The following is a 72,089-nucleotide window of genomic DNA, read 5'->3' as shown; positions in this document are numbered from 1 at the left end:
AAAAAATAATTGAAACTTGTTTTTTTTTGTGTTCGAAAATACAGTAATTAGCCAAATTACAGTAATGAGCACATCGGGGGGATGGTATATATATATTAGGGTGGTCCTTATTTAGGCTATGTTCAAAATTTTTTTCGGGATAGTCCTGAATAGGTTCCAAATATATCAAAAAAAATTTGTGCCAAATTGCAGCTGTTAATTTTAAAATTAACCCGGCCCCAAGACAGCCAAAGTTTTAAATGGAAATAACATGGGAAAATTTCTGTTATTACTTTGGAATTTTTCAAGTCATGAACTAATAAACGAATTATATCGAGACATGAATATTCTTGTAGGATATTTAACGCTTTACAAGACAGGTATCTTCTGTTTTTTCTTTAACTTTACTGGTTCAAGTTATTTGAGGTCAAAATCGAAGTTCTAGTCAATTTCATGGTTTTTCCATTTTTATCGTGGTTTAATGATTCAAAAATGTAAAAAGTGTTATAAATTAAATTCTAGATGAGTTTTCTTACCTCAAGGTTTGCTCTAATAGAAAAATATTAATTGATTAAATATTATTAAAATTTCAATGGAAAATAAAAAATACCAACACTATTATATTTTTTTTTTTTCATCGCAGAGATTTTCATGAAGTTGTTACATTAGTTTTTTTAGTGCATCAGGAAACATTTATGGATGATCTTTAACCAATTGTAAAACATACTGCACTTGTTTTTCATTCTTAGTATAATGTTTACAAAACTCTTGCACTAGTTCAACTCCTCTCTCAGCACAGTCATTCACAACCGATAGTTTTTTGACGAACCCTAATGCAGTCCTATAGCTTTCATTTGCAGCCCATTCAGAAGGATCAATTTCTAAAAATTCTGTTTGTAACTCAAATCGTTCAAAAAATTTAATTGATTCAGCGGTTACAAAAATCGATATCGTTATACAATAAATCATTTATACGCTTGCATCGAAAGCGTTTTACGCTACATTTTTCACTTGTATGATGCAGGTCTTCTTCTTCCGGAATAGCATCGATTGTAATCTTTTCTTTTTCCGTATGCAGCTTACTCACAATTTTTAATTTTGATTCTAATGAAACATATTCATCAAACATTGCCATGATCGATAACTCTGGCGATAAGTACCATAGATGCTTCATGAATTTAGTTCAAATTTAAAACTAGAGTTTATCAAAATTTTTACCAATGAATATCAAAATCTTTCAACAATATGACCAAAATATCTTGCGTATCCCGAAATTTAAAAAATACTTGAAACTTACAATTCAAGAATAACAAAGAACTTGGTATAACTAACTTTTTAGGGTCACGGTTACCTTGGAATTTTTCTAAAAAATAGAGCCATCTAGAACATAAATTATAACACCTTTTACATTTTTGAATCATTAAACTAATATAAAAATGGAAAAACCATGAAAATGACTAGAACTTCGATTTTGACCTCGAATAACTTTTGAACCAATAAAGTTAGCAAAAATCACCAGATACCTTTTTTGTAGAGCCTTAAATTTTCTACAAGAAGATTCATGTCTCGACATAATCCGTTAGTTAGTTCATGACTTAAAAAATTTAAAAGTAATAACAGAAATTTTCCCATGTTATTTCCATTTAAAACTTTGGCTGTCGTGGGGGCCGGGTTAATTTTTAAATTAAGAGCTGCAATTAGGCAAAAATTTTTTTTGATATATTTGGAACCTATTCAGGACTATCCCGAAAAAAAATTTAAACATAGCCTAAATAAGGACCACCCTAATATATATATATACCATCCCCCCGATGCGCTCATTACTGTAATTTGGCTTGAATAATTAGGGTGCGACTAGCTCGGGGATAGTAGAAAATCTAGAAGAGGACGAACAAGCGGATAATTGCTTGTTGGGAACCCGAAGATAACAGTGGAGGAAGCCCTGTACATAGGGTATGGGAAGAACTTGCGTCCCACCACTAATCTGACGCAAGCAGTTGACTAGAGCTGGAAGTCTGGTACCATGGGGGATCCATTCCAAGCCCCACTTCGACCAGAGTCTCTCTATTTCCTGAGACTGGAGGAGTGTTTGGGTCCAAATGAGGTCAGACTCGTGGTGGCTGTTGGTGAGGCACCCACATGCGGTGCATGCCTAAAGGGTAAGCTAATGTGAGCTTATGTTCATATTTCGCTTTTATAATGTAAGGTGGAGTTGATTATACAAAAAGGGAACACGCAGCGCGAGTATGCCTAAAAGGGCGAGGTATCGGCCTCCTGTCAAACGGAGGTGGGCCTAACAGCCCCGTTACATTAATTAATTGTATATTGTGACGTTACATTGCCGAGGGGATGGAGTTTAAGGTTGAGTAAGTGTAAGTCGGTGTGATAGCGAGAGAAAAAGTGAGTAAGTGTGTCGAGTTGAGTTTAGTGTATAATGAATAGAGAGTATATGGAGTATAAATGTGTATGGTAAGATAAATGTGTGATAGAGTACGTGTACGGTATGGGGTATGTTTTTGGAGTGTCTGTGTGATGGAGCGTGGATTTAACGGGGGATGTCTAGCTGTGTCGTGGATAGCGGCCAAGATAACGTGCCTCCCGACCAGTGATGACGACTAGGCCCAGGCTTAGCCCTCGGGGTTGACGTAGTTATCGCGGAGGTGCGACTGAGATGTCGCCGCCCCTTCGTGGTGGTACCCAGAGTTAGCTGGGGTACGTGTACGGTTATTGGGGGGATGGCAGGCCTCGTTTGCGATGCTCGAGGAAGCCAACAATTCGCTAACTTCGGATATCACGGGGAGTGACATTACGGGAAGGCCCGTGAGTCCACGGCTTGTATGTTTGTGAAGGTAAGAATAGATGGAGAAGCGATAATGTGGGATTGAAAGAGATGGAGTGGAGTAAGTGAGTTAGAGTGGGAGATTATCGTGTAACAGTTGTGTGACTATCGTTGAGGAGGAAAGTTGAGACCTGGCGTCGCTCGTGAACGAGTCGACCCAGTAGTCGATTTGGAGTTTTAGAGTAAGCGGTGGTGAGTCGGAGAGTCGCCATGGTGGACCTCGACCGCAACCGCGGACTGCTGTCGTTTTGGAGCTTGTGGCTCTGTGTATGGTGCTCTTGGAGCCGTTTGTCGTGATAGTTGTCGCAAATTACCGCATTATTTACTTATATTTTATTTTAGTTTATCTTTTTTTTTGTAGTGCATTAAGTTTGTGATTCGTCGTCGTCGAGAGGTTCCCGATGTCTTGCCCAGGTATTTATTTGCGTGATGGACCGAGAGTATTGAACCGCGGGTCTTTTGGGCCCTCCGCGTCACTCTCGCGTCATCTTTATGGTAATTTTATGTAGTTTTGTTTTGTTATTTTATGACTTTTCTATTATGTAAATAATCGGCTTCTTTCGCATTGAAAGAACCGCGACCCTCTCTCCACAACCTAGCATACTAAGCGCACCAGGACATGCCGCTACCACCGGTCATGTCTCTCATCTCTAAAGGGTATAGTTTTTAGGTTTTAATTTACGCGTACGTTTAGACCGGTTGCCGATACCGGGGAAATAAAAGTCGGCTGGCGCCCGACAGGATCTGGAGGAGATGAGAGGGGTGATTGGTGGGCGAAGTGTAACGTAACCCGATTTTGAGTAATTTGAGTTTTGAGTTTTGGAGTAAATTTGTTGAGTAAAAAGTTTTGAGTAATTATTGGGTTTAATTGAGTTTTAAGAAATATTACGTTACAATATATATATTATACAGAATGTATTTTTTAATCAATAGGCACTGATAAAAAGATTGAAGAAACTTGGACTTCTACGTTTAGTAAGCACTTGGAAATATGGCCAGATTATTATTAGGAAATTAATGGCACTAGCTTTGTTGCCTCCACACGACGCCCTACAAGCATACAACTGGATAGTAACAAATATTTCTGACGATATTTATATTTTATTGCACGAATTTATTTTGTATTTTTACTATCAATGGATTGTTAAGACTCCACCAACATTATGAAGTGTCCACGACCATGAACAAAGTACGAATAATTTTTCAGACAGTTACCATAAAAAAGCGAATTTTCGTTCACCTGATTATATGGGACTTTACCGGTAAGAATAATCAATTAACTTATTACAGTCATGGAAGTCATACATATAATTTTAGTTTACTTAAAAAATTCTGAGAACAAAAAATCTATTTTGCTTTTATGTTTAATTAACTGTTTAAAGTATTACTTTAAATGAGTAGTCCGTAAAAACTTCTCTTAATAGTCTATAAAGTTCAGAAACATGGAGAATGAATATTTTCATATATCTCTACCACTATTCAAACGGATCATTTATATTGCACAGCTAAAAAATTTGACGCCCTTCGATTTAAAAAATATTGTTAAATATTGCTTTTAAACTTGATAGACACCAGTTATAAACTTGGTATAAATTGTATTATCACAATGAAACGGTTAACTGTTTTAAAATATTATTTATGTATTCATTTATTTTTTTTTAACATCAGCTGTACACGTGAATATTATATTTGTTTAGTTATCCTTCCGTCACACGCGCTAAAGTTCCTGACGTCGTTTCACGCGTCGCGGGGAATCGCCGCAATGCTTTTTAGCTTGACAGTGTTGCCAGATCCATTCTAAGCGCTTAAAATAGTATCTTCTAGTCAAATTCAAATTAGCGATGTACTGAACATGTTTTTTTCTTTTTTTTTTGTAAGTTAAATTCAATTAATAAAAAATTTTTTTATTTGCATCATCATTATTTTTATTATCAAAATACAAAAATCCTTAAATTTTTAAAGCCAATTAAAATTATTTAAATGTGATGTTAAGTGCTATTCGTTGTTATATTATTATCCGCGGTTTTATAAAAACTATAGTTATTTTACCACTTTTTAATTTTAGTTAACAGCCATTTGACAATCACAAACGTACATTATTTTATATTGTATATTGTTATAGCCCTTTCTAGAGTAACTATTATATTAATTAATATTATTTATACATTTTTCAATGCAATAGTAATTGTCGTTGTAATACTAATGGACTAGTACTAAATATTTATCTATTTATCAGTCACAGATAATTATTTGCAAAAAACTCTATTTAATTTAAATTTGTTTTAAGTATCAAAGTTATATTGCACTTACAAATAATAAATTAAAAATTATAACATGAACTTTTTTTTTTAACACAAATATAGAATCTCATAAATTAAAATTGAGATTTAACAACAGATATTATTGTTAAATACTTAGTGAATTTTTAAATTCAGAAACTTCTGAAAAATCACGCGATATCGAAAATTAAATCATATTTAATTCGAGAAAAATATAATATCCAAAAACATAATATTAAATTTGAAAACTAATGCTCCAAATGATTCACTACTCCTCGGAGGTGTGCAGTCACCTGATCCCAGTAATTTGATACAACGACAAGTGATCCCTACAAATTGATCCCACCGACAACTGATCCCAATGACAACTGATCCCACTGACAACTGGTCCAACTGACAATAGATCCCACCGATCGCATGTAAAATGTATTCACATATATTTATAGATCGTATACTACGAATAATAAAAGTTGTTACCAATATAAATGCAGTGAAATTAGTGTAATCTAAAATTATCGATTGTAATATATATTTATTAACGAATATGTATGAGTCATGACATAGTTATTTTAAATATATTTTAATGAATATAGTAGGATTATTGTATGAGTCATCATGTACCGCTGATTTCACGTCAAGAATGTGTCTTAGTTTATATTATAAATTGGATATATCATTCCATTTCGTTAGTTTATCGTGCCGGTCATATTGTCACCAATTATCAAATATGCCTCTAAAGTTCATTAAGAGCCAGCGTAATAAAGTATTGCTTATACACCACGGTTGTATTTTCTCAATCCATCGTGAGTATAACGATTATGTATATTGGCGTTGCATAAAATATAAAAATTCATGCAGTGCCCGTTGTAAAACAGATTCTCAGAATAAAAATGGTATAGTGCATTCATTATTAGCTACAAATCTAATATGTTATGTGTGCTTATAAGTTTTTTCTATATTTGTACAGGTAATATTATAAGTAAAAGTGGTGAACATAATCATTTACCGGATCGTGCTCATATTGATAGCAGAATAGTTATTCATAAAATGAAGAAAAAAGCACAAAAATCAAAGGAGCCAACAGGTGTTGTGATAGCATCGGAATTAAAGAATGTTTCAAAAGTAGTTGCTGCTGAACTTCCTAATCGGTCTGCAATGGCACGAATGTTACAACGTCAACATAAGCTTCATGATAATTTCCTAGAAAATCCATCATCGTTTGACGATATTAAAATTTCAGCTGAATATCAACAAACATATGCTGGAAACCAATTTTTATACGAATCTGAAGCTACAAAAAATAATCATTTTTTTATGTTTACAACAGCAGCTAATTTAAGTGCTCTTGCTCGGTCAGATGTATGGTTTGCTGATGGTACTTTTTATACTGTACCATCAATATTCTATCAGATTTATACAATCCATGGGCTTATTAATGGTGATGTTGTACCGTTAGTGTACGTGCTTACTACTAAAAAAACGACGAAAACTTACGTTGCAATATTCGAGGAATTAAAACGTTTACGCCCTGATATAAAGCCAATAATTATTAATGCTGATTTCGAAATGGCTTTTCATAAAGCTGTTAAAGGTGTTTATCCTGATGCTATTGTGAAGGGTTGCCTTTTCCATTTTTGTAATGCAGTATGGAAAAAAATACAATCATTAGGGTTGCAATCTAAATATTCTGATGATTCTAAATATGCCCCTGAATTAAAAAAATTAATGGCGTTGGCCTTTGTGCCTGAAGAAGACGTTGTGAAGGCATATGAAAAATTAATAGCCAGTAAATTTTTCGTTGAACATACGGATGAGCTTGAATCGTTATTGAACTATTTCGAAAAAACGTGGGTTGGTGAATTAAATCGACGTGGTGAAAGACGATCAGGAAGGTATAATGTTAAGATCTGGAATCATTATTTATCTGTAAAAATGAGCTTACCACGAACAAACAATAGTGTTGAAGGTTGGCATAATGGATTTAATAAGCGTGCGCAGGCTTCACATCTTATATTTTGGCGTTTTATTGAATTATTTCGGTCCGAGCAAGCAATAACAGATATCAAATTGGAGCAATTTGTTGCGGGTGGAGGTGGTCAAAATCCAACAAGAAAAAAATATCCCGATAAAAATGAACGAATTTTAAAAGTTATTAATGAATATTCCAATCGTCATTTATTAACGTATTTACGTGGTATTGCATACAATGTGATTAATTAAATATTAAGATGCAGCGATATTCGAATATAAAATATATTATGTCCTTTTAATTAGAAAATATTGAATATATCACATTAACTTTAGATTTTAAAATAAATTACAATATATTTATATATAATATTATAATTATATATAATATTTATTACTTTAAAAAGAATTAATATTTAATATTATTGTAAAACTAATTATTGATTTTCAAATAAAATTTTATTCATTATTAATGTAAGATATAAAAATATGTGTAACATCATATTATATGAGATTGGTGGGATCAGTTGTCAGTTGTAATAGTTGTCAGTTGTAATAGTTGTCAGTTGTAATAGTTGTTTGTGCGATCAGTTGTCTGGGATCAGTTGTCATGGAACCCTCCTTGGAGTATCCATTATCATTATCATAATCATGACATTTGATACAACTTGCTTTTGTGTGTTCTCTGCAAATTGTTTTAAAACAACAACACTGAGTTTTAGATTTTCTGTTTTTACGCCGAGGACACATATAACAAATACCAGCTACTTCGTGACTACTATCATCTTTTGATAGCTTGTCGGAATAAGTTTTGATACGTAAACGAAGATCTACTGGTAACATTGACATATTGGCTCGTTGTTTTAACAAAGGTGCAGTTAACTCTCGGGCTATAATCTTAAAAAATGCAGATCTTTTCAGATTATGCTTAGTATTGTTATTATAAATAATTTGACTGTTAATCGTAGCAATATTCATCAACGTAAAAAGGTCGTCAAAGACCATCGATTACTATTTCTTGATACACTGTACGCTGATTTCAGCTTATCAACAGTGTCAACACCACCTTTATGTTTGTTGTAATACGTAATGATTTGAGGTTTTTTTCTATCACCGGTATCAGGATCTATAATTCCTGAAGAATGCAACGATGAAGTCAACAAAACATTTTTATTTTTCCTGGGTACATAGGACACAAGCATAACATCTTTTTGAAATCCAAATAAACTACTGTAAATGGCTCTTTTTTTAGTAACTACAAAATCTGGTGGTAGTTCTGTTTTATTTTTTCGAATAATACCCACGATAGTTGTATTATAATGATTCTTTAGTTCTTGAATAAGAGGTACTGAAATAAACCAATTGTCCATTACTAAAATTCGACCAGTGTTTAATACAGAGTCAGCAATACGTTTAACGACGTTGGCCGGTTTATTATCTGTTTTATTTTTCTGTTTTCCAAGACACATCTCCATTTTAGTCACGTAAAAACTTTGCGAGTCAACAAGAGCCCATGTTTTTAATCCATATTTATCAGGTTTTTTAGGCATGTACTGTTTGAAGCTACATCGACCGCGAAACGCTGACATCATTTCGTCAACAGTTAACACCTGACCTGGAGTATAATTATCTTGACATGATGTGTTAAATTTTTCCCAAACTTCCCGAATGGGTGCAAATTTATCAAGTGATGCTCGTTGTTTTCGAGTATGTATATCGTCAAAGCGTAATGCTCGGAGTAATAAATTAAAGCGATTAAAACTCATCACGCAGCGAAAATAATCAGGAGATGTACCGTCTGTAGCCCAAATATCTCTAAGATTCACTCGGGACATTTTAAGTGCTCCAGCGAGATATAACAACCCAAATAACGCTTATTATTTCAGTAACATCAGTCGTAGCACAGTCTCTAGCTCGATCAAATTTGGGTTGCTGACTTAATAATTTTATGTTAGTAAAATTGACTATGTCTTCAATCATTTGTTTATCAAAAAAGAGTTCCCAGCATTTGATTGGTGAATTACATTTTTCAGCTGGTTTTTTAACTCTGGAAATATGATTGGGATTTGTTGCCTCCAATTTTGAAAAAAGGTTTTTTCATCCATCTTGTAGTTTTATTTTTTCCTACATAATAACTTTTACAGTTTGCTTTATTCAAGCTAGTCCCATCATCTGAATCACCAGATTCTTCAGTATCACTAGCATGATCTGAAATTTCATATTCAGCATCTGAAACATCACTATCAGAAAAAATAGCTGAGGGATCACCCATGATTTCATCATTTTCGATTTCTGGCTGAAACCAATTACTTGTTGTTGATGTTCTAGTTGATGACATAATAAGATTTAGCTGAAAAAATTTATATTTTAATTAATTTATTTATGTGGATTATTGATTAATCAAATGCCAATTCAGATCATTAATTTATTTAATTAATTATATTTAATTTCATGATTAAACGAAAAATAATTTATTGACACGTACCTGTACATAACCTATTTGTTCTCAATATTTCTAGTGAAACACCTTACATGATAAATATTTAATACTTGGAATAAATTTATATTTGATTTGTAATATTTTATGTAATTTTATTGACTTCAATTATTGCAATCAATTAATATAATTAATAATCTATAAATAAACAACTAGACGATATATAGATGTATTTGTGTGTTATTTACCCATAGGTTTTGTACACGGAGTTACTGCGCAAGGTCTGTAGACAGTATCGAACAATCTGGCAACATCGCAAGTAAAATTTTTATATCAAGAGTACACGCGTTCGCGGGGAAAAGCCGCAATTTCAAGGGGCAACGTTAATTTAAATTAATAAATAAAACTTTTAAGCAAAATAAATTAAAAATTCAGGGCTGGGAGCATTTTTAGATTAATAATTAACAAATTCTGAAAAATTCGTAACAATATTTCTTATCGTTTTTGTATTATTTAAAATAAAAGTCACTATGCGGCGATCCCCTCAATGGCGCGAGTAACCGAAGGTTATTGAATGATTTATTTTATTCTAGAAAATCTAACTCGTTTGCAAGCTATTACTCGAATAGAGTATGAATCGTTGCAAAATGGCGAAGATATAACAAGGTCAACTCGATCAGAGGATTTAGATATAAATATGAAACTTAAACAAGCTTGGCATTTGTACAACAACAATATACTGGATATACCCAATTTTTTGGCCCAGGACATGTCATTGATAACGAATTCCATCAGAACAATGCAGCAGGTATTTACAAAAATAATCTGATGTTAAAGATGTCTAATAGCACGTTACTAATTTCGAAGGACTTATATTTATACGCTCTTTTTGTTTCAAGAAATTCTCTACAGTGAAAAGGGCGTATAATTGATTTTCGTTGACAATCATTTTGTAGACTTATTTCATTACAGCTAAAAATTGAAAACAAATATTTTTGAAAGACAAAAAGGCGTATGATTATAACTACATGCCCTTTTGGGTTTCAAAAATTTTGATGTTTAATTTTTTTGTTTAAGGAGAAGTCTACAATACGATTATCAATTAAAAGGAAAGTTATACGGCCTTTTGGTATTAAACTGAGTGACTAAAACCAAAAGGGCAAATAAAAATATAAGTTCTTTTGGAATAAGTGATGCGATATACATTAAAACAGTATAATGATTGAAAATTATATCAATTCATTACATCTATTCTTCATTGCAGAAATTGGCGCTAACAACATTGAAAATAATCACGATGATAATTTAACATTTCTAGAGTTAAATATAATGGAAATTCAATAACAATAAATTTGATGTAATTGTTAATTAATTGACCATGAAAAATCTTTTCCTTTAATTATTCGTTCTGTTAAAACAATTTATTGTTTACTGTTTAATTTATTTAGTGGCTTATATATAACAGGGCTATTGCTGTTACTCCGGTCGTCCTTACAAAGGGCGCCACTGGAAGTGATAACGGCCTCCTAGAGCCGGATCTTAGATTGTCAGGGTCAGTGTAATTTTTGTTTAATTGTAAGAGAAGGATGAGGAAGGATAATTTATAAATAAATTATTATAATTTTAATTTTACACTTTTAAACCTTTCATTTGTTTTAACCTTTTCTTCTAAACTTTATAATCTTATAAACCTTATAAACCTTTTTCTACTTATAACCCTCATAAACCTCCCTCGCAGATTTGAATCACGGTGGAAATACGGTGGGTTTGTTCCATTTTACCACTGTGATTACGCAGTGTATCCACCGTGATTCCACGGTGACTTTACCACCGTACATACACGGTGTTTCCACTGTGATTACGCGGTGGATACACCGTGGAACCACGGTGGTGAAATAGTACAAAGCCACCGTGGAATCACGGTGGATACACCGCGTAATCACAGTGAAAACTCCGTATATACACAGTGGTCAAGCTACCGTGGAATCACGGTGGATACACCGCGTAATCACAGTGGATACACTGTGTATAGCCGGTGGTGAAATGGAACAAACCCACCGTGTAACCACGGTGGATCCACGGTGTTTACACTTCCACGGTGTTTCTACCGTGATTCAAATTTGCGAGGGCTTTTATAACCCTTTTCACATATAACCTCTATAAACCTTTTATAAACCTTATAACTTTTTACTTATAAACCTTATAACCTTATATTTATTTATACACCTTAATTTTATTTTATAACCCGCAATAATTCACTTAATACTAATTTATTTATTAACCCACGATATTTTATTTAAAACAGACCAACTACCTTTGGCATTACTTTTAATTTAAAACTAAATTTTTAAATAATAGTTTTTCCCGCAAATGATAACACACACACATTTATTCTGAGTCTCTTGGACTATCACACACTCACACTGATTTTAAAATGTAATGGCGTCGTACCACGACGAATTTTCCCGCCACAAATTTTTATTAAATAAATTAATTAGTTAAAATTTTAATTAAAAGAGATTATTTCAATTAGTTAAATTACACTGATCAACAAAAAAACTTTTTTTTTGTGTAACTAGGAAAATTTTGGTTGATTCTCTTAGGAATCAGGTCAAGTAGAGTAGAATTAGTAGTCTAAAATTTTAGATACGAATAGTTCTATTGTAATATGATTTTTTTTACTTTTCTTAAATTACAAATTATTTGAACTTAAATTAAATTATCATCAATGTTATAATATTAATACAGTCAAAACCGCTTATAACGACTTTGAAGGGACTGATGAATTATGGTCGTTATAACCGGTAGTCGTTATAACCAACATCAATCATTAAAAATATAAAATGCTTTAATCAAATTTATAAATAGTTTACAACTGTTTATTAAAATAACAATACATCATATTATTAAATCTTTTATTTTTAGATTAAATTACTTTAAGAAATTAGTAATTTTTGTTTGTTTAGTACAGTGAAACTGTGCGTAGTACTGCTGAATTTGCTGAGACATTTTATTCAACAATTCATTATTATTGCTTAAACAATATTCCTCTTTTCCAAGCACAAATTTTTGTAAGACTGTAATAGCAAATAGTGCTCCACTGATTGTCGGTATTACAAAGTTTTCTTCTTCATTTTCTAGTTCGTCGTGGTCCTCGATCACCGTGTCCTAGTTTTTAATCTCTTCTAAAATTTCCTGATCACTTAGTGATGAACAGACTGCTATGTTGTTGTCTACCTGGAGGAATTCTTCAACATCCAAAGCTGTCAGAGGTGGCGTAAGTGCTTGTCCTAACTGCAGTAGAGACATGTTATCTTTTTCATTTGCTGGTGAAATTTCATCTTTATCAATAAGAGTACATACAGAAGGATCTATAAATCCAGCGTGCTTAAAACAGTTGGCGATGGTCCGTTGAGTAACATTTTGCCACGCTTGTTAGATCATTAAAATCGCGTCTAGAATTGTAAACTTTTCTTCTTCCTTTTTTTCAATACGCTGTAGTAAGTTTATTACTAGCAGTTTTCTATAGTGCATTTTCAGAGATTTTATCACTCCTTGGTCCAAAGGTTGCAAAACAGACGTTACGTTAGGCGGTAAAAATACGACCTTGATATATTCTAAATTTTCAACTAAGCAATGTGCAGGACAATTATCTACCACAAGAAGAATTTTTCTCTTTTGCAATTGTAATTGAGAATCCCAATTCCGGAGCCATTTTTCGAAAATTTTTGATGTCATCCACGATTTATTATTGTTTTCATAATCTACAGGAAGTGAGTTTGTATTTTTATTTTTAAAACAACGTGGTTTTTTCGATTTTCCGATCACTAAAAGTTTTTTTTTACATGATCCTGTCATATTTGCAGCAGCCATAACAGTAATTTTCGTTTTAGATAGTTTTCCACCTGTACACTTATCACCTTTAAACTTGAGCGTTTTATCAGGAGTCATATTATAAAATAAGCCCAATTCATCTGCGTTGAAAATGTCTTCTGGTTTATAACCTTGACACAAAATAGGCCACTTTTGTGACAACCACTCTTCTTTGGTTCCAATAGGCACATCAGCCGCTTCACCACTGATTTTTCCACTAACTATGCTGTGTCGAAGACGAAAACGTTGCACCCACGAAGAACTACACTTGAAATTCTCTTTACCTAATTGACGGGCAAAATCGTTTGCCTTCTTTTGTAAAATAGGTCCACTGATAGGTATATTATTAGACCTTTGATGTTTAAACCATTTTAGCAATGCTTGATCAATATCGTTGTGTTCAGTTGTTCTGGCTCGTTTAATCTTCAAGTTGTTTTCTTCAAACGTCTTTTTTATCCGCTCCTTATCCTTCCAAGTCGTGGAAATTGTCGAATGTGATACAGCATATTCTTTAGCAATACCGTTATTAGTTTCTCCACTTTCTAAACGCCAAATTATATGAGCCTTTTCTTCTATATCAAATACTTTTCTCTTTCTTTTCGACATTTTGACAACGATGTTTTATTTGTCTTGTCAAACGATAAACTGATTTGAAATTCTCAGTGTGACTAATCTTAAGCTGCAGAAATATGTGAAACGTCATAAGTACTATTACTGAAAAACAAATACGGAAATACAAATAAGTGTACAAATATAAATACAAGTGTAAAAGCGTGTCTTAGACGTTATAACCGATGCCGTTCTCCAAAAACGTAAGTCAATTACGGTCGTTATAAGCGATTTGTCGTTATAGGCGATGTCGTTATAAACGGTTCTTAGCGCGTAGGTTTTATATTGTATCAAGACGGGACCTTGAAAATTTGTCGTTATAATCGGTTCGTCGTTATAAGCGATGTTGTTATAAACGGTTTTGACTGTATAAGTCATTTTTTATGATTTTCTCCTGTATTTTGCGTCAGGAACGTCCCTCTGTAATCCTCAGCAATAATCTGCCAGCACAGTTGAACTCCATTTTCCCTGGTATCGTTTTTCTATGGTAAAAATATCTTGGTGGAATCGTTCCCCGTGTTCATCACTAACGGCACCCAAGTTTGGGGGAAAAAAGTCTAAATGCGAATGTAATAAATGTATTTTTAAGCACATATTGCAGCCTAATGCTTTATAATTCTCTAAAAGTTCCTCGACAATAGTTTTATACTCATTTGATCGGTGATTTCCAAGAAAATTTTCAGTGATTTTTATATATGATTCCCAAGCTGGTTTTTTCCAGATCATCGAGTTGTTCTTTAAATATATCATCTTTTATCACTTGCCGAATTTGAGGACCTACAAACACACCCTCTTTAATCTTGGCTTCACTGATTTTAGGAAATTTTTCTTTTAGGTATTGAAATCCAGTGCCATTTTTATTCATTGCTTTCACAAAGTTTTTCATCAGGCCAAGTTTTATATGGAGAGGTGGTAAAAATATATCTTTGGGTTGTACCAATGGAGCATGTTTTACATTTTTTATTCCTGGAGTAAGAGATCGTCTTTTGCGCCAATTTTTCTTAACGTAATGGTTTTTCCTATCCCTACTGTCCATTCACAAAGAGAACAACAAAATTTTGTATACCCAAGTTGCAATCCTAATAAAAGAGCAACAACTTTTAAGTCTCCGCAAATTTTCCATCTATGTTCGTTATATTGAATCTTTTCTAAAAGAAATTTCATTGTTTCATAGGATTCTTTCATGTTTGCACCATAACCTACCGGTACGGAGGGAAGATTATTTCCATTGTGTAACAAAACTGCCTTCAAGCTTGTTTTTGGAGCATCAATAAATAAACGCCACTCTTCAATTTTGTACTGTATTCCCAAAATATTCATAACACCACAGACATTGTTATAAAATATCAAATCATTATCTTATAACGTTCTCTACTATTTTCCACAAGCCAGGCGGAGTGTGGTATGTGCAAAATAGCCGTTATGGCCCACCGATGGTAAAACTGAAAATAATAATAATAAACAAAACAAAATGTCCTTTGGAGATGCCCACAATCCCAACTGGACACACAGCTCTTCTCAGGCTGGGTTAGAAACCGAATTGGGCGCCAGTTCGTGTACCTTCACGAACAAAATTTACTCAATAATAAAATAAAGAAATGAAAATGAAAAATGAAATGATAAAATCAGAGAGCAGTTTCAGATCAAGGAAAAGGATAGCAAGAAAGAGATAGCATGCAGTAAATAAACAATATAAATTAAATAAATCCCGGGTTGGTAGCCATTTATTAACCCAATATATTTAAATTATAGCATCAGTCCCATCGGGTATTAACAAAAAAATAATGCAAATAATAATCATTTACTTCACAATAAATTCTTATCCAATGGTCAAATAACGCACGATAATAATTCTAAAAATTTTACAACTTGTTATCGCTCGCACGTAATAGCAAATAGATATAAATAATTATAAATAATAATGTTGCGCACGCTAAATATAATTTAACCACAATTTATAATTAGATGATATGCATAAATACTTTAATACTTTAAACAATTGTAACTATTTACCGCAAATAATAAATGATCGCTGACCATAATAATAAATAGCTACAGCAAAAACAATGAATTATCACCAATAGTATTTTTGCAATAAATCACCAGGGATTACAAATAATAATTAAATAATTGCAAATAATCGACGAAAAAAAATAAGAAATGATCACAAATAATAATTACACCAATGTAACTATTTACCGCAAATAATAATTGATCACTGGTAATAATATTAACTATTAAACATAAAATAATAACTGGTCAATGAGAATATGTAAATACGTGTAAAATATTCAACGTAAAATAATAAGTGATCACTGAGAAGATTGTATATAATTGTAAAATATTCAACACAAATAATAATTACATAAATGTAGATATTTACCGCAAGTAATAACTAAACACAAACAATATTACCGCATTAAATCATAAATGTTCACAGATAACAGTTAAATGATTCGTAAATATCTACCGCAAATAAAATAAACATTCCTAATAATATTCAAAATGATGGTGAATAATAACTGTAAATATTTTTAGATATTTACTACTAAACCCATATGAACTGTCACCATATAATTATTCAATAATAAAAATCATAATTATTAGTTCTCAAGTTTTGGAAAAAATATTTACCACTGGGACAAACAAGTACGCAAGTATATATGTATGTTGGACTTTACTAGTAAGTATTGCGCTCTCTCTCACTCACACTCGTGAGATATACAAATAGCCACCAACGCGGGAAACAAATTACACGCCAATGTATAAAGCACAAAGGTACTTACAGTCATCATTGTAATAAAGAACGCGTACAGGGTCCATTGGTCTCAATTATTACTCTGGCAATAATTATTGCAACAACTCAAATCAATATTAATTACCAAATGGCCAATACACTTTATAATTTTCAATTATTTCCAAATGGCGTCTCAGTAAAAGTATTTTACAGCAACAGGCACACACCCTGCTCGTACAAAAGATTATCCACGTCTGACCACGGCAGCACGTGTTTTTTACGCCGGCACTTCGGCCGACGCCATTTTATGATCTGTCTCACTCTGACCAATGAAGAAATATACCTGTCGCATGCTAATTTTTTACAACACACCAACATAATGCATGACTTGTTTTCGTGTAATTTGGCTCATTCCCGACATTAAATGACCACCCGCACATTTCAAAGTCAATTATTAACATGATTTGCAGATAAATCCCGCATTGATTTATTTATAAAACCATTAAATTTATTTATAATAAATAAATTTACTGATGCCAACTGTTGCGTTGACGCGCATGCGTCGAGCATCCAGAATAATCATAAGTATATAAATAAAATGCGCAATTATTCATCCCAGCGTCTATAAAATCCATTTACATGTTTAAATAATTTAGTAAATTTTTCTGAATCTGACGCAATTTACACCTAAAGAATCAAGTAAATAATAAAGATACAGTAATTAAAATAAAATAATACATAAAATAATAATAATAATATTTGAGACGTGAGAGCAGCGTGTGCTGCCATCTGTTGCCCCCTCCCGACCTAATGCGAAGATGCCGCGATATTTAAATATCGTGACAATCTTGTGAAAAAAAGCTTTTTAACTCTTCATCTCGATGCCGAAAAAAAGTTATTTTTGTGTTTGGTTGCAATAAATTCCATCCTTTTAATCGAGATCCTAAAAGTTCTCCTTGTTGTTTAGACAAGTGTAAATCACGAACTAAGTCATTAAGATCTCCTTGAGATAATAGGTGTGGCGTTTCTTCCTTGAGACAGATAGATGACGAAGCAATTTGAAAATCAGGATCAGTACTTTTATTATCTGTTTCTTCTGATTCAGTTGAAGATCAGAGCGCTGAGGTGGTTCTGGTATAGGTAGTTCTTCACTGTGAGAAATCAGTTTATTAGCAGATGGCACATCAGGATACTTAACTTGGTTTTTAGTTTTAATTGTAATGCCTTTTGTATTAGTCAGACAAAAATAACAATTAGTTGAATGGTATGTCGGTCCCATCCAAATCATCGGAATTCCGAAAGGCATAGATCGAGATCTTTTTTCCCATCCTGTAAGAAGTCCTACACATGTAACACAACAGATGTGAGGAATCCACACTTTATCTTGCTGTCCAATAGGAAAACTGAAATAACTTTCTGTTGCGTAAATTTCAAATGTTCGCGCCAGAACATTTGATAACTCGACGCTCTACTATACCAGAGGTGCTGCTATCGACGCGCCCTCTGATACTCGGAATTTCAACTCGATAGCCAGCTACGCGGCAACTGGCATTACTCTACAACACTTGTGATAGAACACCACGTGCTACCAGTTTTATTGTAATTCAATTACATCGTGTTCATTACTCTACATTATCAAGTACATCATTCTAAGTGCAACTCGCTGATTCACCATGTATTTGTTATCATCTATATTCTTCAATTATATCCGGTTTTTCATATATAAACTCTGTGCTCATTGCTGTGGTGACCGCGTGTTAAACTAACGTGCGGGCTATACTCATTCACATACTCGCCATCACGTGACTTTGCAGCCACAAATAATTATTGCAATTTACAATTTACTTTATTACTCATTGCTCAATTATTTACTCGTACTCGATGTCAACTGGTATGACTGACGTCATCATTCAGTCATCCAGTCATACTTAATCTCAAAATCAACATCAAATTTTATCTGTGACTGCAAAGTAATTATTATACGTTCAGACTCGGCTCGCTAAGCATCTATTAAGTTCATACTCGGCTCTTACTCGTTCTCAATGTCGCGTATCAAAATTAATTGTGACAAAATGTATACTCGAACTATTGATGATATTTGTAAATCATTAATTGTTAATAATTTACTCTTTATTGCGCTCTTTTTGTATAAATTAATTCACGTGTATGGTGCCGTGTAAATTATAGAAAACTCATAATCTATTAAACTCAAAAACTCAATCTTTAATTAAACTGCGCTCTATATATAATGTATATAATATTCATGTGTACGGTGCCATGCAATTTATATTAATTCAATTAACTCAAATGCAATCGAATAATATTCAATAAGTGCTCTAACAAAATTCGTGATCGACTCTTGTACTCTATGCTATTATCTGTGATTTATTTTTATTAAATATGGACAATACACCAAATAAGTGAATTTTTATTTCTTTCACCATCCCGATCCAGCAAACTAAATATTTAATGTAGTTTTTAAGTTAATATTTTACATTATGGTCCTTCGAGCCGGATCGGATGGTGGAAACCGCGTAAAGGTGATCACAGACTAAACTCGTGCTCCCATATTCTATAAACTCTAATCTTATAATCAATTCACCATATTCTCCAATTATGATGGAAAGAAATCGACAGGGGAGGGAGTTTCTAAGACGGACGCTCCAACTCCCACTCACTCCAAGCATCGTCGTCCATGAGACAAAGTGCTCCTGCTCAAACTCAATAAGACTTTGCGCTTCCGCACGACACTCAAGCACTCGATACTCACTTGCACTCGCCTACTACAAGCTCACCGCACTCAAACAACACTCTTGCCCACACTCAAGCTCAAAATACTCATGATCGCAGCACTCGTACTCATCACTCGCCCACTCAGAACTCAACAACTGGTTGTACTCAAACTCATCATTACGCTACGTTACTAGCAACTTGTCAAGTCTACGTAGTGACCAAGTTAAGTACTCACCCCATACGCATTCTCTTAGATACCGGTTCTGAGACATCCTTTGTTTCAGATTCATTGATAAGAATGCTCAATATTGCTCGTGCTCGATCACACCTTACTATCCTAGGGATCGGTGCAGCCAAGGCTGGCCATACCAGAGGGTGTGCAACTCTCACTCTGCGTTCATACCACTCGGATCAATCACTCACGATAAAGGCTCACATCCTCAGTGGTTTAACTGCTCAATTACCATCTGACCAAGTCCAAAACACCGACTTGGCACAGTACTCGCATCTCACGCTCGCAGATCCAGAGTTTGGAACCCCAGGTCCAACGGATGTCATCCTTGGAGCTGATTACTACGGCCAGGTCATCACTGGCGAGATCATCAAGTGCAATTCTCCTGGATTACTCGCTCAAAACACCATCTTTGGCTGGATTATCATTGGTCCAGTCCAAGCTCGGCTCAACAAACCACTAAGAATTCATCATGCTGTCTCCAATCATCATGATCAAGATCTTCAAGACTTATTAACTCGGTTCTGGCTCCAAGAAGAGGTCAGTTCAACTCAACTACGCTCATTAACTCCCGAAGAAGAGGCTTGTGAAGCTCACTTCCGGGACACTCACACTCGAGACAGTTCTGGCAGATACATCGTCAGACTGCCATTGATATCAGACCCGCAACAACTGGGGAACTCATACACAGCAGCTCGTCGCTGCTTACAACATCTCATGCGACGGCTTGATCATGATGCTCGGCTCAAAACACTCTACATGAACTTCATGGCAGAGTATCTCGAACTCAAGCACATGGTGCCTGCGGCATCATCTACAACATCAGTTCAATACTTCCTACCCCACCATGGGGTACTGAAGGAGGACAACAACAACTTCAAGATCCGTGTGGTCTTCAACGGCTCAAAACCAACCAATTCAGGACTCTCACTCAACGACATCATGCATACCGGGCCAAAATTACTCGTTAACATCTTCGACGTACTCATCAGCTCGCGACAACACCGGTTCATCTTCATCACAGATGTTACCAAAATGTATCGACAGATTTTGGTTCACGAAAAGGACCAAGGCCTGCAACAAATACTCTGGTTTGATAAGGAAGGAAACATCATCCCCTTCAAACTCACCACAGTTACTTATGGGACGAAATCAGCTCCATTTCTTGCTGTTCGAGCCCTGCTCCAATTGGTCGAAGATGAAGGACATAGATTCCCACTCGCAATCGATCCACTCACTAAAGGTCGGTATGTCGACGACATTTCTGGAGGCGCAGATGATCTCGAGTCACTGCAAGCAGTTGCAGATGATATCGAGGGTCTGTGCAAGGCGGGCGGATTCCCACTCGCCAAATGGGCAAGCAATCATCGCAAACTACTTCAGCTCAATCGTGCGGAAGCGATTACACAATATAAAATTGAGGATCCAGAAGTCAGCACCAAAATTCTTGGGATGTACTGGTCTTCAAACAAGGATCAATTCTCTTTCAAACACTCGCCACCATGCTCAACTCAACCATGCACAAAGCGTGCAATTCTATCAGAGATTGCTCAGATCTTTGATCCACTGGGATTCCTATCACCACTCATAATTCAAGCCAAAATGTTCATGCAGGAACTTTGGCTTGTAAAACTCGGCTGGGACACTCCATTGTCTGCAGAATTAAGACAGAAATGGACTTCATTCAAAACTCAACTCGATATGATTCATATCATCAAGATTCCCAGATGGATCCACTCGTCCACGAACTCGGCTCTAGAAATCCATGGATTCTCCGATGCCTCGCAATTGGCGATGGCTGCGGCAGTATTTATCAAGGTCCTACCGACAACTCGAACTCAGAGGGCAAAGGTTACGCTGCTTTGCTCTAAAACCAAGGTGGCACCGTTGAAACCCCTAACGATTCCACGCTTGGAACTCACTGCGGCTCACATGTTGGCAAAACTCGTCAAACACTGCCAGACTACTCTCAACTACTCGCATGTGCCAACATATCTTTGGACCGATTCATCAATCACGCTCACGTGGATACACTCGCACCCGTCTCGCTGGAAAGACTTTGTCAGGAATAGGGTGTCATTTATTCAAGAACTCATTCCAGATGGCCACTGGAAGTTTGTCCCTGGCACTGACAATCCAGCAGATTGTGCAACTCGAGGCTTGACAACCAGTCAGCTTAAAACTCATCAACTATGGTGGTCTGGCCCATCATGGTTGCTCGAAGACTCGCCGTCCTGGCCAACCAGTCCTATTCATAAAGATGCAGATACTCACCTGGAAGAACGTCCAGTCAAATCACTCTATGTTTCGGCTCAACCACTCAACTCGTCTTGGACGCTAATGGAACGTCCAATCCCCCTATTGCGTATGCTCAGAGTTACAGCAATCTGTGGGAGGGTACGCGATATAATCAAACGCATACCACACTCGACTCTCGCTCGTCCACTCACATCAACTGAAATCAACCTCGCACTCCAGTTCTGCATCAAGGAAACTCAACGTACTCATTTCTATTCTGAACTCCAATTACTCGAAAAACAGGCATCATGGCCAAAGGATCACCCATTTGCTCGGTTGGTGGCTTATCAAGACACCGATGGCATCATCCGAGTAGGGGGGAGATTGGAAAATGCTCCAAACTCAGATCAACAGAAGCATCCTGCAATTCTACCTCGTGATGCTGCTCTAACTCGACTCGTCATCTCTGATGCCCATCAGCGTACCATGCATGGTGGTACTCAACTCACACTCGCTCATACTCGACTCCGATACTGGATCATTGGTGGACGTCAACCAGTACGTTCACACATACTCAAATGTCTCGTCTGTGCTCGTCATCGATGTGTTCGCGCTCAGCAATTAATGGGACAACTCCCAACTCAACGTGTCACTCCAGCGCCACCATTTTCTCACACTGGAGTCGATTACGCTGGTCCAGTATCAATAAAATCATGGAAAGGTCGAGGATCCAGGATATACAAGGGCTGGATCTGTGTGTTTGTCTGTCTGACCACATCAGCAGTTCACGTCGACCTTGTCAGCGACTACTCATCATCAGGTTTTATAGCAGCTCTCCGACGGTTTATTCACCGTCGAGGGATATGTACAGCACTCTACAGCGACTGTGGAACGACATTCCAAGGCGCGTACTCGGAACTCAAGCGGCTCTTCACTCAAGGCACTCAAGAATCTCATGCTCTACTCGATTGGGCCACTGTGCATCAAATCACATGGCATTTCAATCCTCCTGCTGCTCCCCATATGGGTGGTAAATGGGAAGCCGCAGTGAAATCAGTGAAACATCACCTAACTCGCACACTCGGAGAATCAGCCTTCACGTTTGAAGAACTTACGACTCTTCTAACGCAAGTGGAGGGGATTTTGAACTCGAGACCATTGGAGGCTCTATCCGACGATCCTCAGGATCCTTCATCGCTCACTCCAGGTCATTTTCTCATTGGGAGACCAATCGTTGCAATCCCTGAACCTTCACTCATGGATACAGAAGTATCAAGACTCTCTCGCTGGCAGTTCATTCAGCAACGTGTCCAGCATTTTTGGAATCACTGGTCCACCAGTTACATTCAACGTCATCTGGCTCGAACCAAGTGGCATCATGCTCGCAATGACATCAAACTTGGCTCACTAGTCCTTCTCACTGATGAACGAACTCCACCAACTCGATGGCCACTCGCGAAAGTGACTGCACTCCATCCAGGGAAGGACAACCTCACTCGAGTGGTAACCATTCAAACAGCCACTGGTACTCTCACTCGTCCAATTGCCAAGCTCGCACTCTTACCACTTGCTCCAGAACCAGATGCCTAACTTAATGGCAATTCACTCATCAATTATCAGGTACTCAAGATCATAATCAGCAACTCTGTTCCTGATGGCGGGCGGAATGTTGCGTAAATTTCAAATGTTCGCGCCAGAACATTTGATAACTCGACGCTCTACTATACCAGAGGTGCTGCTATCGACGCGCCCTCTGATACTCAGAATTTCAACTCGATAGCCAGCTACGCGGCAACTGGCATTACTCTACAACACTTGTGATAGAACACCACGTGCTACCAGTTTTATTGTAATTCAATTACATCGTGTTCATTACTCTACATTATCAAGTACATCATTCTAAGTGCAACTCGCTGATTCACCATGTATTTGTTATCATCTATATTCTTCAATTATATCCGGTTTTTCATATATAAACTCTGTGCTCATTGCTGTGGTGACCGCGTGTTAAACTAACGTGCGGGCTATACTCATTCACATACTCGCCATCACGTGACTTTGCAGCCACAAATAATTATTGCAATTTACAATTTACTTTATTACTCATTGCTCAATTATTTACTCGTACTCGATGTCAACTGGTATGACTGACGTCATCATTCAGTCATCCAGTCATACTTAATCTCAAAATCAACATCAAATTTTATCTGTGACTGCAAAGTAATTATTATACGTTCAGACTCGGCTCGCTAAGCATCTATTAAGTTCATACTCGGCTCTTACTCGTTCTCAATGTCGCGTATCAAAATTAATTGTGACAAAATGTATACTCGAACTATTGATGATATTTGTAAATCATTAATTGTTAATAATTTACTCTTTATTGCGCTCTTTTTGTATAAATTAATTCACGTGTATGGTGCCGTGTAAATTATAGAAAACTCATAATCTATTAAACTCAAAAACTCAATCTTTAATTAAACTGCGCTCTATATATAATGTATATAATATTCATGTGTACGGTGCCATGCAATTTATATTAATTCAATTAACTCAAATGCAATCGAATAATATTCAATAAGTGCTCTAACAAAATTCGTGATCGACTCTTGTACTCTATGCTATTATCTGTGATTTATTTTTATTAAATATGGACAATACACCAAATAAGTGAATTTTTATTTCTTTCACCATCCCGATCCAGCAAACTAAATATTTAATGTAGTTTTTAAGTTAATATTTTACACTTTCATACAATTTTTTTATTAAAGGTGTTAAATCTCTTCGTTGAGATACAAAAGTAATTTCATCACAAATGTAACAGAACTTGTCAGGATCATTTTTACACTTTCTTGACATTCTTTGAGAATCACTTCACTCAACAAACACCAAACACAGCTACTTTCTAAAAAATAAATCACTGAATTAAAAAATAATGAGGACAAAACAATTAATATTAAATTTTACTGATAAGTGCCGGAACACGGAAACTAGTCCTAATCAAATTAATATACATATGATTTTGTGGAGAAGTTAGGTAGATATATCGGAATTACTGCTTACTGTTCTTGTTACAAAATTTTGTTGATCAGTGTTATTTATTCATAATCACTCCTTAATTCATTTACGTATCTTATTTTTCCACTCCGTTCCAATAACTTCCGCGATTCCGCCACTTTTTCCAAACTCTTGTCAGTAACTCTTTCCTCTAAGGTTTCTTCCAAATATTTGTTCAAATCTCCCGCGCTCAGCTATTCTATTCTCACCGTCGATATCTTATCGCCGGCATTACCGATCAGTCATCCACTATAGGCGGCTCCGCTAGTCGCATTCTCATTCAAGGGACCGCTAGAGTGGGGATGAAGAAGACGGATGCGCTGTCTCCCTCACTCTTCAACGCTCTCTCTCACTCATATAGTTACAGTGATTTCATGGCTGACGCCTCGTGCTCTCATAAGTCGTCTCGTAATATCGTAATCGTTTGCGTTCTCAGTAAAGTTCTCAGTGCATTTTGATTGTAATCATTAATAGTAATTATTACAATAATTATTTTTGTTCTCATTGGTAATCTCAGTAGATTTTTTGCATTAATTAGTCTCACCTCGTGTACCGGCACTTTTCGCGCCTCGACGCCATCTTGGCCACGTGTTGGTCGCGAGTGGAATTCTCATAAAATAAACATTAATAACAGTATAAAATCTCAAATTTCATTATAAATAATTAGCAACAAGTGTATATATTGTAAATAAAATATTTATAGTGGTTATTAATTAAAATATCAGTGTTAAATAAATTTATTCATTACCCGCTAATTCACACACACCAGATCCTCTCATCCTCGCACTTAGTAATTAATTATTTATTACTTAATTAAACATTTTTTGGTCCTTCGAGACGGATCGTGTGAATTGGTTGAATAAATTTATTTAAATAAAACATTCTCAGTGACGCTAAGTAACTTCAGTGCAGTTTATATTTTTCACTTCAACACAGGTGCATTGCGGAGTACCCTGGACGTGGTACTGCACTTGTGGAAATTAATTAAGGGACACAACAGTGCAAATTAATTAATGTGAAGTGTCTAGTGTACAAATTAATTCTCATTCAGCAGCGTCTCTCATCTGCGTCTATTTGCAACAGTTCTCAGCGTCTCATCATCACACAGAGAATCACTGTCAGTTTGTTCTGTGTCTCATTAACTTTCTCAGTCTCAATTTTGCATCGCATTTTTCTTGTGTGTCTCATTCAGCTTTTTTTCAGATATGGCTACAGTGGCTAATAAAATTGTGCTTCAGATGCACCGCATCTCAGTTTTCACCTCTGTTTCTGCATCCGCTGAAGCCGGTATAGTAGAAACGCTCTCATTGCGTGCAGCCAACTCAAAGTTGGACCTTCTCACTCAACACTGGAGTAAATTTGCAGAAGACCATGAGAAATTACTATCATCAAAGACCGACGTGACCGTCGAGCACAAATATTTCACGGACGGTTCATTCGAGAAGGCTCTCAAACTATTTCAAGGAGCTCAAGACGCTCTTCTACATCGCATCCACGAGTTGGAATCAGCACTACTGTCTCACGGTAGTGCTCTGGCCAACTCGAGTTTCATCGTACCAGCTGGAAGTAGGCTTGATGTCCCTACTATCCCTGTGCCCAAGTTCTCAGGCAAATATCAAGAGTGGAAACACTTCCACGACGTGTTTGTCTCGATCATCGGAGAAAATACATCTCTCACATCTGTTGAGAAGATGTACCACCTCAAGTCGGCATTGGAGGGTGATGCCGCCCGTCTCATCGCAAACATTAGAGTCACTGGGGACTCGCTTGCATCTGCTTGGGACGCTGTTGTCCAACAATATGACAACAAGTGTCTTCTCATCTCAGCGCAGCTGGACAAGCTGTTTAGTATCCGACCTGCTGACAGCAACTCTGCAAAGCAGTTAAAAGCAATCATCAACACTGCCAACGAGGTAGTTCAAGCACTCAAGGCTCTGGGATCGCCAACCGAGCACTGGGACCAGATTCTGGTCCATCTCATCGTCCAAAAACTGGACATCTCATTACGTGAGGCCTGGGAAGTTCATTTGGGCACATCCACGGAATTTCCAAGTTACGAGGACCTGCGCATATTCCTCACCGGTCGCGCCAGAGCTCGTGAAGCCATGGAGTGTGGTGTTTCACCACGCAAACCAGCTAATGATTCACGCAGCCACCTGGGAACCAAATCTTGTACCTCATCAGCTCAAGTACACGTGGCAACAGCGCCCCCGTCTCAGCAATCTCAGTCAGGGCAGTCTCAGTCTCATCAAGCATCAACGCAGTCTCATCCACCACCAAGAAATCCGCCATCTCATCCGCCTAGATCTCAATCGAACACGTCTCAGTTTCATCCAGCTCTTCCAAAAAGCACGCTCTCATTCAAATCAGACTACTGTCATTGCTGTGAGGGCAATCATTTCATCGTCGGATGCCCGAGATTCCAGGCAATGTCTCCGGATGAAAGGTTCCAGTTAGCAGCACATTCTCATCTCTGTCGAAACTGTCTTGGCGACCACAGTTTCGAAAACTGTCAATCTAAGGGCTGTCGCCGTTGCAAAGAGTGCGACGAGCCTCACCACTCAATGCTGCACTACTCTCGTCTCATGAGGCTTACCAAGAAGCCACCTGCAGCAGCTGCTGAAACGCAGCAAGTCTCATCACCACCTGCATCTCATCCCGAAGCTCAGCAGCAAACATCTCAGCAATAACAATTTTGCTCTTCTCAGGCAGCAGCTTTCATCTCATCTGCCATCAGCCGTGCTCCAGATCACAAGCATGTGACATCTCGACCGACAGTGCTGCTGGCAACCGCACATGCTCTCATCTCTCATCAATCAGGTTCGTCTCATCGAATCAGAGTTCTTATTGATCCTGGATCAGAACTTACTCTGATTTCTCAAGCTGCTGTTCACACTTGCAGTCTCATCTCTCAGCCATGCAACATACCTTTGCAAGGAGTTGGCAATATCTCATCAGGAAAAACCTCAGGCATGGTCTCATTCAAACTGCAGTCTACCATCTCATCAGAACACGCATACCTCAACGCACACCTTCTCAAGAACATCACAGCGCAGATTCCATCAGTCTCAATATCATCCACTCTTTGGTCTCATATTCAAGATTTAGAACTCGCCGACCCAGATTTCCACAAATCTGGCAAAATTGACCTTCTCATCGGCGCAGATTTCTACGGTCAAATTATCCGACCTGGTCTCATAACAGGACGTTCATCAGAACCAATAGCTCAACAAACCATGCTTGGCTGGACAATTCTCGGTGGCGAGTGGAGAACCTCCGCCATTTTGTGCCTCAAAACATCATGGCGTCCACAAAAAACTCGTAGATTAGAGATCACTGAGTGATGGATGAGGGTATGTGTTTATAATGGCGTATCTGAAATCTTGGTGATTATATTCCTAAGTGGAGGTAGCCCTTATGGGTTGGGGAAGAACTTGCGCGCCCCACCACTTAACCTATGCAAGCGGTTCACCAGAGCTGAAGTCTGGTACCATGGGGGATCCATTCCAAGCCCCACTTTGACCAGAAATGGGAGAAGTGTTTGGGTCCGAATGAGGTCGGACTCGTGGTGGTTGTTGGTGAGACACCCACATGCAATGCATGCCTAATGGGTAAGTTAATGTGAGCTTATACTCACATTTCGCTTTTATAATATATGGTAGTGCCAAAGATAGGGACCACACGCAACGCGAGTATGCCCAAAAGGGTGAGGAATCGGCTTCCGGTCGGCGGAGGCGGACTTAGGTCCCGTTACATTAATTAATTGGACAATTCTCGGCCCAGTTCATGAACAATCTCATCATTCACCTAGACTGTCTCATCATATCATCTCAAATGCTCAACTGCACGACTCTCTCACCAAGTTCTGGGAACTTGAAGAAGTTCCAGAGTCCTGCAACGAAACTCTAACCGTCGAGGAAGCTGAGTGTGAAGCTCACTTCCTATCAACTCATTCTCGAGATGCATCAGGACGATACATCGTCCGTCTACCATTCAAATCATCATATCAGAAGCTAGGTGAATCTCGTCATATTGCGCAGCGCTGTCTCAACCGTCTCATGAAGCGTCTTTCTCAAAACCCAGAACTTCAAGGTCAATATACTACTTTTCTCAACGAGTATGAATCACTTGGACACATGACTCGAGTCTCATCTACATCGCCTGAACCTTCTCATGTATATTATTTACCTCATCATTGCGTTGTTCGCGAAGACAGCGAAACCACCAAGTTGAGGGTCGTGTTCAATGGTTCAAGCAAGACATCATCAGCCAGCTCTCTCAATAATCATCTGCATATCGGCCAAAGTCTTCAAGCAAAGATCTGTGATGTACTGCTGTACCTCAGAAGTCACAGATACATCTTTTTGACGGACATCGTGAAGATATTTCGTCAAATTCTCATTCACTCTGATGACAGGGATTATCAGCGCATTCTCTGGACTGAAAATGGTCTCACTGTGGCTTATCAACTCAACACCGTCACATATGGCACTCGACCAGCACCATATCTTGCTGGCCGAGCTCTCAAACAACTTCTCATCGACGAAGGGTCTCAATATCCACTAGCAGTGGAACCCTTTCAAAAGGGCAGCTACGTCGACGACATCGGCGGCGGTGCCGACAATCTCAGCGATCTCAACGACATTGCAAACAATGTCGAGGCACTTTGCAACTTAGGTTGCTTTTCACTAGCTAAATGGAAGAGCAACCACCCTCAGTTCAACAAAATCTCATCATCACTCAGTCCAAAAGATTCTCATTCATTCTCAGACCACATCTCAAAAATCTTGGGTCTCTCATGGAATTGTCAAGAAGACGTTCTCACATTCACTGGCAAGACGTTTCATACTCTCAGTATCACCAAGCGCACCATCACCTCAGAGGCTGCTCAGCTATTTGACCCTCTAGGTTTAATCTCACCAGTAATTGTAAAAGCAAAAATCATCATCCAGGACATTTGGCTACAAAAGGTCGACTGGGATGATTCACTCTCACCAGAGCTAGTTCACCGATGGAAAACTTTCCGCGATGAACTACCTCAACTTTCTCATCTCAGAATTCCTCGATGGATCAATCTCATCCCAAATTTATCTGGCATCGAGATTCACGGGTTTTATGACGCATCTCAAGCTGCAATGTCTGCAGTAATATATCTCAGAGTCTGTCAACCTGGCGAACAGACTATCATCTCTCTCATCTGCTCAAAAACAAAGGTCGCACCACTCAAACGTCTCACAATTCCTCGACTCGAACTCTCAGCTGCATTATTGCTCTCAAAACTGGCATCTTATGTCTCATCTACGCTGCAATTATCTCATGTTCCAACTTATTTGTGGACCGACTCATCAACAACACTTGCTTGGGTTACCAGTGAACCAACAAGATGGAAAGAATTCGTCAAGAATCGAGTTGAAGCGATCCAGCAACATTCTCCAAATGCACACTGGAGATACATCTCAGGAAAACAAAACCCTGCTGACTGTACATCCAGGGGTCTATCCGCATCTCAGCTCATCAACCATCAGTATGGTGGTCAGGACCCAGCTGGCTAGCTGATCCTCCCTCTCAATGGCCATCTCTACTCACAACTCTACTCCGGCGTACTGCAACAGTATTCAGAGCAATCTCATGTTTTAAGAAAGTACCTGGTTCATCACTCAGCATCTCACCTCTCACACCTGCTGAATTACAATCAGCTCTCATTCATTGGATCAAATCAACACAGCAGGAATATTTCTCATCAGAAATCTCAGTATTATCTCAAGGCAGTACTCTCAAGAAATCTCACTGTTTCACCCGTCTCACCGCATTCATTGATCAAGCTGGTGTAATCAGAGTCGGTGGACGTCTTTAAAATTCAGCATTGGATGCTGACAGCAAGCATCCAGCAATCCTTCCCAAGGATTGTCTGCTCTCCCGTCTCATCATCTCCGGCTCTCATCAACGCACTTTGCACGGAGGTACCCAGCTTACTTTATCTCATGTCCGCAAGAAGTGTTGGATAACTGGTGGACGAGCTCCAATTAAAAACTTCATCCATCGCTGTCTCACCTGCGCACGAATGCGGAGAGTCAGATCTCAACAACTCATGGGTCAACTTCCATCTCATCGGGTCTCACCATCTCTCGTCTTCGAGAACACTGGAGTCGATTACGCCGGTCCAGTGTCTCTGAAGTTCTTTCAAGGACGCGGTACTAGATGCTACAAGGGCTGGATCGCTGTCTTTGTCTGTCTCTCAACATCAGCCGTTCATTTGGAGGTTGTCACTGACTACTCCAGTGAAGGCTTTCTCAAGGCATTCCGCCGTTTCACTAGCAGACGGGGAATTTGCCGCACACTGCGAAGTGACTGTGGAACAAACTTCAAGGGTGCTGATCTCATTCTCAAGCAACTTCTCACCGGTGCTCTCAAGGAATCATCTCACCTACAGCAGCATCTCGCCAATGATGGAACCCAGTGGTCATTCAACCCACCTGGGGCTCCTCATATGGGAGGAAAATGGGAGGCTGCAGTAAAATCAATAAAGTATCATCTTCAGCGAACCATTGCTGATACACTTCTCACCTATGAAGATTTCTCAACTTTTCTCATACAAGTTGGAGCTGTTCTCAATTCTCGTCCTCTCAGCGCACTCTCAGAGGATCCGGACGATCTCACTGCTCTCACGCCCGGACATTTCATCCGCGGTGCTGCCATCAACACCATTCCGAAACCCAATCTTACTGCAATCTCAACCTCAAGACTATTTCATCTGCAGCATATTCAAGAACGCTTACAGCATTTCTGGGACAGGTGGTCTACAGAATGCTTACAATCTCATCAATCGATCTCAAAATGGAACACCTCTCATCACGACATCGCAGTTGGATCACTTGTCTTGCTCTCAGACGAGCGGTATCCACCAACAAAATGGCCGCTCGCCCGTGTCATCCAACTACATCCCGGTGCCGATGGTCTCATCAGAGTGGTCACTCTCAAAACTGCATCAACATCTCTCAAAAGGCCAATAAGCAAACGAGTGCTATTGCCCGTCTCATCGACCACGGAAGATTCTCAGAAATTGTCTCACTTCTCCAATGAGTAGGAGAAGGCGGGGAGAATGTTCAAATCTCCCGCGCTCAGCTATTCTATTCTCACCGTCGATATCTTATCGCCGGCATTACCGATCAGTCATCCACTATAGGCGGCTCCGCTAGTCGCATTCTCATTCAAGGGACCGCTAGAGTGGGGATGAAGAAGACGGATGCGCTGTCTCCCTCACTCTTCAACGCTCTCTCTCACTCATATAGTTACAGTGATTTCATGGCTGACGCCTCGTGCTCTCATAAGTCGTCTCGTAATATCGTAATCGTTTGCGTTCTCAGTAAAGTTCTCAGTGCATTTTGATTGTAATCATTAATAGTAATTATTACAATAATTATTTTTGTTCTCATTGGTAATCTCAGTAGATTTTTTGCATTAATTAGTCTCACCTCGTGTACCGGCACTTTTCGCGCCTCGACGCCATCTTGGCCACGTGTTGGTCGCGAGTGGAATTCTCATAAAATAAACATTAATAACAGTATAAAATCTCAAATTTCATTATAAATAATTAGCAACAAGTGTATATATTGTAAATAAAATATTTATAGTGGTTATTAATTAAAATATCAGTGTTAAATAAATTTATTCATTACCCGCTAATTCACACACACCAGATCCTCTCATCCTCGCACTTAGTAATTAATTATTTATTACTTAATTAAACATGTTTTATTACCGCAATTTATTTTAACGTTAATTCTTAAATTTCTTTTTGAAATTATTTATTTTTCTTCCTTACTTAATTTATTTTATTTATTCAACTAATTATTTTAATTTGAATTAATTATCTTAATTTTAATTCGACTCGTCACTACCGGTAACCTTGACCACGGACTTATGATTTGTGACGAGACGTTCGTCATTGCTGGTAAATATTTATTATTCAAACTATGCGCGTGGCCGTCCAGAGAAGCACCTTTTTTTCTTGCAGGTTATTCGAGGGCCCGTATCGGCTAGAGAAATATTCGTATGAATATTCCTCCAACGAAAGACCAAAGTGATGTTTTCACAGCCCTAGAGGGACTTAAATCGACCCGCCAATTAGCGACTTGTTATTGGTGTCCTCTCTTACCATCAATTGAGGAGTATACGTCACCGGATTGCAGGAGCAATACCGAGCGAGCCTATACGGCGTGCCCCCTAGGGTGGGGCAAAGCAATCAATTAAACAATCGATAACTTGTATCGATCTCAGATCATAGATGGTTTCAAAACCATAAATTGCCACGTGGGAAAGTGATGGACCCACGAAACTTGCGGGGAGAGAAAAGCTTTTCCTTCTCTGGTTCGCCATTATAGTGAACGGTCACGTTTTTATTGTTGCAAGTATAATCTAAATTTAATTGTGGAATCTTTAAAGATAAAGTTCCGATTATATTTTTGGGCATTTTTGCCGTTACTTTCGATTGATTTGGGAATACTATTTCCGTGGGCTAAGTGCTCGTTAAATTAGTATTTTTATAATAAAGTTATTCGTTTATTTTAACCACGTGTTGAGAGATTTATTTTACACTAGAGAATAAATTCCTTGTCCTTAAATAAGTATTAAATAATTATTCCACGTGGTGAAGCAAATACTCGGGATCAGTGACGACACAGGTAAGCCTTCTACGAAGCTCTTATTGTTTTGTTCCTGTAACGGTGGTAAGAGTAAGTAATTGTCGACGTTGGTAGATAGTTGTTGGGTCCTCAACCACTGAGAATCGTGGATTACTCAGATAAAGAAGTTACAATATTATTAATATAGAAGTATTGTAATAAATAGTAAAATTAAGTCTAGTGAATTTTGTGGAGATTTATTGTAAGAAATAAATTTGTGAACGAGCAACTTGTCTCTCATCATCTCCACGTGGGAAATAAGTTGCACCGTTTCAGATTATTATCGAGACGCTAATTTTCCTTATTTTAATTCGATGTTAATTTTATTTATTTTATTAATTATTTGATAAATTTTATCGACTCGATTATTGACTAGACTCGACAATTTCCGGTGCGTGGGTTACACAATCCACCTGGAAACTTCTAGAACATTTCCGGCAACCTGCCTGGAAATATTTTATTACGGAACAGCTCCGGCAACCTGTCTGGAGTTAATTATTTAATTAATTTATCTAATTTCATTCTAGCCAGTTCATTAACTTAAATTTTTGGATTACTTGAATTAATTTACGAGTTTTAAATACGACGCGACGACACCGGACGTACGATTAAATACTTAATAAATTTTTCCGGATTCCTGCCTGGAATATAAATACCATTACAATAAATTTTATTTCTCCTTCTCGTCGTTATATCCGTCCTGGTCTCGTCCTGGTCCGTGTATCTGTCCCGTACTTTGAAAAAAATTCTGTCTCGTTCGTGTAATTGTCCTCTCTCTCTTACTCTCGACTTCCAAACTCGTTATCTCCTCCACCTGTTATTCAGACGCAATGAGTAATGATGTAAGAAAATACCGGCTACCTGCTTGGCATTTTATAAACAATTTTAGAAAAACTATCGCTTGGTTCCACAATAAAACCCAAGGTGCAATTAAATAATTACCTGATGAAATTAATGGCGTCTGACGGTGGCGTCTATTCAGCTGTACACTACTGCTCTGATGAACGTTGTGTGGTCCGGTCGTTCCGATAACAAGTGTCGTTTTTCGTTCCGGCTTCCGTTTCTAATAACTTAATCCCCGGATGACTTCGGGCGTCTTCAGTCATCAGTCACTCCTACTTAACGTTAATTGGGAACTGACAGACGAGCCTCCAATTTCCACTCCCCGGTCGACTAGTCGCATCCTACCCCGGATAACCCTGAGTGGTTTTGCAACATTATCGGCAGTGTGCATAATAGATTTTATTTTAATTTAAATTGAACGCTCAACGAGCTCGAAAACAGCGGGAAGTTTTGGGGCTGGCCCACAGGGTTAACCGATAGACCGATTTTTTTGTAAGTAATAAGTAATTTTTTGTAAAAATTGAAGGCTCCAAATAAATAATTTGATAAAAAATAATAATTAAACATGATCTAATATTTAAAACATAATTAAAACTACACTAGTTTTTTAAAGCAAGTGCTTGTGAAAAAAAAAACTTTCAAAAATAAGCTCAATTAAATTTTTTGTAGCTCAAATATAAGCCAAAATAAGTTTACTTTAAAAAAAAAAAAAATAAATAAATAAATATATCTCAAGTTCCCTATTTTGAGTATCATTTTAAAATTACATTAGTTTTTAAAAAATTTAACAAGATAGAATTTATTTTTTTTTTACTTTTCAAATAACAAATTTAACAGTTTTTTAGAAAATGAAAATTTAAATTGTAAAGTAATTTTGAAAAAATATAATTTTGTGCATGATTTTTTATTTTAATTCTTTTTTTTTAATAAATTTTCATGTAACACTTATATAGATGTTACAAATTTTTTATGCTTGATTAAAATTAGAATGTATTTAAAGAATTATTTTAATCAGTTTCATCGATACAAGTGTTTACCAACTTTTTAAAATAAATAATTTGATCGTAATTAAAAATTTAAAAAATCTCATGAATTTATATTGTTTTAGTTTTTTATTATTATCTTATCTTATAGAGTTATCATTCAAAATTTAACTGACCAACAGGAAAGCGCAATTACAGCAGTCGGTATCAACTCCAAAGATTGACGCATATTGAGTTCCGTGATTAAAAATATTCATTGAAAAGTATTGAAAAAGATGAGAATTGAATCTTTTTGAATACTTTCTATACTCAAAGGTTTTCATTTGGACATAAAATTAATACTTTTCAATTCCAAAATGATATAAGAATTTCTAAACTTCCGAGGAATTGGAAAAAATTCAAATGAATTGATATTTTTAATCTTTCTGAGTACTTTTCAATACCCAAAAAGTTTCGAATTTTAGAGTCACGTATGGGATTGACAAGAATTAAAATGAATTGAAATTTTTGAATCTTTCTGAATCCTTCTCAATCTCAAATAGTTCCATACTTCGGGTTAAGAGTTGGATTGAAAAAGATTCAAATAGATTGAAATTTTAAATCTTTCTGAATACTTTTCAATAACAAATTAATTCCACATTTCGAGTCACGTGTGGGATTGAAAAAGATTCAAATGAATTGACATTTTTGAATCTTTTTAAATCCTTCTCAATACCAAAATAGTTCGATATTTCGGATCGAGTGTAGGATTAAAAAGAATTAAAATAAATTGAAATTGTTGAATCTTTCTGAATCCTTGTCAATACCAAAATAGTTCGATGTTTCGGATCAAGTGTAAGATTGAAACGAATTCAAATGAATTGACATTTTTGAATCTTTCTGAATCTTTTTCAATACCAAAATAATTCCATATCGGATGGTATTGAAATGATGAAAGATTAAATTCTTTTCAATACTTTTAAATTCCATTTTAAGAATTAGAAAGTATTCAAATGATCGAAATTTCAATTCCATTCAATACTTTCCAAAACCTCCGTGGGATTGAAAAGAATTGAAATAATTTTCAATCCTTTTCAATGGATATTTTTAATTAGGGTCTGGATTTTCTTTGTACTATTGCTCAATCGTGCTCGGGCGTAAACTGGTATTCTCTCCACAAACGTAACTTGTAAATAGCTTACTTCATTCTGTTACAAGCATACATTGTTGCAACATCTCAAGAAGTCTAGTTTAAAGTGTATTTAGCTTTGCATTTTGATACCTTTTCAATATACTCTAACTTTCATGTCTAGCCAAAAGATCATATTTAATTACAAATTCATTTACTGAACTTCTATTAATTCTTATTTGTAACTACTTCTAATTGAATTACGAATTTAGGTAACGGAAGTAATACGTTGTTTATTTACTATATGTTTGACGTGAAAAATCTCGAATAATAAGATGGTATCGCGTTTTTTAAAGTTGGTATCATTATTGTACCGTTTTCACCAGTCATATAGATTTCAATAATATGGTATTTAAACTAAAATTAATCTGTGTATGTCCTTCTCAATCTAGTACTTTCATTGCTTGATTTTTATATGCAATATAATCTTTCTCACTGTAGTACTACATTAAAAAGTATCTACAATTTTCGTTTCTGTAATATTACCGTCATTCGGACAAAATCACGGCACCCTTAATAATACGATATTTCTCGTAAATAATAAATCATACTTGTGAATACTACGTAATAATCGTAAATAAATAATGATAAATGTAAATAATGAATTTGTTCTTGCGAAATAATAATAATAAATGTGAATAATAAATTGTTTCTCTCAAAAGAATAATCATAAAGGTAAGTAATAAATTATTACTTGCAATTAATAAACATAAATGTAGATTAACAATTACTGTTCGCAAAATAAGAATCATTCATGTAAATTAGGGTGGCCCAAAAAAACCGACTATTTTTTTTTCGAGTCTCTTATGAAAATTAGTTTATTCAATATGTTTCAAGAAGCCTCTCCAAAAATCAGCTCGATAAAAAATTTCTAAGAGGTCGCTCACGAATTTTGAAAATATCAAAAATGATCGAAATTCGGATTTTTTTGTTCTAAGTTTCTTTTTTCTCGTGGCAGCTATAGTTTATATTTATGAAATCATGACTACGCTGAAAATTTCAGCCCCAAATTCAAATATTAAAACGGCGCTCAAGAATTTTTAATGTTTCCGAGTACTGTCTCTTGGATGTTTTCGAGCGACGCTTGAATATTAATAATAATGCTTCTCGATTTTTTCACTATCAATTTGTATCATAATGAATAAAAATACAACCCGAGATATATAAATAATAAGTTATTTACATACTTTTTTATTTTTTAATTCAATTTTTGGGTTTTTTTTGCTTATTCAAAACTTACCCAATTTTATTGTTTAAGACTGTCCTGTATATTTTCGGTTACGCAAAAGTTATATTTAAGTGAAACGACAATAATTGAGTTATAAAAAAATGCAAAAACTAATTTAAAGTATTAGTCACATATTATCAGTTAATAGTCGGTTTTTTTGGACCACCCTGTTGTAAATAATAAATTATTTCTCAATAAATTATAAATTGCAACCGGTAAATCATAATTGCAAAATGATAATTAATAATTGTAAATAATTAATCGTGCGCATACTTTATACGTTAATCGCAAATAATAATTAATTGTAAATTATAAATTATACTTATAAAATAATAATTACTACTTGTAAACAATACGCATACGCATAAATGACCTCAGTTGGCTAGTAATTTGCGTGTTCATATAAATTGCAATCTAATAATCATTTACTACTAATTTATTTGTCCAAGCAAATTAGTTACGCACTCGACTCATATGCATTTGTTTGATTGCAACAAATTACGACGCAAAATTTATCGCGTCCGGTAATCAGTCACCGACGCGGGATCAACACACGCCAACAGGAAACTTCAAGGTACTCACCAACTTGTTAATATCAAGAATTAATTGTTCCTCAATTAATTACAACAAACTCAATGGAGGATTAGCTTCAACCTTTATAATTAGGTGTTGATTTAATATCAGTATTAATTATTCCAATGGCGCACAACAACAACACACGTTGACTGTAACAAGGCTCAAACACGTCTGACCACGGCAGCACGTGAATCTCATGCCGGCATCTCGGCTGACGCCATTTTATCATATATCTCACTCTCCACCATAGCAATTGTCTGTCCATCTCATGTTAAATTATTTCAGAGTTGCCAAATCAATCAGCCCAGAGTACCTTGATATTTTTTAGTTTATTACCGCAGGTGATTTATTACCAGGGTAATCATTATGTTAATAACATAATATTATCGTTTAATTGCATAAATTAACTCTAACAATTAAATAAATAATTTTTATTTAATACATGATGCCCCGAATTGCTTATGAGCATGGTGTGCATGCGCCAGCGGTCAAATAATCATAAGCATATAAATTGGATACGCAAATAATTCCATCTTCAAACGCAGTAATTAAAACAAAATATGTCATGTAAACAAAATAATAATAATAATAATACAAATGTATGGAGACGTGCAGTCATCGTGTGCTGTTATCTGGCGCCCACCGACTCTGATGCGGAGACGCCGCAATATTTAAATATTGTGACACTTATACACTACAATAATAATACACTTATTTTAGAAATAACAACACACAATTAACAGCAGTAAACGAAAACAGAAGAGATATATTTTATTAAGATACAAAATGCATGCTGTTTAGTTGTTAGTATAAGACTGACTGACTTTAATCGCGCATCTATAAAACAAGAGAAGATGGTGTAACAGGGGAAATTTGAATTTTCCGCGTTCAGATTACCACGATTACCTAGTATACGCGCCGTCGATAAAAACTATAACTACTCCAGGGTTATCCGGAGTAGAGCGCGACTTGTCACCAGGAGTAGTAATTGTAGGGGCTTGTCCGTCAATCCCCCTCTAGTTGTAAGTAGGAGTTTCCAGATTTCCGGACGTTGCCGAATTTAATCGAGTGGGTGCACCGTGATAAGTGTCGAAGAGAAAAATCGAGACTAGAACACAACCGGACAGACCTCCGAAGCCAGTAGACGCACAATAATCTAACAGGTAATTAAAATTAGTTTACTTGGATTCTGTGATTGTGGAACCAAGCGATATTATTTCTAAATATTATAGATACCAGGCCATTAGCCGGTATCCTTTATAACTATTACTAATTATCTGGAAAAACAGGTGAAGGAGCATTAATAAAATCGAGAGAGAGCAAGTACGACAGTAAAGAAGAACAAAGACCAGAACAAAGGAACCAAAAAAAAGAAAAGAGACAAAGGAACCTGACGAGAAGGACGGAGACAACTGCAACGGGAAAAGACATCAGGAGTGTATATCAGGTATTAATTAAATTAATTATTCTAGGCCCAAGCCAGAATATTAATTTAATTCGATAAAAAATACTTAGTCGTTCGTCGGGTAATCCGCGTCTAGGCCCGTTATAAATTAATTAGTCGTAGAATTTTGTTAAAATTAATTTAAGCCAGACGTTTGTCTAACCAGATCCAGGCCTTTTAGCCGGATCCAGGCGTCGTAGAAAATTCTAGGCCCATTGTGCTGAGCGCAAGCCAGAATTTTCGTGGTCGAGTCCGCGTTAAAATTAGTTGTTAATTAAAACAAATAATTAAAATTAAATAAATTGCTTAAACCAAAATTATTGAAATAAATAAATTCATTAATTAAGACAAGGTTAATAGACGCGAGAACTCTGAGAGAAAATTTTAATTAATTAATAAATAAAATTATCAATTAAATTAATTAATAACTAAAATTATTAAATAAAATTAGTTAATAATTTATCGTAATTAAAATTAATAACAATAAAAGAGTCCAAACCGATAAGGAAAGAGTCGGAAATCCAAAGTAGTCATTAACACATACTTTGAAGTATTGGGTAACGCGACGTTGAGTTCTCCAATGAAAATTATTAGTGATACGGATAATTGTTAAAAGAAGGAAATGGCTAAAAGATACGACGATTTTAAGTTGTTTTAAATAAATGCCAAAGGTAGTTGGTCAGTAGTAATAATAAAGTCGTGTGCGTGTATGTGTGATGCCAAAGGTAGTTGGCTTAAAATAAGGTTTTACAACGTCAAAGGTAGTTGACGATAGTTATAAGGTATAATGTATAAGATATAAAGGCATAAGGTTTATAAGGTTAAAAGGTTTATAAGGTAAAAAGGTTATTAAATAAATAAAAGGTCAAAAAGGTTAATTAAAAGGTGTATTGAAATTATTATAAATTATCCTTCCCCTCCTCTCTCTTACAATTAATTAATTTACAACGACCCTGATGATCGAAGATCCGGCTCTGGGAGGCCGTTATCACTTCCAGTGGCGCCCTTGATAAGGACGACCAGAGTAACAGTAATAGACCTGTTATAATGGCATTTGTTATCTAACTTTTCAAATAATTTAAAAGATCAGTTTCACATTCGTTACAATATATACACATGGCGTTGCTACCATAGGGAGCGATCGATTGGTTTCAGCAATCTGCTTTGAACATCGATTTTTCTGTTTTCTGTCTTTGCCTCATCCGTGGAGACACAATAAGTTATACCGCTGGACTGCATACACGCATTTAAGCATTTTCTATTGTATTCTTACTTTTACTGTATAACATTCGTTCGTTAAATAGAAATATTTATCTAACATAATCAGTTAGTTTAAATAATTTATTCGTTATATTTAATGTTACCTTAACCACTAAATATATATGGATACATATATAAACTTTTAAACCGTATATACTTTTTGACTCAGCTCATCATCGTATACAAAGATTTCGTTTTATTAATTTTATGCATATATAATGAATTCAATTTGTAAATACAGTAATTTGTAAATATAAATTAATTGCATAAATTTATCGAAACTACAATTACTCAGTATAACTTTTTAAGTATTATATTGTCGATCAACAAATTGTATAAAAATTTTGTATTTTATGGAATCAAGGAAGAAATTTAGTTTTACCATAAGGGGAAAAATATATCTGAATTATTTGAAGGTTTTTGCCTCTATCGAAATAATATTTGATTTGTAAATTTAACTTTTAATAATTAGATTAACATTTAATTAATGGCTGAGACTAAACATTTTTAATTTTTGTAATTGATTAGGGTGACTAAAAAAATACAATTAGTTCATTGCTCGGAGAAAGCACATTTGGTTGTCGAAATAAATAAACTTATTTTATTTTTCACAAGGAATACTTGACGAATGACGTCAGAGTATTGTAAACGGAAAGACTCTACTGCCGTACGAATGAGACACGGATAATCCGTAATTCTCAGAATTGCTCGATGATATAAAATAAAATAAAATATAAAATAATATTTTATTTCGGTAACGCGTTAAATTGCACGATGAAATAATTATTACGCGTAATTAATTAATTAATTTTTCAATTATTACACGAACGCGGTTCACTTGTTCAATAATAATATCACATATATACTTTGTTCAATTTTCGCGCCAACTTAACGGCGTAAATCGAATTGTTCAGTAATCGGAATCGAAATCGGTCGTTCGATCGGGTCGAATTGTTCAAATAAAAATAAACGTGGCCGTTCAGTTCGGCGTCTATCCCGGATCTATCGTTTTCAATCCATGCGTTGGATCGATTGCTCGGTCGAAGTCGGAATCGTGATCATAGATGTCACCAAACGTTGCTCACCGGGTAATTATTTATTATATTCAAATAAGTTCAAACCTCGGGTCGATGTCGAATTTTCCTCATGTTACAATATTTATACTGATTTTTTGTGTACTTTAAAGAACAGAATCATCAAGTCGAAAGTAAGCTGTGGTTACGACTCTGTAACTCGTATATTTTAGTAATGTACAAATATTTTGTTCTCTAACCTTTCTGTGCATTGTAAAGTAGTAATTATTTAATAAAATTAAATTTTTTTTACAAGAACTGAAATTGAGACAGGTAATATTAGATGCAAAAACGGAATGCGCAAAAAAAGCCAAGATTTTTGTGCAACAAGCTACAAAATAATTGCCAGCAGAATTTCAAATCGTTGTAACTTCTAGCTTCGAAGCTGCACGAAAATAAAATGCAGAAGGCAGATGGCATACATTGGAATGGTTGTATGAATATATTATAATACGATTGAAAAGTAGAAATACTTACGAACTTGTACGAACCCGTAAAATATTGCCAATTCCATCGCTCATTACTTTGAATAATTATTAGGGTGGGTTGAAAAAACACTTTATTTTCGTTTTTCTTAGCATGGGGGTAGAATTTGTACCTTATAAGAATAAAAAATTTTTCAAGAAAAAAAAAATTTTTTTACTCAACATTTTGAGGTGACCCACTCGTTTTTAAATTAAATAATTGATCAAATGGGGTGGTCCCAACGAAAAAAATTACATGGCGTTCTAGAATCTGTAGGGTGTCCCCTTGAAAGCTAATTGAAAGTCAGAAGTTGAAAAAATTTTTTTCCCATTATTTTTGTAATTTAAGTAAAAAATCCAAAAATGAAAAGCATTTTCTTTTGAATTAAAATGAAAGTAAAGTAAAAAAGAATCACATTCGACAATAATTAGACGTTTTCTACGATTCTGGACAAAAAAAAATTTTTTTCGTTGAAACTACCCCGTTTAATCAATTATTTATTCAAAAAACGAGTGGGCCACCTCAAAATGTTGAGTAAAAAAATTTTTTTTTCTTGGAAAATTGTTTTTTTTTATAAGGTACTGTTGCGTAAATTTCAAATTTTCGCGCTAGAACACTTGATAATTTGACGCTCTACTATACCAGAGGTGCTGCTATCGACGCGCCCTCTGATACTCGGAATTTCAACTCGATAGCCAGCTACGCGGCAACTGGCATTACTCTACAACACTTGTGATAGAACACCACGTGCTACCAGTTTTTATTGTAATTCAATTACATCGTGTTAATTACTCTACACTATCAAGTACATCATTCTAATTGTAACTCGCTGATACACCATGTATTTGTTATCATCTATATTCTTCAATTATATCCGGTTTTTCATATATAAACTCTGTGCTCATTGCTGTGGTGACCGCGTGTTAAACTAACGTGCGGGCTATATTCATTCACATACTCGCCATCACGTGACTTTGCAGCCACAAATAATTATTTCAATTTACAATTTACTTTATTACTCATTGCTTAATTATTTACTCGTACTCGATGTCAACTGGTGTGACTGACGTCATCATTCAGTCATCCAGTCATACTTAATCTCAAAATCAATATCAAATTTTATTTGTGACTGCAAAGTAATTATTATACGTTCAGACTCGGCTCGCTATGCATCTTACTTATACTCGGCTCTTACTCGTACTCTGTCGCGCATTAAAATTAATTGTGACTTAAATTTATATTCGAAATATTGTGATAGTTGTAATTCTTAATTGTCAATAATTTATTTGTTACTGCGCTCTATGTAATTTATTAATTCACGTGTATGGTGCCGTGTAAAATTACAAAACTCATATTCTACTAAACTCGAAAAACTCGATCTTCAATTCAACTGCGCTCTATCTAATGTATATAATATTTCATGTGTACGGTGCCATGCAATTTATATAAAACTCCATTAAACTCACATGCAATCGAATAATGTTCAATAAGTGCTCTAATAACACTCGTGATCGACTCTTGTACTCTATGCTATTATCTGTGATTCATTTTTATTAAATATGGACAATACACCAAATAAGTGAATTTTTATTTCTTTCACCATCCCGATCCAGCAAACTAAATATTTAATGTAGTTTTTAAGTTAATATTTTACAGGTACAAATTCTATCCCCATGCTAAGAAAAACAAGAAAAAAGTTTTTTTTCAACCCACCCTAATAATTATATTAAGAAAATTAGTTGCTCAGCTTACGGTTTTCAATCATCCATTTTTGAAGGCCTAAAAGAGACATTTAAAAGTGAAGATGAACAATACAAACGAGGTTTAATCATAATATATGAAATGAAGCTTTCCGAGAACATTTATTTCGATACACCAACCATGAAAATTAATGAGTTTGTGGATTTGGGACAACACACGCCGGATCAATTAAAAAACAAAACGACTGATCATGCGCTAGTTCTTAAAGTTATACTATTTAGAGGAAGGTGAACACAAGCTTTGGGTTGCTTTTGGTCCAAAAGTGCATGTACAACTGTTCCACTCCATAAATTAATTATAGAATTTATCGTCCTATCAGAAAATTGTAAAATTCATGCCGACTCTGTTAATACTGATGTGGCAACATGCAACCGAGGGGTTTGGAAAACGTCGACGAAAATAATGCTAATTGCGAGCACCCACGCAATAATAATCAGCGACTGTGAATGACATTTGATTTCAATCATTTGACAAAGAACTTCAGAAACGGTATTATCAATGGAAAATTTGCTGATTTTAAGGTTAGATTAGTTGTAAAAGGTATGAAATGCGAATAAGTCGATAATATTTTCAAGATAATAATTTCTTTTAGACTCCTTATGGAATTGTAAAGAAAAAACATTGGGACTCCGTCATCGTGGAAGAAAATTATTATCAGCCTAATCTGAAAATTGCTCATACATTAACACCAGCACATTTAAATCTAAAAGGCTTTCAAAAAATGAATGTTCTGCTTGCAAATCAAGTTTGTATTTTCTGACTCTTTTTACTTCACATGTCTGTTATTTGTAGTTAATGGATTTATTATATTTATAACTGTAACTATTCAGGGAAGAGGTGTCAGTGGCCATGGCGCATTATCAATCACCTTGTGATGATAACTTGTGATGACTTGGCAGATTCTAGTCCAATACAGAAGATGATGAAAGATGATGGTGATGATGAGGGTGGTGCCCTTCATTCTTTTGGGATGAGTGATGATGCTGTCATTGATGGCGACATCATTCTTCTGGAAGATGAAGAAGTCTGGCATCTCATGTCATCATCAGGGTTTGAGTCCAACCGAGCGCGTCCCCAAGTGGCGGATAGGGGAACGGCTCTTACGACTACTCTTGTCGATATCATCTTTGATGATTTTTCACGTGGAGGAAAATTTGGGTTAGTGAGTTCTATAGAGGGTTACTGCCGGTCTAACGATTGGGGCGTCACCTGAAAAAGACTCACCGCGGACCACTCAGGAGAAGCTATACTCCTTAAAAACAGAGACGAGCGTGATGGTTAAGGTGTGTGGAATTCTTTGTTATGATGGATACGCAGAATAATAAAAATTCGTTTACGGAGCAGGGGAGGGATATCCCAGCCGCGGCAGCGTCAGGTGGGTTAGTAGCACCAGCCCGGTCGACATCCTGCGACTCTCGACACCCGTGGTGGACCACTTGACCAAGGAAGCAGCTTACTTCGACACGCCAAGTTAAGGCCAGGTTACTATTACTGGGGGCATTCTGACGGAGGGTCTTGCGATGAGAGACGCGGTAATTTCCAGGGAGGACTCAGGTCTGCAGGAACTTCAGAAGGTCTTAAAAGAGACCTTGCGGACCCTCAGGGGAAGCTAGCGATCACTGAAGTGATCGGAAGAAGCGAGAACGCCTTATAGAGGAGAGTAGACGATGGGAACAGCTTGCCAAGGAGTCGATCCAACCAAAAACTCCGAAGAGTAAGAAAAAGACGACTCCACAGAATAACGGAGAGCATTTCAGTCCCCTAAAGAGACCAGAAGAGACCGTTGCCGAGCAAGAAAAGGCTTCTTACGCTGAGGCCACAGAGGGAGGCGGCACATCCTGCAATACAGAGCTGCCAAAAGGGAAGCGTCCGTTGTTATCGCCCGATGCAGAAGAAAGAGAGCAAAAGAAGAAGAAGGAAAGGGAAAGTGTCATCGAAGAGCCCATGGAAGTTCCCCTAACTACCGTTGAAGCGAAAGAAGAAAAAATGGAAGAAGAAGGAGAAGGCTGCGGAAACTGTGGGCAGTGTAACGAAAGGACCGGCACCAGGAGGAACACAAGCAGGACCAGCGACGCAACGAACCACAACATCCAAGGAGGCCAAGCAGCTGAAGAAGCGACAACGGGCGGAGGCAGTTTTGATCACACCAGGTGAGTCAAGATCGTCTGGGGAAGTTTTGAAAGCACTGCGCTCAAAACTTTCTCCGGAGGACTGACAACTAGTGTTAGATCGATAAGGACAGCCAGGAAAGGTGGGCTTCTTATCGAGTTCGAGGGATCTGTTAAAGATCGCTCTGCTCTCGATAAGAAGATCACCGAGGCAGCTGGTGGAGTTGTTGCGGTGAGCCATCTCGTCCCTACCACTACAGTGGTTATCGACGGGCTGGACGCTGCAACAACAGTCGACGACGTAGGGGTGGGCTTGCGTCGGAGAATTAGTGAAAGTGCGGATGAGCTTAAAATTAACATCACAAAACCCAATTAATAAGGAGCTGTCCGTGCCTTCATTGAGGCAAGATGTGAGGTCACCACTGCTTTAGAGGCCTTGGAAAAGGTCAGAGTGGGCTGGTTGGTCTGCCGTATTCGCCACTGGAAACGGCTGGATCGATGCTTCCGCTGTCATGATCTTGGTAATTCGACTGGATCATGTAAGGCGGGGGTTGATCAGTCGAGTCGTTGCTAGCGTTGTGGAAAGGCGGACCATCGGGCCAAGACCTGCCCCAATCCACCTTGCTGCCACATCTGTGATGCGAAAGGGGACGGGTGATCCGTTTACCACATGATCGGTTCGAGGCGATGCACTTCTGGTTAAAATGGCTAAAGTGCTGCAGGCTAATCTACAGCAGTGCAGGACATCGCTTAATCTACTTCTCGCGCGGGGACAAGACCGCAGAATGGATATTGTTCTCGTTTCAGAATGGCAAGTGTAGATCTTGTCATTGTGAATAAGGGAAACACCACAACTTACCGCAGGGTAGGCACACGTGGGTCAATCATTGACCTCACCTTTGCTACTCAGCGAATTTCTGCTGTGATCTCAGACTAGGTTGTTTCGGAGGAGTTTACGGCTAGCGATCATCAATACTTCTCGTATACGGTGAACAATCTGCGGAAAAAACCTGCAATTGTGACCCAGCGATCGATGAAGCAGACCGGATGGAAGGTTTCGGCGTTGAATGAGAGTGCTTTCTTGAAAGCGGCCTCGGACAGCGATGAGGCCTTTTTGCCCGTATCGGCTGAGACGCGCGAAGATGTAGAGATGATTGTTGGCCGTATGATGAGGGCTATCGTCTCAGGCTGCAACACTGCTATGCCTCGACGTTCCGCGAGATCACGCAGAAAACCAGTTTACTGGTGGACTGATGAGATCGCGCTGCTCAGGGCTGAGTGTTCGCATCTTCGGAGGCAAGTACTCAAGACTCGAAAGCGTGTTACTGGGCAGCAGAAGAACGTAGAATACAAGGCGGCGAAGAAGCGGCTGGTCAGTGTCCTGTTTCGGAGCGTGAAGATCGGGACAGTCCGGTCTGGACTATATCCAATGACGAGTGTCCACCTTTCTTAGCAGCCAAACTGCGGCGAGTTGTGAAGAGTCTCAAGGGAGACAAGGCCCCAGGCCCCGATGGTATCCCTGTTGAGGTCTATAAGGCTCTTGTCTCCCAGCATGAACAACTGCTTTTGGGAACTTACAACTCGTGTATTTCAGTTGGAATCTTTCCTACACGATGGAAGCTGCAAAGGTTAGTCCTGTTAGAAAAAGGAAAGGGTCCGCCCATTACTCCTTCGTCCTACAGCCCACTTTGCATGCTGGACGTAGGAAGAAAAATTTTCGAATCTGTAATTAGAAATCGACTGAGAATTGAAGTTGTAGATGCCGGTGGCCTAGCGGATAATCAACATGGTTTCCGGCTGGGTCACAGCACAATCGGTGCTATTTCGGAAGCGCTTTCATTTGCTAGAAGTGCTTGGACGGGAGACTGTCGATCCCGTCCAGTATGCATCATGATGACGTCTGACGTCAAGAATGCATTCAATTCGGCAAGATGGCCAGACATAATGGAAACGCTTCGGAAATTAGGTCTGTCCGGGTATCTCATTTGGATCATTGACGATTACTTACGTGATCGTTTTTTGATCTATGAGACTACTCTTGGCGAGATGATGAAGAAGCTAAGTGGAGGAGCGGCACAAGGTTCTGTCTTAGGACCGGAACTCTGGATCATTCTTTACGCCGCAATTCTACGTCTAGACCTACCGAGTGAGGTAATACTGGAGAGGTTTGCTGACGACGTGGTGGCGCTAATCCTTACGCACTCTTACATGAGTGCTCAAAGATTGGCAAGCATAGTCGCAACCGAAGTGGACGCTTAGCTAAATGACCATGGTATGGCATTAGCTAAAGCAAAACTGAAGTCATAGTACTCAAAGCCCAGAGGTGGTTTCCGAGTCCTTTCCGTGCTCTCGTCGTGGATCAAAACTTCTCTGAATACCTTGGGGTGACGATCGATACGAAACTTACGTTTCACGATCAGATTGTCGGTGCGGCTAATAAAGCGGCAGCGTTGGTGGCGAGTCTTTCTCGCTTGATGCCAAACATCGGAGGACCGAGGAGCAGCCATAGACGAGTTCTCATGAGTATCTCAAACTCGATAATGCTCTACGGAGCGGAAATCTGGTGTGAGTCACTTAAAGTAGGAAGCCATCGTCGACGACTGGCATCTGTTCAACGTAGAGGCGCGCTGATGATAGCTTGCGCTTACCGAACGGTTTCGGAAGCAGCCGTGGCGGTCATCGCGGGTGTGATTCCAATCGACCTTTTAGGGTTTGAGAGGAAGCGCATCTGGGATGCTCGTCAAGCCGGTGGAGAACCGTTGAAAAATGTTAAGGCTCGAGAACGGGAGGAAACCTTGAGACTCTGGCGAGAGCGATCGGAATCTGCGAAAACGGGACGTTGGACATTCAGGCTCATTGAACGAGTCCGTGATTGGATAATGCGAAAGGAAGGGGAGGTAGATTACTATCTCTCCAGATTTCTGTCCAGTCATGGCCAGTTTCATGAGTACTTGTATCGCATGGGGATCCGAACCGATCATTATTTTCAATACTGTTCGCAAGTTGTCGACTCTGCCAAGCACACCTTCTTTTTAACTTCCTGCTAAGAAAATTGTAAATTTTCAAAAATTCGGGAAGTTATTGGTTTCGGTCCGATTTACAAAAATCGAATTTTCATCAGATGTCGACGTTTTGAGGTCCTAGGAAGCTATTCTGACTAATTTCACGATGATGTCCGAGTGTATGTATGTATGTATGTACGTACGTACGTACGTATGAACGTATGTAAATACCTGTATCTTTTGAACGGATGAACCGATTTTGAACTTTAAGGTGTCATCCGACGCGGCTTGTCAATATCTTGAAGCTGTAAAAAAATTAAGCTTGATTGGTAGGGCTCGTTCAGAGATATTCCAAAAATAAAATTTTTTCAAAAGTGATTTTTTTAGATAACTTTTAATAGACTCAATGGATTGATTCCAAAATTGACTGGGCTCTAGAGCTTCATAAGCCGCGTCGAATGCCACCTCAACCATCGAAATCGGTTTATTCGTTCAAGAGAAACCGTTGTCGAAAGAATTAAAAAAAAATTATTTTTTATTTTTTTTTAAATATCTTAAAAACGACTTGATAAATCGAATTCAAAATTGGATCAGCTTTAGAACTTGGTAAAACGCATCGATTGCCACCTCAACCGCCTCAATCGGTTTATTCGTTTGAGAGATATTGTTGGAGAAAAAATAGTAAAAAACAATTTTTTTCGAAAACAACGGCATGCAAAACGATTTTCAAGCTCGAAGAGCTCGAAAATGTACTCACGACAAAGTTTTCGAGCTCAAAGAGCTCGAAAACAGCGGGAAGTTTTAGGGCTGACCCGCAGGTTCAACCGATAGACAGATTTTTCTCTCAGTGATCGTCTGAAATACAACTACGCTTTCAGAATGAGAAGAGAGTGCCCTCTGAGGCTGAATAGGTGACACCTTGGATCTTGGTGACGAAGGAAAATTGGACGAGCATGACTACGTGAGTGAAGTTCTGAAGGCGAAGAAGATCGAAGAGATTGAGTAGAAAAGAAGAGAACAACAGCGACGGCGAGATAAAGAGGAAGACTATGGTTAGCGGAGTAATGCTTACGCAGTGCCGCACCATAGGTCTTGGAGAGGAAGTGAGTGAGGTTTTTAGCCAGTAGGGCCCCTAAGGATACATCCGATATACTTATACAAACATCCTTAAGTAATAAATCCTTAAGGGAAGAGTCCGGCACACGGGAGACACAAGGAAAAAAGCATACCAGCAGCATTCACCAACACATCTGCCTCCTACGGTGCGTAAAAAGCATTTTTCCCTCGCCCACTTCCAAAAAAAAAAACAAAAAAAAAAGTCCAATACAAAAATTCATTGAATCTTGAAAATTACTTTACTATCTTGTCATTCAAAAATTTATTATCTGAATTCGTGAAAGTCACGATTTTACGGACCGGATATCTTTCTTCGTTTAATTCTGTACTACTCTAACAGTTTTAGGCGCTTTCTATCGAATTAATTCATTTTGCTAAAGTAGCAACACTGTTACGTCCAAAACTGGTACGTAATTATTTTAAGTTAGTGAGTATTTGGCCCAAGCCGAAGCCTATAGACCGGGAACTCCAGAGGTTTTTGTCTTAATAATATTGCTGGTGAAGGTTGAATTAAATGATAAAATCTCGGTTTAATTTAATACATATATTGTAAAACCGTACAAATATTATTGGTTGCTAAATAACTATTACAAAAATTTTAGTTATTGAAAATTATTTAATTACAATTTTAAACGTAATATTAAGTGTAAACAGCACTTAATAAAATTAATTATTCAAATACAAATATTAAACCGAATAAAAATGATAAACGGCACGTAGCGAAGATTAATTATTCAAATACAATTTAAAAACGAATAGAAACTAATTATTCCAATATAAATTCTAAACACAAAATTTAAATGTTAAAACAACACTTAAAAAAAATTAATTAATCAAAATATAAATTCAATTATAAAATTCGCGACCAGACTATTCCTTAAAGTCTCTTACAAAATTTAATTATTCCATATAAATTCAAGTATAATAATTTGTGACCAGACTATTTTTCAGTCTCTTACAAAAGTTAATTATTCCCATATAAATTCAAATATAATAATTTGTGACCAGACTATTTTTCAGTCTCTTACAAAAGTTAATTATTCCCATATAAATTCAAATATAATAATTTGTGACCAGACTATTTTTCAGTCTCTTACAAAATTTTATCTGTGGTATTTTATATTAAATATTTATTAACATACCTGGGTTTCCACCTTGCAGTATTTACCGTTGCGAAAATATTTAAATAAAAAGATATACTAGAGAACACTTAGTATAACGCTCACTGACTCTAATTAAAAATATACTTGTCCATTTTACGTGGAGGATCCCGGGGGAACCCGGCCACTGAACCTAAGTTTGATTTACGATCCGCATATTTGGAGATCCTGGTCAAGAGAGAGAGTTCACACGACCAATTTTTCGGGTGTCGATTTTCGGGGCGTTCCAGTTGACCTCAATTGGGGGAAAAAGCGTGACCAATTAAGTGTCCGAATTCCTGGGCCCTTACCCTCACTCTTAGATTTTCCAGAGTGTCGTATGAACTCCCACTACAAGTGGATGCCCTCGTATGAGTATGTGTACATATGTGTGCGTATATGTGTCCACCCACACGCAAGCACATTTACACGTGAGCAAAACACACACACGCATACATACACACGCATACATACACATACTCATGTACATCATATATTCATGTACATCATCTTTACTATTATGAATTATTATTTATTTATTAAATTATTATTTATTATTGGCTATTATTTATCAGGCCTGGCAAGCTGCCTAGAACCTTTGAGCATTATTTATTAATTATTATTTATAAAATATTATATTATTTACCAGGTCTAGTGTTCTCACTTAGAACCTTTTACTATTATTTATTAATTATTATTAATAACCTACTAAATTATTTACCAGGTCTAGTGTCCTCACTTAGAACCTTTAACATTATTTATTAATTATTATTTATAGAATATTATATTATTTACTAGGTCTGGTATTTTTCACCTAGAACCTTTAAACATTATTTATTATTTATAAAAATAATAAAATGTTATTATTTATCGGACTATGAAATAATTTTTTATGAATTATCTTTATGAAATATTTTTAGCTAAAACATTAAAAATGAGTCATTTGTTTTGTTAAAACATTTTTTTTAATGAGTTTAAAATGTGTTCAGCTCTTATCTAGTATTCGAAAACTGATAAAAATTCCTATTTATTTGTTTGTTTTGGTTTAAGCCGTTAAAAGCTTTTGTGACGCACCAAAACGATTTCTAAAACTGACCATCGAGGCACTTAATGTATACTCTCATTATTCTGTTTTACTTATTTAAAAAATTATAAAATTAAAATAAAATCGTCTAAATTTTGCCAGACGTAACAACACCTTAATTGTATCCGAATTTTATGGAAACTTCTAATATACAGAGAGAGTGCTCCTCACCTCTACCCTCCATATGTCTATAGCACCGTCGACTTCCCTCTTCTACATATATATATATATATATATATATATATATATATATATATATATATATATATATATATATGTCGGAGATAAAATAATACTTGGGTTTTTCCTGAGACTTGGGAAAGTCCCAACTATATTGAGTTTGTTTTTAGACAATAAAAACTTAGTAAAAATATTTTACAATTTAATCCGCTTAAGATTTTGTTAGTTTTCATATTTACGTTTATGACGGTAGACTTAGGTCGAAGGAGCCCGTCTGGGCATCCAACGTAGACACGATCGAGAGATAGCAATATTTTCGGTATAATGAGTTTTTAAACATATGGAAGTAATTGTACGAGTTTGTAAAAATTACCTGAGATATAGTTTTGGTCGAGTCGGGGACTCAAGAATATTGGGTACAGAGAGTTAGTTCTAATTGAGCAAAGGAACGGACAACATTGCTATCCGACCGATCGTGTATTCGTTTCGATTTTAATTTTACCGCCGTATACATTTTACAACAGTAACTAGAATATTTTCAATAGTTGTTATTCTCTAGTAAACTAATCGCTTGTAATAATTTGTGTATTTAATATTGTGTAATATTTGATATTTTGTAATCTTTGATATTTTCTCGGATACTTTAATATTGTGTAGTTGTCCGATACTGATATTATTGCTTGTAATCTTATTGTTTAGTGTATACTATATTTGTGAGTAGTAATTACCTGTGTGTGTTCGTTAAATTGTTTAATAAATAAGATGAGTGGCAAAGATAACGACGTAAACCCGAGTCTCATTAATACCTCGACTGGTAATTCGACATCAGAAGTGGGATCCGCTCCAACACCAGATCAGTGGAACATTTTATTGCAGTTTATGCAAAATTCTATGCGGCAACCGAGTATAGACAGCCGAAATTTTTCGCTACCACGGTTCAACCCGGAAAGTGCGGGTAGCGATCCAATAGCGTGGTGCACAGCAGCGGATATGTGCCTAACAGAAAAGCCACTCATTGGTTCTGCTCTAATTTCCGCGCTCAGCAAGGCATTGGAAGGGTCAGCTGCGCAGTGGCTATCTCAGGTGGCTATCACTGGAATCACATGGCCACAAGTTAAAGATCTTTTTATCGCTCGATTTGGTGGTTCGGAAACAGCAACTTCAGCTCTCATTAAAATCCAAAATGAAAATAAGCTGAAAGATGAGAGCATTGGCGCTTTTGGTGTTCGACTGCGATCATCACTTAAAGCACGATGAGGATCTTTAACTGTTGACGAGATCATAAACGCTGTCGTCATGGCTCGGTTAGCTCCATATAACAGCCAAATAGAGCGACTGGCGCATACATCTGATATCAAAACAGAAGCCGCATTTTTAAATGAAATGCGAGCTTTTTCATATATGCAGAAGAGGCCAGCATCGTCTATGGAAAACGCTACGACACCGGATCCAAAACGTTTCAAGCCATCAATAGTGGTTCGTTGTCATGGATGTGGTAAGATGGGCCATAAAGCTAGTGAGTGTCGTTCGAGTACGACAATAACAAGGAGACCGGATACTGGAGTAGCGCACGGGGGAAGAAAACCAACCATGCCGGGCAAGACGGTTACTTGCTACAACTGTCGGGAAGTCGGACATATTTCGTCACACTGCCCGCAATTGAAGAGGAGTAGAAACGGCGAGGGAGCAGCCAACAAGGAGGGTGCCGCCATCGAACGACGGGTGGATATGTGCAGTATCGCGGTGCCGTCAGGTTCCCTGTTACATCACGGTGAGTCGTTTTCATTCTGTTTTGACTCCGGAGCTGAATGCTCGTTGATCAAGGAGTCGGTATCAAATAAATTTTCGGGAAACAGATTTAATCAGCTTGTAATGTTAAGAGGTATAGGCAATATTAGTGTTAATTGTGCTATACAAATATTGTCAACGATTGTAATCAATGATCATACGCTAGAGATTCTTTTCCACGTCATTAATGACGATTATTTAAAACATGATATTTTGATTGGTCGTGATATTCTTAGCCAAGGATTTGACATCCATATTACAAAAGATAAATTTAATATTTTTAAAAGTAAAATCGTTAATGTATGCGATAAGTCATTAGAAAATAATATAATTGATTTTAATCTGGTTGACACAGATGTGATTGGAACAGATAAAACTCGTTTGATCGAAATACTTGCTAAATTCCGGGATTCATTCATTACGGGATTTCCGCGTACTCGGGTTAACACCGGTGAGCTCAAAATACGGTTGATAGATCCTAACGTCACCGTACAGCGACGCCCTTATCGACTTAGCGTTGAAGAAAGACAGATTGTAAGAGAAAGAATAGACGAGCTCATTAAAGCCAGCGTGATTCGTCCTAGTAATTCACCTTTTGCCAGCCCGATAATACTTGTTAAAAAGAAAGATGGGTCAGATCGCTTATGTGTAGACTATCGCGAGTTAAATAAAAATATGGTAGCGGATAAGCACCCGTTACCACTTATATCGGATCAAATAGCGAGACTTAGAGGTGCGAAATTTTTTATTTGTCTTGATATGGCTAGTGGGTTTCATCAAATACCCATTCACCCTGATTCAATTGAACTTACTGCTTTCGTCACACCCGATGGGCAGTACGAATATCTAACTATGCCATTCGGATTAAAAATTGCCCCTTCGGTATTTCAACGCGCGGTTCTGAAAGCTCTTGGTGACCTCGCGTATACGTACGTTGTTGTCTATATGGACGACATTTTAGTTATTGGGGAGACAATAGAGCAAAGTTTGGAAAGGCTTCAAATAGTGCTTGACATTCTTATCAAAGCCGGTTTCTCGTTTAATTTTTCGAAATGTTCTTTCTTAAAAACCGCTGTTTCATACCTGGGATACGAGATAAAGGACGGCGAGGTTCGTCCTAATCCGCGAAAAATAAAAGCTTTAACAATTTTACCTGCTCCACAAACTGTTACCCAGCTTCGACAATTTATTGGCCTAGCATCATACTTCCGTCAGTTCGTACCGAGGTTTTCTCATATAATGAAACCATTGTATGCGTTAACTGCAGGTAAGAAAAATATTGAGTGGAAAGAAAGTCATGAGAGAATTCGTCAAAATGTAATTTCTGTGTTGACCGCCGAACCCGTACTAATGATCTTTGACCCTACTTATCCTATTGAATTACATACTGATGCTAGTGCTGAAGGCTATGGGGCTATATTAATGCAAAAAGTAAATAATAAAAACCGGGTAGTTGAATATTTTAGTAAAAGAACAAGCACGGCAGAATCCAGATACCATTCATATGAGTTGGAGACCCTAGCCGTTGTCAACTCTATTAAACATTTCCGCCATTATTTACACGGTCGCGAGTTCACAGTATTTACAGACTGTAATTCCTTAAAAGCATCGCGCAATAAAACAGATCTGAACGATCGAGTCCATCGATGGTGGGCATTTTTACAGGCATTTGATTTTGATATAGTCTATAGAGAAGGCAAGCGCATGGAGCACGTAGACTTTTTCTCGCGAAACCCGGTATGTCTTGATGAGCGTAAACCGACGGATAAAATTGAACAAAAACGTATTGATCTTGCGGAAATATCAGACGACTGGCTACTAGCTGAGCAACGACGGGATCCGGAAATTTCTGAAATCGTTACGAAACTAGAAAACGAAGAGTTATCGGACGATCTTGCCAATACATACGAATTGCGATCGGGTACACTTTACCGAAAAATACAACGTCGCGGTTCATCATACTGTTTGCCAATCGTCCCCAGGGCATTTAGATGGGCAGTTATTAACAATGTTCATAGTTCTATAATGCATTTAGGATGGGACAAGACACTTGACAAAATTTACGATCATTACTGGTTCGAAGGTATGTCTAAGTATGTCCGTAAATTTGTGGATAATTGCATGACCTGTAGACTCTCTAAGTCTAGTTCAGGTAAGGTTCAAGCCGAGCTCCATCCTATCCCTAAAACCAGTATACCATGGCACACAGTTCATATTGACATTTCAGGTAAACTGAGTGGTAAAAGTACTTCCAAAGAATACGTAATTGTCTTAGTTGACGCGTTTACAAAGTTCGTTTATTTATATCATACTCGGAAAATAGACTCCAACAATACTATTCGAGCTGTTAAATCAGCAATATCTCTGTTTGGAAAACCATCTCGCGTGATAGCGGACCAAGGTAGATGTTTTACCGGTAAAGATTTTCAGGAGTTTTGTAAGTCACAAGACATCAGACTTCATTTAATAGCTACTGGCTCTAGCAGAGCAAATGGGCAGGTAGAACGCGTGATGGGAACACTGAAAAATATGTTTACTGCGGCAGAGACAGATGGTCGTTCATGGCAAGATGCTATAGGAGAGATACAATTGGCTATGAATTGCACTACCAATCGGGTAACAAAAGCTAGTCCGTTAGAACTACTAATTGGAAAAGTAGCAAGACCTCTTGGTCTGTTAGCTGATGATAATGATAGGGAAATTGATATCTCTAGTGTAAGACAACGCGCGGTAGATAATATGGAATTAAATGCAAAATATGACAAAACTAGATATGACAAGACTAAAGCTAAAGTAGTTAGATTTAATACGGGAGACTTTGTTTTGCTTAAAAATGAAGAGAGAAATCAAACAAAATTAGATCCGAAGTTCCGGGGTCCATTCGTGATAACTAAAATTCTTGATGGCGATAGATACAGCTTGAGATCTTTGAGTAGCAAACGAACGTATAAATATGCTCACGACAAACTGAGAAAAATGCCTGAAAGTCATATTCCCAGGGAGCTAGACGTGTGTGATGTCGATAGTGACGAGGAAGGTGTTGAAAAAGACACTAATGGCATTGATAATAATGTGGAAGGTGTTGAAAAAGACACTAATGGCATTGATAATAATGTGGAAGGTGTTGAAAAAGACACTAATGGCATTGATTATAATGTGGAAGGTGTTGAAAAAGACACTAGTTCTATCGATAACAATGAAGAAGGTGTTGAAAGAGACACTGATTGTTTCGATAGTGATGAGGAATGTTAAGTCTGGCTATACGCGTTGGGCTGTCATCGGCACTGCATTACCTGTGTGGCTTGCTGAAGGTGTGCGATGGGCAGCAGGCGGTATAGTGCAGGCTAGGTGTCGTCATACACCTGTTATCAGACCATGTTACATGCGTTGAGTCGCGGTGTCACTGCATTACCTGTGTGGCTTGCTGAAGGTGCACTGCGAGCTCAACGATGGGACAGAAGTAAGACAATGTTGGGATGATACACGTACTTGCACTGAGGGAATCTGACAGGCTTATTAACTCTAAGGTTTAGTAAATTGTAAAATGAATAGAAAAAAATAACTAAAATCATAATAGTGCTATCAAGAATGTTTGGGGTTACATTGGATCTCTGAATCGGATTAAATTGAGTAGTATTAAATCGGATTAAGTTAGGAATTGAACAAAAGAAAAATTAAGTTAAAAAAAAAAAAAAAAGAAATTGACACGCCAGTTAACAACCGAAATAATTTTCAGATGCACCCGAGGACGTGTGCTTGTCAGGATGGCCGTGTCGGAGATAAAATAATACTTGGGTTTTTCCTGAGACTTGGGAAAGTCCCAACTATATTGAGTTTGTTTTTAGACAATAAAAACTTAGTAAAAATATTTTACAATTTAATCCGCTTAAGATTTTGTTAGTTTTCATATTTACGTTTATGACGGTAGACTTAGGTCGAAGGAGCCCGTCTGGGCATCCAACGTAGACACGATCGAGAGATAGCAATATTTTCGGTATAATGAGTTTTTAAACATATGGAAGTAATTGTACGAGTTTGTAAAAATTACCTGAGATATAGTTTTGGTCGAGTCGGGGACTCAAGAATATTGGGTACAGAGAGTTAGTTCTAATTGAGCAAAGGAACGGACAACATTGCTATCCGACCGATCGTGTATTCGTTTCGATTTTAATTTTACCGCCGTATACATTTTACAACAGTAACTAGAATATTTTCAATAGTTGTTATTCTCTAGTAAACTAATCGCTTGTAATAATTTGTGTATTTAATATTGTGTAATATTTGATATTTTGTAATCTTTGATATTTTCTCGGATACTTTAATATTGTGTAGTTGTCCGATACTGATATTATTGCTTGTAATCTTATTGTTTAGTGTATACTATATTTGTGAGTAGTAATTACCTGTGTGTGTTCGTTAAATTGTTTAATAAATAAGATGAGTGGCAAAGATAACGACGTAAACCCGAGTCTCATTAATACCTCGACTGGTAATTCGACATATATATATATTGTGACGTTATTTTTCGTATGGGGGTCAAATCAAAGTGAACGTCACAAACACCAACGAATTTTATTGTATTTACGAGCATGGTAACTCAAGACTTATAATTTAGCTTACAGGAATTTACGATTTTGAGACAGATTTTTTATTAAGTTATAGTTTAAGAATTAAATATGGAGTAACGTTTGGCTACAGTTATGGATTTTTGGATAAAGAAAATAAGAATTAGAATCAGATTTATGGAAAATTATTATGGGATATGGTTTGAGATTAAAGTTTGGGAAAATGACTGTTTGAGTTTTGGACTTTTAGTATTTTGAGTATGTGGACGAGACAGTGTTACCGTGGAGCGGGACTTAAATTAGTCACCCGGTATAATCTGATGATAAAACCTAGTTCTATCCCTCTGAGACTTCTTGGTTGATTGCAGAGGTCTAGCTGAGATGCTAGTGCTCCAGTATATAAGGAATTTGACGGATGCGGATCAGTTTTGGAGTTTTGGTTTGGCAGGCCTCAACAGTAATTTTGTGACCGTTGCTGTTGTGGAAGCCGTTTGGTCATTTTTAAATTATTAGTCTGAAAGGCCTCAGAGGACAAGTCATGACCACTTGTACCGCTGAGGAAGTCATAGGTCACTTAGTTTATAAGTTTTATGATCCCAGCTGAAGTCTGTTCCAGAAGAGCAACTGCCAAGGATATCCATACTCGGAATGGGTTTAGTGAGTACGTTTGGTGAGGACTTGAGCCTTCAGTTACTGTTATAGTAAAGATTGAGTTGGATTTAAGAATTTAGAATATAGAGGTCAGTTATTGATAACGATAGGATTGAGTTTGGGGTTTTTAGAATTGAGAATTGAGAGAAAGAAGTCGAAGGGAGACCTTCGGAGAGTACGGACGTGAGCATTCGACTCTAGTCGCTTGAAGCGAGTAGACGTGTGCAGTAATGGCGCTACAGTTCAAGGCATTGTGGAAAGCTATAGATTGAGATTATTGCTACAGAAGTATTATTTAAAAACAGTGTAAGACGTTACTTGATATTTATTCACCAGACATCAGGTATGAAATAATTATTATAAATAATTAATCGAGTTCGAGTCAAAAGTCTTGAGGTATTATGCTTCTGTTTTAATTAAAGAAAAGATTTAATATCTGCGAGAATTATGAGAATAGTGTTACATTTTTAGAGTCACGATCACGTTATTGTTAATATTATTTTATAAAAGAACTATAAGAACCATGTTTGATTGTTGAACCAATTATTGTCTAATTAACATCGAAATGAGACCCATGTACGTTAGTTTTACGATTTTGCTAAAGAAATCGTTCTAGAGTATCGAATCCATAATTATTGTTCTAGTTTACGAAATATTTTTTGATTATCATTTAGTTCTAGTTAATTAATTGATTTATTCATAAAATATCGATACGTATCATTTAGATGTCAATTTACCTTCTGTTAAGATTAATTTTAGTATATTTAACATTCGTTATATAGAAAAGTGTTATTTGTACTGAGCTACCGTATTTTATTTATTGTTAAATAGAGTTTTGAGATTACTGTTGTTAAATAAAAGTTGCAAATTCAAAATGAATCTACATGACTTTGGAATGATGTAACCCGGACCACTCCCTCTCTCCATAAACCTACACACTGAGCGACGCCATGGCATACCGTAACTCTGTTTTTAGTTTTCCAGTCTCCGTTTTGTTTTGCTTATAAGTTCTGAGCATTTCGTTAAATTTTAGTTTTAGTTTTGCTTATGCGTGGTTTTGGTGATAATTCCACAGGTCAAAAATTATCCAAAATTTCATGATTTACTGGTTTGGTGATTCCAGTGATAAAAATTACCTGGCGCCCTATTCGTATTGAGACTGGAAGCTAAAGGCAGAGAATGAAGTTATAGCGCAGAAATTAACGTCTAGTTTTTGTGTTATAATATATATATGTGTAAAAACAAGCATTAAATATAATCCACTTTAATGAGACCTTATTGTTAGGTGACTATTACAATTTGCTGCGCAAGTGGCAGCGGATATGTATATATTAGGGTGTTTCATATTTAGGTGATTTTTAACTTCCCGCTAAGAAAATTGTAAATTTTCAAAAATTCGGGAAGTTATTGGTTTCGGTCCGATTTACGAAAATCGAATTTCCATCAGATGTCGACGTTTCGAGGTCCTAGGAAGCTATCCTGACTAATTTCACGATGATGTCCGAGTGTATGTATGTGTGTACGTACGTACGTACGTATGTATGTATGTAAATATTCATAACTCTTGAACGGATGAACCGATTTTGATCGTTGAGGTGTCATTCGACGCGGCTTGTTAATGTCTTGAGGCCGTAGAAATTTGAACTTAATCGGTAGGGTGCGTTCAGAGATATTTCAAAAATAAAATTTTTTTAAAAATGTTTTATTTGGATAACTTCCAATTTGCTCGATGGATTGATTCCAAAATCTAATCAGCTCTAAAACTCTATAAGCCGCGTCGAATGCCACCTCAACCATCAAAATCGGTTTATTCGTTCAAGAGAAACCGTTGACGAAAGAATTCAAAAAAAATTTTTTCCTTGGTTTTTTTGAAATTTCTCAAAAACGGCTGAATAAATCAATTTCAAAATTCGACCAGCTTTAGAACTTGATAAAGCGCGTCGATTGCCACCTCAACCATCAAAATCGGTTAATTCGTTCGCGAGATATCGTGGAAGAAAGAAATGCTAAAAAATGGTTTTTTACAAAACAATGGCATACAAAAGTATTTGCGAGCTCGAAGAGCTCGAAAATATATTCACAATAATGTTTTCGAGCTCAGCGAGCTCGAAAACAGCGGGAAGTTTTGGGGCTGGCCCGCAGGGTCAACTGACAGACCGATTTTTTTTTCTGTCCTACCTGAGAAACTAACAATTTATAGTACAAAAAAAATATTCCCGCTTGACAAAAATTCTAAGTCAATTAGGGGCTTAGCGCATCGAAAAATTCGATTTCCCATTTAAAGAACATGGGAAAAAATTTTTTTTTAGTTTGGAATTCTTTACCTCGGCAATGGCTTATTGTACGAATAAGCTCACCATACATTTTTGTAGGGAATTCTACGCTCTACAAAAAAAGTCACTTATCATTTTTCGATAAATCCATCTGTTCAAAAGTTATTGGACCTCGAAGTCAAGTTAAAGTAAATTTCCCTGGTCTTTTTACTTTTTCGGCGAAACTATCGGACTTATTATAAAATATCATGAAATCTTTTTTGTAGACACTTTTATTTCCTACAAATTATCTCGTATAAATTTTTTTTTAATTCTGCATTGCTTTCTAGTTATTTCCATTTTAATGCCAACCTCCTAAAAAAATAGTGTTCTGATCGATTTTAAGAGCTTGGCATTAAAATGGACATAACTAGAAAACAACGCAGAATTGAAAAAAATTTTGTCAAAGATAATTTGTAGGAAATAAAATTGTCTACAAAAAAGATTCTATGGCATTTTATGATGAGTCCGATAGTTTCACCGGAAAAGTAAGAAGATCTCGAAATTTACTCTAACTTGACTTCGAGCTACAATAACTTTTAAACAGATGGATTTATCAATAAATGATAAGGGACTTTTTTCTAGAACGTTAAATTCTCTACAAAAATGTATGCTAGGCTTATTCGTACAGTAAGCTATTGACAAGGTAAAAAATTCCAAACTAAAAAAAAATGTTTTTCCCATGTTATTTAAATGGGAAATCGAATTTTTCGATGCGCTAAGCCCCTAATTGACTTAGAATTTTTTTTTTTAAGCGGGAATATTTTTTTTGTACTATAAATTGTTAGTTTTTCAGGTAGGACAGAAAGAAAGTATCGCCTAAATATGAAACACCCTAATATATATATATATATATATATATATATATATATATATATATATATATATATATATATATATATATATATATATATATATATATATATATATATATATATATATATATATATGTATATATATATATATGTATATATATATATACATGTATATTTATTATAACATGAGAAAAATTCGACATCGACCCGAGATTTGAAATTATTTAAATAAAATAAATAGTTATCCGGTGAGCCAATTCTGGTGACACCTATGAGCAAAAATTTCGACTTCGACCGAGCAATCGACCCAACGTCTTGATTGAAACGAGAGATCCGGGATAGACGCCGAACTGAACGGCCACGTTTTTTTATTTGAACAATTCGACTCTGAACAATTTTCGATTTCGGCGTACGAACAATTTGAATTACGACTGAAAATCAATCCGAGTTTGATCAAGGAACAATAAATCGCGACAATTAATTTCGACCCATAATAACTGCTTCCGTGAACAAGTGAACAAGCCGAAGCATCGGCACGAATCTGAACAAAGTGTACGACTGAATTATTTTGTTATTAAACGAGTGAAGTGCAATAATAATCAATTAATAAAATAATTAATTTCGCGTAATAACTGTGTCATAGTGAAATTAAACGCGTTGCCGAAATAAAATATTATTTTATATTTTATTTTATTTCGTTCGAGTAATTCTGAGAATTACGGATTATCCGTGTCTCATTCGTACCGAGTCGAGTCTTACGTTTACAATACTCTGACGTCATTCGTCAAGTATTTTGTGTGAAAAATAAAATGATTTTATTTTAATTTCGTCAACCGACTGTGTTTTCTCCGAGCAATGAACTAATCGTGTTTTTTTGATCAACTACGATTTTTTTTTGATAATTTTGTTTATATCGAGTCAAGCCGACAACGGCAAATTATTATTTTGTTTGTAACTGATTATTTTTGTGAGACCGATCAATTTATTATTCTGTGTTCAATATACGATTAATTAATTTTGTTTAATTCTGATCAATTATTTATCGTAATCTTAAGTGCCTGACCTTTCCCCGATCCGCCACCCTGAGTCGACGTTTTTGATAATTGTTTATTTGGTGGTTATAAAATCACCTGGCGCCCAACTTAATTATTTTTGAACAAGGTAGCCAAAAACCGTAAGTGTATTCGAAGTGTATCGAAATTCGGATTTTTTTGTTCTAAATTTCTTCTGTCTCGTGGCAGCTATAGTTTATATTTATGAAATCATGACTACGCTGAAAATTTCAGCCCAAAATTCAAATATTTAAACGGCGCTCAAGAATTTTTAATGTTTCCGAGTACTGTCTTTTGGATGTTTTCGAGCGACGCTTGAATATTAATAATAATGCTTCTCGATTTTTCACTATCAATTTGTATCATAATGAATAAAAATACAACCCGAAATATATAAATAATAAGTTATTTACATACTTTTTTATTTTTTAATTCAATTTTTGGATTTTTTTGCTTATTCAAAACTTACCCAATTTTATTGTTTAAGACTGTCCTGTATATTTTTGGTTATGCAAAAGTTATACACTAATGCAAAAAATTAAAGGAGCAGAAAAATTTTATAAATTTTTTAGTGATTTTTGGAAGGCTGTAACTTGGTGAAAAAAAATCGTATCTAAAATTTAAAAAAAGCATTTTATAGCTTGAAATCTCTAGTTTAGGTGTATTTTTTTCAAAATTTTTTGAAAGCTCCGATTATTGCGCAAACATGAGAAACACCGCGAGCCAAAAAATTTCTAAATTTTTTTTTTTTTCCGAACAGCCCACGGACCGCGGAAAAATTCTTTCAACTAAACGAATGCATACATCGTTTAGCAAATTTATTCACCTTCAATTTGATTTTTTTTTAACCTCGTAGGACGATTTGTCGCAGAGATATCAGCCTTCAAACAGAAAATGATCCTTTTGGCTTTGATCTTCGATTTTCAGGTACCAATGATCGCACAGAAAGTTGAAGGGCGGCGTTGAAAACTTGAATAAATTCCCTACAAGACCCTGTCATCATTTTTTGAAAAAAAAATTTTTTTTTTATTTGTAACATCCATTCGAAAAAAGTACAAAAAAATGACTTTTTTTGGTTTTTTAGTAAATCAACCGCAACTCTGAAAATATCGATAAAAAAAATAATGTTGCCAGGGACTTTTTTAGCTTAATGTACCCCCAAGACCCCTGTAAATTTTTAAATTGATCTATCGAACCGTTTTTTGGGAATCATCGATTAAAGTTTAGCTAAACAATTAAAGGAGCAAGTTTTGTTCCTTTAATTGTGTAATCATAATCAAAATGAAAAAAATTTTTTTTTCGACTTTTCTCAAATTTTTGCGTTGGTAACTCAGCAAATGCAAGGAAATGACAAAAAAAATGAAAAATTTCCAAAAAATGTCAAAAAAAAAATTTAGAACACAAAAAACAAGTTTCAATTTTTTTTTTCTTCGATTTTTTTTGACATATTCTGGAAATTTTTCATTTTTTTTGTCATTTCCTTGCATTTGCGGAGTTACCAACGCAAAAATTTGAGAAAAGTCGAAAAAAAAAATTTTTTTATTTTGATTATGATTACACAATTAAAGGAACAAAACTTGCTCCTTTAATTGTTTAGCTTAACTTTAATCGATGATTCCCAAAAAACGGTTCGATAGATCAATTTAAAAATTCACAGGGGTCTTGGGGGTACATTAAGCTAAAAAAATCCCTGGCAACATTATTTTTTTTATCGATATTTTCAGAGTAGCGGTTGATTTACTAAAAAACCAAAAAAAGTCATTTTTTTGTACTTTTTTCGAATGGATGTTAAAAATAAAAAAAAATTTTTTTTTTCAAAAAATGATGACAGGGTCTTGTAGGGAATTTATTCAAGTTTTCAACGCCGCCCTTCAACTTTCTGTGCGATCATTGGTACCTGAAAATCGAAGATCAAAGCCAAACGGATCATTTTCTGTTTGAAGGCTGATATCTCTGCGACAAATCGTCCTACGAGGTTAAAAAAAAAACCAAATTGAAGGTGAATAAATTTGCTAAGCGATGTATGCATTCGTTTAGTTGAAAGAATTCTTCCCCGGTCCGTGGGCTGTTCGAAAAAAAAAAAAATTTAGAAATTTTTTGGCTCGCGGTATTTCTCATGTTTGCGCAATAATCGGAGCTTTTAAAAAATTTTGAAAAAATACACCTAAACTAGAGATTTCAAGCTATAAAATGCTTTTTTTAAATTTTAGATACGATTTTTTTTCACCAAGTTACAGCCTTCCAAAAATCACTAAAAAATTTATCAAATTTTTCTGCTCCTCTAATTTTTTGCATTAGTGTATTTAAGTGAAACGACAATAATTGAGTTATAAAAAAAATACAAAAACTAATTCAAAGTATTAGTCACATATTATCAGTTAATATTTAAAATTCTTGAGTGCCGTTTAAATATTTGAATTTTGGGCTGAAATTTTCAGCGTAGTCATGATTTCATAAATATAAACTATAGCTGCCACGAGACAGAAGAAATTTAGAACAAAAAAATCCGAATTTCGATCATTTTTGATATTTTCAAAATTCGTGAGCGACCGCTTAGAAATTTTTTATCGATCTGATTTTAGGAGAGGCTTCTTAAAACATATTGAATAAACTAATCTTCATAAGAGACTCGAAAAAAAAAATAGTCGGTTTTTTTGGGCCACCCTAATATATACAATATTAACGATCTGTAGATTGTGAGTGAAGGTGGCACAATAATGTCACTACGTGACGAGGGTATCGGGAGTCATGCCGGAACTGCATCTTTCCTCGATGTCCTCTAGTCCTAATGCTTGTCGCTGGTGGGGAAAGCCGATCTATGGAGATGTGATTGACGTCACACTGACGTCAGAGCCTAAGTCCCAAGTGCCCGCAACTACGAGTCTGGGCTGTGAGGATTGTCGCTGCTTACAGTCGGCCTTCCTGACATCCGTCACGTTTTTGGGACGTCAGCATCTGGAGGAGAAGACGTGGAAGCCATGCTCCGAGTCACTCGGCGTTTCTCTATAACAGTAAAAATTATTAGTAATTTATGCTCCTAGCAATACACAACATGCGAACAGACTGCCGTGTGTGCAGACCAGCTGCATTAATTTCATGCAACATGCTAAAGCCATGCGTGGCTACTCGACGTTTTCCGAGTAGCACCATACGTCCGTCTTGCTGACCTTGGCAAGGTTATCATGTTGCCAGATCAACAAAACTACAGTCACCCGAGCCACCACCAACCGGTGCAGGTCGTATCTCACGACGTTTTGCAACTCGAAATGACTGTCAGCCCTCAGAACCACCACTAACCGGTGTGATCGTATGCACAACCCATCGCAGTTTTGCCAGCTTCCAGAACCACCACTAACCGGTGTGATCGTACCGACCCTTCGCATTCCTGTCAGTCTCGGGCCTCGCACCTCGAACCACCACCAACCAGTGCAGGTCATACTCTACGACTTTTCGCAGTTCTAGAGGCCTCCATTTGCCTTAATGTAGATATGGATCGTACCCGGCAGTGCAGGTGTTGAATCAGAATCCTCTGAGCTGTCACTGGAACCGGAGTCGCTGACCTCGGTACCACACATCTTCAGCTTCTCACCCGGAAATACCCCAATATAGGGTTTCTGTGTCCGCTCCGCTCCCTTGACGTCCTCAACAACATAATGGTCCTTGTCGAGGACCTTGGTGACTTGATATGGCCCAGTGTACTTTGGCACTAATTTTTTACTCGGCCCGTCATTTGAGCTTACAACGCATCTGGCCATTACTATGTCGCCACAACTGAACACTCGAGGCAAAGATCGTTTCCGATTGTACAGAGCAGCCTGCTGTTGCTGGGTCTAGTCGTAAACTCTCTGTGCCTCCTTAACATCATTCATACGGTCATAAATACAATCACTCTCTCCCAACTCATTCAACACTCGTGACTCAGTCGAATGTCGTGGTCGAAACCCGAACAATAATTGAGAAGGTAGTTTCCCAGTTGCTTTATTTATTGTGTTATTTAATTCCCAGATTACCCTAGTTAATTTACGATCCAATTGAGGTTCTTCCTCAACGCTCACAGACATTATACTTAATATGGTTCGGTTATATCTTTCTACCTGCCCGTTTGCCCTGGGTGTCTGTACAGCAGTTTTAACGTGTTGTATATTTTTCTTTTTACAGAACTCTTCGAACGCCTTGCTCGTAAACGCAGTGCCACGGTCGCTAATTATGCGTCGAGGATAACCAACTCCCGTGTTCGCGGTGTCGTTTAAAAATTTTATAACTGGTGAAGTCTGTGTGTTCTTCACCGCTCGTGCGAATACATATTTTGTGAATGAATCGACCATTGCAATTATTTGAGTATTTTTACAGGTACTCGGCACGAAGGGCCCCAAATGGTCAATATGTACGGTATGCATGGTTTCGGCGACCTTTTCTATAGGATTTGAGTGACCTGGCCTTTTTCAGCCAGTTCTTTATTGTATAAGCAGTCTAGACATGAACTGATGTATCACCTGACATAACGTTTCATTGACGGAAACCAGTAATCACTGCGCAATTTCTTTAACGTTTCGTCAAGCCCCACATGTCCAATATCATCGTGGCATAACTTAACGATTTGTCGCCTCGCCGCCTGCGGTACCGCCCATCTTAACACTTTGTCTACCTTTCGAAATACTCGATTGTCCTTGAGTTTAAACTCACTGTGGACTTGCTTATCCTCGGCGTCTTTAGGTTCGGCATTTAAGACCTCCCTCACGTATTTTAACCTTCGATCCTGTAACCTTGCATACAGTAGCCAATCGCCGGTTTCTATACGCAATAACCCGATATCGTCAATCCTCGCGGCATCCTGCTCTGACGTGACCGGACTCCGGCTCAGCGCGTCAACGTGAGGCATCTTTACCTGCTCGGTAATCGATCGCACAATCTTACTCCTGCAATTGAAGCCACCATCTCGCGACGCAAGGGAGAAGATCACGCTTAACAAAAGTTGCTCTCAACGCACTACAATCGCTGATAATTTTAAAACGCATCCCGTATGGATAGACGTGATATCGTTGTAAACTACTCACTACCGCTAGTGTTTCAAGCTTGTAAGAATGATATCGCTGTTCTTCTTTTGATGTTTGTCTAGTGTAATACGCGACGGGTTTCAACGTTCCATCGTCCTGTTTTTGGAATAATATTCCGCCTACACCGATCTTACTGGCGTCAGTATGTAACTCGGTTTCCGCCCATGTTTATATAATGCTAACACGGGTCTACTTATAAGTTTTTCTTTTAGTGTTTCGAACGCGTCTCTCTGCTCATCGCCCCAACGCCAACTTTCACTTTTCTTTGGTAGCAGAGTTAAGGGTCTGGCAATTACAGCAAAATTCTGTATGAATTTTCTAAAGTAACTGGCAAGACCAATAAATCTTTGAACTCCATGCACATATTTGGGTGCTGGCATCTGTGCGACTGCTTTGATTTTATGACTGCCCGGCCTAATCCCTTGCGTATTTTTTTTTGTACCCCAAGTAGTCGACCGTTGTTTGTAGAAATGTACATTTACTTAGTTTTAAAGTTAGCGCAGCATGCCGTATTTGTTCCAACACGCATCTCAATGCTTCAAGACCGGTTTGCACATCTGTTGATGGTATAAGAATGTCATCCATGTACGCAAGGACGTGACTTTTCCTCTAAGAGGTGATATTATTTGATTTACAAGTCTTTGAAACACTGAGGGTGCATTCGCCAGTCCAAACGGCATGCGGAGAAACTCATATTGCCCGTCTGGTGTTACGAACGCGGTTTTCTCGATCGATTCTTCCGCTACTCGTACTTGATAGTACTCCGAGAACATATCTAACTTTGTGAACCACGAGCCCCCTTGTAGTTCATTAAGTTGATATTCTATTAGCGGTAGCGGTTGGTGATTTTTCTTTGTAATTGAATTTAGCGCGCGATAATCAACACACCTGCACGCCTCACCGTTCTTTTTACGGACTAGCAAAATCGGACTTGAGAACGGTGAATTGGATTCGCGAATAATACCGTTTTCCTTTAATTCATTGACCATCTCTCGTACTTGCTCCCGCTCTGCATACGACAATCTATACGGCCTGTAAGTCACGGCTCTATCTCCCGTCAATTCTATTTTTATTTCTGTGGCATTCGTTTGCCCTAACTCGCCTATGTTAAACGCAAAGCAATCTCTATGTTCGTCTAGCAATTGAAAAAGACTGTCCCTTTCCGCCTCAGGTACTCGACCTTCTACCTGGGATTGATCCCTCGGTATTTTATCTTTTTCTATTTTCGTCATCGCACAAATTTCTCGAACTTTACGATCTTCTATTGTCTCCTCTCGAGCCTGTTCAGCTCTGGCAACAATTTTCTCTTTATTTATTATAAGTGGACTATCAGAAAGATTTATGACCGGCAATATTGACGAAATTGTGTTTATCATACACCGAGGAACGCAATGTTCCCGGCCTTCTTGCCCGCGTACACTAAGCTCTATATACAAATCACCAATATAATTGTCATTTAATTTGACCTTGATGTCTGCTGATTGCTGCGGCGGGATGACTGTCGTCTCCGTGGCCCATAATTACATCTTACGAGGTGGCAGCGTGTCTAGCCCTGTCAGTGAAACGGCTGCTTTGTGAAACACTCTCAGCTTGCCATCCCCTGATGCCGTCCTGACTCCTGGTAAATCGAGAAATGGCTGCCCCACAATTACCGGGACAGTCTGTAGATCGTCTGGTACGAAGTGTACGTTGACCTCTCTTTCAGCGAGGTCAACTTGCAGTTTCGCCTTGGCGATCCCGTACGGATGAACAATGCCTCCACCGAAGCCTCATAGTACCTCATCCGTCGGCTTAATATCTAGCTGCAAGCTATCCGTATCTCCCTTTCTCAGTGTGACACACTGGCTACCGGCGTCAACGTATGCTTTCAGAGTTTTTCCGTTGACGGTGATGTCTATGAACCTCGACTCACCGGCTCGCGGCTCTGATCCGATGGCTAAGACTTTCTGCTCTCCGTCACCTTCCTTCTTAGCTTTTACACACCGGTTCGCTACGTGGCCCAATTCGCCACAACGGAAGCACCTAACTTGTGCTGTTGATTTGTCTGCAGTCTTCCTGTCCGCAAACTTCTTGTTCCCCTGACTACGCTTGATAGTATCAGGGTGAAGCCAGCGAGGCTGGGAAATGCTCCGTTGGTACCGGGCATGCCTCGATGTTTCTCTCGCCTGGTGTCGCTCGGTCGGTTTCACCGTCTCCTCGATGGTACTCAGAAACACTCGGAGTTCTCCTGGTGTTAGGAAGCGATTTCTCGCGATCGTGAGGCTCAAGGAGTGATCAGTGATCCCGTCAGCGATACAGTCGGCCGCGTCCAATCCTTTAAGACCGCACGCCGCAACGAGAGTTGATTTAGCGAAGAAATAATGCATCATCGACTCGTCTGACCTCTTCTTACGGTCCAGCATCGCTCGCATTCTATCTAGCATCCTTGATGCACCATGAATGCCTCGATGAGTTTCATCTTCCATTTTTCCCTTGAAAATGCGACAGAGTCTAGTCTCTCACACCACTGGTACGCTGTGTCTTTTAGCTTGTCCATCGCCAGGTTGGCGGTGACGTCGTCCCATCCGTTGATCCTTCGGAGTTCCTTGACCTTCTAGATCCACACCTGGATGGTTTAGTTGCCACTCTCTGGGTCAAAGATGGCGATGCGTCGTCTGTCAGCAACGCTGTGCGACCTCAGTCGCTCGGCTGGCACTTTCAAAGACTCCGCAATCTTGATAATCGCCTCTTGAAGATCAGAGATCGATGTGCTGCGTGATG

General features: G+C 37.2%; 6 protein-coding genes across 6 annotated transcripts; all 6 read left to right on the top strand.

Moving 5' to 3' along the window:
- The first annotated feature begins 3,217 nt into the window (after nucleotides 1–3,217).
- On the top strand, nucleotides 3,218–7,317 carry LOC130665011 (uncharacterized). Its single transcript, XM_057465250.1, has 3 exons — nucleotides 3,218–3,313; nucleotides 3,752–4,080; nucleotides 6,065–7,317. The coding sequence occupies exons 2-3, from the start codon at nucleotides 3,999–4,001 to the stop codon at nucleotides 7,315–7,317; spliced, it is 1,335 nt and encodes a 444-aa protein (XP_057321233.1). The 5' UTR covers nucleotides 3,218–3,313; nucleotides 3,752–3,998.
- A 12,435-nt stretch (nucleotides 7,318–19,752) lies between these two features.
- On the top strand, nucleotides 19,753–23,514 carry LOC130665001 (uncharacterized). The gene has a single exon (XM_057465239.1). It carries the CDS (start codon nucleotides 19,753–19,755, stop codon nucleotides 23,512–23,514), a length of 3,762 nt encoding a protein of 1,253 aa, XP_057321222.1.
- A 2,672-nt stretch (nucleotides 23,515–26,186) lies between these two features.
- On the top strand, nucleotides 26,187–27,671 carry LOC130664993 (uncharacterized). Its single transcript, XM_057465228.1, has one exon. It carries the CDS (start codon nucleotides 26,187–26,189, stop codon nucleotides 27,669–27,671), a length of 1,485 nt encoding a protein of 494 aa, XP_057321211.1.
- A 917-nt stretch (nucleotides 27,672–28,588) lies between these two features.
- Nucleotides 28,589–30,533, top strand: LOC130664986 (uncharacterized). Its single transcript, XM_057465217.1, has 2 exons — nucleotides 28,589–28,592; nucleotides 28,765–30,533. Exons 1-2 carry the CDS (start codon nucleotides 28,589–28,591, stop codon nucleotides 30,531–30,533), a joined length of 1,773 nt encoding a protein of 590 aa, XP_057321200.1.
- Nucleotides 30,534–31,042: 509 nt separating this feature from the next.
- Nucleotides 31,043–32,065, top strand: LOC130664979 (uncharacterized). Its single transcript, XM_057465204.1, has one exon. It carries the CDS (start codon nucleotides 31,043–31,045, stop codon nucleotides 32,063–32,065), a length of 1,023 nt encoding a protein of 340 aa, XP_057321187.1.
- A 17,046-nt stretch (nucleotides 32,066–49,111) lies between these two features.
- LOC130664945 (uncharacterized) lies at nucleotides 49,112–49,618 on the top strand. Its single transcript, XM_057465148.1, has one exon. The coding sequence runs from the start codon at nucleotides 49,112–49,114 to the stop codon at nucleotides 49,616–49,618; it is 507 nt and encodes a 168-aa protein (XP_057321131.1).
- The last annotated feature ends 22,471 nt before the right edge of the window (nucleotides 49,619–72,089 follow it).

The sequence above is a fragment of the Microplitis mediator genome, chromosome 1 (genome assembly GCF_029852145.1).
Source record: "Microplitis mediator isolate UGA2020A chromosome 1, iyMicMedi2.1, whole genome shotgun sequence".
Lineage (NCBI taxonomy): Eukaryota > Metazoa > Arthropoda > Insecta > Hymenoptera > Braconidae > Microplitis > Microplitis mediator.
Note: the sequence above shows the minus strand (reverse complement) of the source record. Positions and strands in the feature narration are given on the sequence as shown.

Excerpts from the sequence above, each read along its gene's own strand:
- LOC130665011 (XM_057465250.1), top strand. The coding sequence starts at position 3,999 with ATGAACAAAGTACGAATAATTTTTCAGACAGTTACCATAAAAAAGCGA. Across the intron at positions 4,081-6,064 it reads GATTATATGGGACTTTACCG|GTAATATTATAAGTAAAAGT; the intron begins GTAAGAATAATC and ends ATATTTGTACAG.
- LOC130665001 (XM_057465239.1), top strand. The coding sequence starts at position 19,753 with ATGCTCAATATTGCTCGTGCTCGATCACACCTTACTATCCTAGGGATC.
- LOC130664993 (XM_057465228.1), top strand. The coding sequence starts at position 26,187 with ATGGCTACAGTGGCTAATAAAATTGTGCTTCAGATGCACCGCATCTCA.
- LOC130664979 (XM_057465204.1), top strand. The coding sequence starts at position 31,043 with ATGCGGAGAGTCAGATCTCAACAACTCATGGGTCAACTTCCATCTCAT.
- LOC130664945 (XM_057465148.1), top strand. The coding sequence starts at position 49,112 with ATGCTCTACGGAGCGGAAATCTGGTGTGAGTCACTTAAAGTAGGAAGC.